The sequence below is a fragment of the Neomonachus schauinslandi genome, chromosome 10, assembly GCF_002201575.2.
Source record: "Neomonachus schauinslandi chromosome 10, ASM220157v2, whole genome shotgun sequence".
NCBI classification, from domain to species: domain Eukaryota; kingdom Metazoa; phylum Chordata; class Mammalia; order Carnivora; family Phocidae; genus Neomonachus; species Neomonachus schauinslandi.
This window is the reverse complement of record NC_058412.1, coordinates 56,813,755-56,885,843: the sequence shown is the minus strand read 5'-3', so window position 1 is coordinate 56,885,843 and position 72,089 is coordinate 56,813,755. Positions and strand designations below refer to the sequence as shown.

At 45.1% G+C, this 72,089-nt stretch overlaps 1 long non-coding RNA gene across 1 annotated transcript; it reads left to right on the top strand.

Annotated features, from left to right (window-relative positions):
* Positions 1-35,776: 35,776 nt before the first annotated feature.
* On the top strand, positions 35,777-63,601 carry LOC110588852. The gene is made up of 3 exons (XR_002480843.1): positions 35,777-35,817; positions 37,113-37,194; positions 63,550-63,601. It is a non-coding gene; the product is annotated as an uncharacterized LOC110588852 (long non-coding RNA).
* Positions 63,602-72,089: the final 8,488 nt, after the last annotated feature.

Genomic DNA, 72,089 nt, shown 5'->3' with positions numbered 1-72,089 from the left:
CCTCCAGTGATTCAAACATGCAGGCAGGATTGAGAACCACTGCTTGATCACATTCTACGTGCTCTTTAACCTTTGACCATTAAAGGCAGTCTGCTCTGCTTACCCAGGCAAGTAGAAACCTGCTTTAGGCAGCAGGCCTGGGTTACTGACCCCTCTCACTTGCCGGCTCAGCCTGCTAATCCTACTTTCATCACTGTCATTGCCTGACCCCCTGCATTTGTTCCTTGCCTCCCCAGAGCAGCCTGGGGGCTCCTCCATGTTTTACTTAGTGTTGGCCCCTCTTCTCTGGTTCTGACCCTGCTCTAAATTCTCCCATACCCTGGCTTGACTTTTGGCTCTACATACTCTCTCAGCCTCAGCCTCTCCCCCATCCTCCAAGACTGGCTGCCTGCTTAGCCTCCCATCTTCTAGATCAAGTATGTAGACCTTCTGCAAATATTTACTATGGGCCTCCAATGTGCCAAGCTCTGTTTTGGGCAGGGAACCAAAACAGACATGGTCACTACCCTTGGGGAACTTTACATTCTGGTGTGGGAGACAGTGATCAAACATTTCCTAGGGAAATGGGCCAAATTTACTGATTATTAGAGGAAGAGCTAGGTATCATGGCTTATTTTAGCTCACCAGGCACAGGCAAAACATCTAAAAGAATGTTCAAAATGGCCCTTTATTTTTTAAATTTTTTAAAAAAAATCTTTATTTCAATTCAATTTAGTTAAAATATACTGTATTATTAGTTTCAGGGATAGAATTTAGTGATTCATCAGTTGCATATAACACCCAGTGCTCATTACATCAAGTGCCCTCCTTAATGCCCATCACCCAGTTACCCCGTCCCCCCACCCATCTCCCCTCTAGAAACCCTCAGTTTGTTTCCTGGATTTCAGTGTCCCCTATGGTTTGCCTCCCTCTCTAGTTTCATCTTATTTTATTTTTCCTTCCTTTCCCCTATGTTCATCTGTTTTCTTTCTTAAATTCCACATATGAGTGAAATCATATGGTATTTGTCTTTCTCTGACTGACTTATTTTGCTTAGCATAATACCCTCTAGTTCTATTCACGTCATCGCAAATGGCAAGATATCATTCTTTTGATGGCTGCATAATATACCATTGTGTGTGTATATATATATATATGTATATATATATATATATATATATATATATATATACCACATCTTCTTTATTCATCTGTCAATGGACATCTGGGCTCTTTCCATAGTTTGGCTATTGTGGACATTGCTGCTATAAACATTAGAGTGCATGTGCCCCTTCGAATCACTATGGTTGTATCCTTTGGATAAATACCTAGTAGTGCAATTGCTGGGTCATAGGGTAGCTCTATTTTTAACTTTCTGAGGAAGCTCCATACTGTTTTCCAGAGTAGCTGTACCAGTTTGCATTGCCACCAACAGTGTAAGAGGGTTCCCCTCTCTCCACATCCTCACCAACATCTGTTGATTCCTGACTTGGTAATTTTAGCCATTCTGACCAGTGTGAGGTGATATGTCATTGTAGTTTTGATTTGTGTTTCCTTGATGCTGAGTGATGTTGAGCATTTTTTTCATGTGTCTGTTGGCCACGTGTATGTCTTTGAAGAAATGTCTCTTCATGTCTTCTGCCCATTTCTTGACTGGATTTTTAGGGTGTTGAGTTTGATAAGTTCTTTATAGATTTTGGATACTAGCCCTTTATCTGATAAGATAAATATCTTTGTAAATATCTTATCCCATTCAGTAGGTTGACTTTTAATTTTGTTGACTGTTTCCTTTGCTGTGCAAAACCTTTTTATCTTGATGAAGTCCCCATAGTTCATTTTTGCTTTTGTTTCTCTTGCCTTGGAGACCTAACAAGAAGTTGCTGTGGCAGAGGTCAAAGAGGTTGCTGCCTGTGTTCTCTAGAATTTTGATGGATTCCTATCTCACCTTTAGGTCTTTCATCCACTTTGAATTTATTTTTGTGTATGGTATAACAAAATGTTCCAGTTTCATTCTTCTGCATGTGGCTGTCCAATTTTCCCAACACCATTTGTTGAGGAGACTGTCTTTTTTCCATTGGATATTCTTCCCTGCTTTCTTGAAAATTAGTTGACCATAGGGTTGAGGGTCCATTTCTGGGTTCTCCATTGATCTATGTGTCTGTTTTTGTGCCAGTACCATACTGTCTTGATGATTATAGCTTTGTAATAAAGCTTGAAGTCCGGAACTGTGACGCCTTCAGCTTTGGTTTTCTTTTTCAACATTTCAACATTCCTTTGGCTATTTGGGGTCTTTTCTGGTTCCATACAAATTTTGGGATTATTTGTTCCAGCTCTGTGAAAAATGCTGATAGTATTTTGATAGGGATTGCATTGAATGTGTATATTGCTTTGGGTAGCATAGACATTTGAACAATATTTGTTCTTCCAATCCATGAGCATGGACGGTTTTTCCATTTCTTTGTGTCTTCCTCAATTTCTTTCATAAACGTTCAAAGTGCAGATCCTTTACCTCTTTCATTAGGTTTATTCCTAGGTATCTTACGGTCTTTGGTGCAATTGTAAATGGGATCAACTCCTTAATTTCTCTTTCTTCTGTCTCATCGTTGGTGTATAGAAATGCAAGTGATTTCTGTGCATTGATTTTATATCCTGCCATTTTGCTGAATTCCTGTATGAGTTCTAGCAATTTTTTGGTGTAGTATTTTGGGTTTTCTACATAGAGTATCATGTTGTCTGTGAAGAGTGAATGTTTAACTTCTTCTTTACTAATTTGGATGTCTTTTATTTCTTTTTGTTGCCTGATTGCTGAGGCTAGGACTTTCAGTACTATGATGAACAACAGTGGTGAGAGCGGACATCCCTGTCATGTTCCTGACCTTAGGGGAAAAGCTTTCAGCTTTATCCCACTGAGGATGGTATTTGCCCTGGATTTTTTGTATGTGGCTTTTATGATATTGAGGTATGTTCCCTCTATTCATACACAGTGGGGAGTTTTTATTAGGAAAGGATGCTATATTTTGTCAAATGTTTTTTCTGCATCTAGTGAGAGGATCACATGGTTCTTGTCCTTTCTTTTATTAATGTGGTGTATCACATTGATTGATTTGTGAATGTTGAACCACCCTTAAATCCCAGGAATAAATCCCACTTGGTTGTGGTGAATAATCCTTTCAATGTACTGTTGGATCTTATTAGTGAGTTTCTTGATGAGAATTTGTGCATCCATGTTCATCAGGGATATTGGTCTGTAATTCTCCTTTTTAATGGGGTCTTTGTCTGGTTTGGGATCAAGGTAATGCCTGTCATAGAATGACTTTGGAAGTTTTCCTTCCATTTCTATTTTTTGAAACAGCTTCAGAAGAATAGGTATTAATTCTTCTTTAAATGTTTGGTAGAATTCTTCTGGGAGGCCATCTGGCCCTGGAGTCTTGTTTGTTGAGAGATTTTTTTTTTTTAAGATTTTATTTTTTGACAGAGAGAGACACAGTGAGAGAGGGAACACAAGCAGGGCGAGTGGGAGAGGGAGAAGCAGGCTCCCTGCAGAGCAGGGAGCCTGATGCGGGGCTCGATCCCAGGACTCCGGGATCATGACCCAAGCCAAAGGCAGATGCTTAACGACTGAGCCACCCAGGCGCCCCTGTTGGGAGATTTTTGATTACTGATTCAATTTCTTTGCTGGTTATGGGTCTGTTCATGTTTTCTATTTCTTCCTGTTTCAGTTTTGGTAGTTATATGTTTCTAGGAATGCATCCATTTATTCCAGATTGCCTAATTTGCTGGCATAGAGTTGCTCATTATATGTTCTTATAATTGTATTTCTTTGGTGTTGGTTGTGATCTCTCCTCTTTCATTCATGATTTTGTTGATTTGGGTCCTTTCTCTTTTCTTTTTGATAAGTCTGGCCAGGGGTTTATCAATCTTATTAATTCTTTCAAAGAACCAGCTCCTAGTTTCGTTGATCTGTTCTACTGTTCTTTTGGTTTCTGTTTCATTGATTTCTGCTCTGATCTTTTTTATTTCTCTTCTCCTGCTGGGTTTAGGCTTTATTTGCTGTTCTTTCTCCAGCTCCTTTAGGTGTATGGTTAGGTTGTGTATTTGAGACCTTGTTTCTTGAGGGAGGCCTGTAGAGCTATATACATCCCTCTTAGGACAAGCTTTGCTGCATCCCAAAGGTTCTGAACTGTCATGTTTTCATTTTCATTTGCTTCCATGTATTTTTTAAATTCTTTAATTTCCTGGTTAACACATTCATTCTTTAGTAGGATCAAAATGGCCCTTTATTTTAGATTCAAGTTGTGCATCTTCTAATCCATATGCTGTCCACAGGGACTAGAGGTCTCAGAGACACTCCTGTATCCCATTCATTTGCCTCCCACATCCTTAGCAGTTAGAGTGTTTCCCTCCTTCTTAGTTCCTGGAGGCCATCCCCATCTCGTCCAGCCACTAGAGAACAACAGCAAGCAGAGATCTTCCCCTTGGACCCTATTCATAATAAAGTGTTCTGGGAGGAGGTGACTGACAGCAGTGAAGGAGGGACTGCCCCAAAGGACTTCATGATTTAGCAGGGAACTCCAGAGCATCTGACCTATGGGGTGTGCTCCTAAAGAACATAAGTGAGTCTTTGAGTGCCAAGAATGGGTGAGAGCTGGCCTCTGCACTTGACCCAGTGAGAACAACCTAAGGGAAGATGCTGAAAGAAATAACTACAATTTCAGGTAGAAAAAAGTGATGTGTCAAAAAAAAAAAAAACTATAACTTCCTCAACTTGATAAAGACTATCTATAAAAAACTTATAACTAATATCATACTTAGTGGTAAGAAACTCAAAGATCTCCAGCTAAGATCAGGTACACAGCAAGGATGTCCCCTCTCACTCGAAGGATGCAATAAGGCTTAATTAATTAATTAGTTAATTAAAATGTATACAGATGGGGAAGAAAGATATATCAAACTTTTTGTTCACAGATGACATTGTATCGGGAGAGGGAAAAGGGGAGGGGAAGGGAGAGGGAGAGAGAGATAAGCTCTATGTTCTAAACTGGCTCCTATGAGATCCCCTCTCTTTCTTTATGATTCCCCCCTGCTTTTTTTTAGTTTCTTTAAATGTATTTCAGTATTTTATAACCAAAGAGTCTCAAACCAGACAAGTAGGAAATCAGAATGTCAGAGATGTCAGAGATGTCAGAGATGACCACAATGCCATAAACCCAGGGGAAAGCCTAAAGAAGACTATGCAGACAACAGGGTAGAAATCACACCGTGCACCTACTAAGTAACAGGCATCGGAGATATCAGAGTAAATGAGACATACTCTGTGTTCTCAAAGGGCAGTGAGTACTGCTCATTCATAGAACTCGAATGGCTTCTAATGATATGCTTTTGTGGGATTCTTTGTTTAATCTCTCTCTCCCCTACTGTGTCAATTTTATAATGGCAGGAATCGCGTCTCATGTCTTTTTTGTATCCCAGCGGCTGGCACACAATGGGCACTTAATACATATTTGGTGAACAGATAATGAATAAAAGACTTTCAGTTGGGCGCCTGGGTGGCTCAGTTGGTTAAGCGACTGCCTTCGGCTCAGGTCATGATCCTAGAGTCCCAGGATCGAGTCCCGCATTGGGCTCCCTGCTCGGCAGGGAGTCTGCTTCTCCCTCTGACCCTCCTCCCTCTCATGCTCTCTGTCTCTCATTCTCTCTCTCTCAAATAAATAAATAAAGTCTTTAAAAAAAAAAATAAAAGACTTTCAGTTTATTTAAGACTTAGAATTGTCTTTCTTCTGTTTTTATTATATCCTGCCCCATAGAAGATTTTATAGAAGATACAGGCAATAATACATTTTGAAAGCTGACTAATGTCCTACAGTGTTTGAAAACTGCAAACTCGGGACACCTGGGTGGCTCAGTCAGTTAAGCGTCTGCCTTCGGCTCAGGTCGTGATCCCAGGGTCCTGGGATCGAGCCCCGCATCGGGCTCCCTGCTCGGCGGGAAGCCTGCTGCTCCCTCTGCCACTCCCCCTGCTTGTGTTCCCTCTCTCGCTGTGTCTCTCTCTGTCAAATAAATAAATAAAATATTTAAAAAAGAAAATTGCAGACTCTGTGACCGTTGCCCAAGCTAACAGAACCTGGTAACTAAGAATCCTCCCTATAATGGATATCTGTGGTGTCTAGGGACGCTTCCTTTCTTGATAGCTCTCAGATTAAAACTGCTCAGGAGAAAGTGTCTAAAGTGCAGCTGGTTCGTTGACCTTCAGGAAACTGACTCGGAAAAGCAGAAGAGAATGAGAGAAATGACCATCTCTGTACCGGCAGGAGGAAGTGTGCAGATAGGACAAGGGACTCCATGTACAGCTGTGCAGCTTGTGCCCTGTGCAAGGGCATCCAACTAAGGGAGTAAATGGGGACTGAAATCTAGCCAGGATCTTCTCCCTGACAATGAACGCTGGCAAGAGGCTGTGTCACAGGAGCCCTAAGGACCAGAGGTGGCCCACTCCCCATGGGGAGTCCTCCGGTTCTTAGGAAGACTGACAAAGTTATGAGGGAGAGTATGGAGGGAACCCGCATTCAATCAGAAATCAGTGAGGTGGAGTGTTGTTCACTCCACTGGCCTTACTCTATGGACCATTGACTGCCACCCCTCACCTACCCACACCCCTATATCCCACTCTGGCACCTTCAGTTCTCAGAGTGATAAGGGCTGTCTCCTAGGAACAGCAGGAGAGATTTGTAAGAAGACATCTGAGACCAAAGCTGTCAGAAAGAGGAGAAGGCCCCCCTGCTTCCCTGAAGATGAAGGGAGATGGGAGAGCAGAAAACGGGGCTGCTGGCCGGCCAGCCCAGGGCTCTGGATTGACTGGCAGCGAAGGCTTCTTTTATCCCAAAGTGGATAGGTTCTCCTGACTCTGAAAAGAACTCATATACACAGCCTAACAGAAAAACAATTAAGTACCCAATACGTTGAAAAAAAAAAAAGTTATCCACATCCATCCCTATTCTGTTCTTCATGGTACATGGAAACTGCAGGGCTATTTCTAGCTCGAGATGCAGGGGTGCTGATGAACAGCGGGGTTTCTGCAGCTAATCTCTGATAGGACCGAGCTGGTGCCACCCCGCAGAGGTGCTAGGGACGGGCAGCTTAGCCGCACACGGCCAGCACATGGTGGGTGGGCGGGAGGACGTCTGGCTGCTTGGGGCGAGGGCGAACCGAAGCGGCTCTGAAACTGCGTTTTGGAAGCAACGAGCCGAAGCGATGCGGCTCCGTGTGCCTCTACCACCACCTTGCTTCCAGAGCTCCGTGCTTAAAAAGGACCAAAGAGAGAAAAAGGGAAAACCCTACGGATATCAGTGCCGCTCCTGGGGCCCTTCCTCTCATTTCAGATCTGCCTTGTCATTGCAGAGGTCAAAATGCAGTTCTGTTTCCTGATGGAGAATGGGTCCTGTTGAGGAAATCCGTCAAAACATCATGGGAAGGGGAGGGAGGGAAGGATCAACTTCATCGGTAAAATTTCATAGACTTTGGAATCGGATGACTTTGCGTTCAGTTCCTGTCTCTTTTACTGTCAGCAGTGTGACCGTAAGCAGCGGCCTCAACTCTCCCGGCCCCGTTTCCCTCGCCTGGAAAGTGGGGAAAGTCTTGGAGATCATGACGTGAAAGGGTTTTCCACTGGTGGGGGCCGCCCCTGCTCCGTCAGGCCTTTGTCCGTGGTTCTGCAGGCTCGCTTCCCGTGAGTCAGTCAGTCTTTCCCAGCCCAGGACCCTGCTGACGCTCCTTCAACCTTTCCCAGGACAGGAAGCATTGTTCTGCTTCATTTTTATATTTTATGTTAACGGAAAGCTTGCAGTTTTTGCACAAAGAACAAGTAGAAATACGACTTACATATGTGACATTACTTACATAACCACATCCAAACACTCTTTGTTTAAATGGTGTGAAATATTTTTGTCCTCTAGGATATAGGATGTCAGACATTGCTCCCCATCAAAGCTGTGTCTAATTTAATGGCAATACATACACTGAAATGATTTTTGTGAGACATAAGCATGTAAATAGTTAGCTCTATGCCTGGCATGTAAATGCTAAGGAAAAACAGTGGCTTTTGTGGCAGGTACGTATTTGTAAACAGCACACTCAGGTGCAAAAACATTCCCCGATTGCTTTCTAAATCAAACAACACCTCGCCCTGAGCCTCTGCTGTCTGCATCTTATTCATTATTGGGAATATTCCCCTCAAGCTAGGAGAAGGCCTGAGGAAACTTACACAAAGCGGAACTTTCCAGGAGGCTCTCTGGCCTTCAGCCCAAACTGGTTACCTCCTGACGTGCTCGCTCACTGTCCAAGCACGCAGAGGGGAATGCTCTGCTGCTTTCATTCCTTGCTTAGGTTCACAGTGTTTGCAGTGGCTGGAACCCCAGTTCCTAGCACCCGGGTTCCCCCACCTCCCCAGCCCCCCAGCTCGCTATTTTCCTCTGAGACCGAGGCATCTCTCTGGGGACTACAAAGAAGCAGAAACTCTACTACTTGAAAGCCCATATGACTCCTGGAGCCCAAGCCATCATTCTGTTCCCAGACTCAAGGCCTACCTTCTTTTCCTGCAAGAGAAGAGGGCCCGGACTGGGCTACTTCAGCCTCTCCCCCGAGTGTCAAGTAAACGCCTTCCAATGGGGCCATTTCTCCTTTAATTTATCTTTTACTGCATTGTCATTATTATTTTTTGAACAAGATATATCGTCTTATCATAAGAATGTAGCATTCTTTTGTCATATTTTTATTTTGAGAGTCGTGAACACTCAGAAACTCATCCAATCTGCCACCAAATGAAGACCTAAAGCCACACAGCAGAAATTAGCTCAGGCCCATTGAGAAACAGAGCTGCATCTTCTAACTCTTTGTTTCCTGCTCCCTTCATGGCCATTCTCTGTGAAATATCCTCTGCTTACCCTTCTCTGTCAGAGACATTTCCTACCTCATCTATGAGTTGTTTCACTTGACTGCATTCCTTCCGGGGGCCGGGTGGGGTGGTGGGGGTGGGGAGTGGTTCTGTAGGAGTCTGATCCTCTCAGGAGAGGAAATACGTTTGCCTGGGATTTTTTTTCTGCAGAAGGCAGCAGGCAACACAGTCTTGTGGCCTATATGTAAAACATCTGACTTTCTCACCAATGTGGTCAAATCTTCTATTTTCTTACTCAGCAGGAGCTTGCTGAAAACTGACATTGTAGTTGCTGAGATCACAGCTCTACAAATTATTTCCAACGGTATGCTGTTTTTCTAAAAGGAGTCAAGTAAGGTCAACACAATGGACATTTGTCTGATAGCCTCCAGGGTTAACTGGCATTTTTCTTTACTTCGTGGAGGAAAAGAGAGGAAGGAATGAAGACCTGTAATCTGCAGTCCAGAAAAGTTTCGCTATTGGCTATTACCACAGATGTTTCTCAATTTTTCCTTCCATGAAAGAAATAACAAATATTTGCAAATGTAGCAGTCAGCTCTTAATGGGTTTATTTCTACTATTTTTGAGTGCTTCTTAAAAGTCATCAGAGTAGGGACAGCTGGGTGGTTCAGATGGTTAAGCGTCTGCCTTCGGCTCAGGTCATGATCCCAGGGTCCTGGGATCGAGCCCCACATCAAGCTCCTGGCTCAGCGGGGAGCCTGCTTCTCCCTCTCCCCCTGTTCATGCTCTCTCTCTCTCTCTCTGTATCTCTGTGTCTCAAATGAATAAATAAAATCTTAAAAAAAAAGTCATCAGAGTATTGAAGAAGTAGATGTGCCTTTGTTGACAATTCCAAATAAGTCAGGAAGCCCAAAAGGAGAAGGATGGAAATTGGCCCAGACAGACATGGCTGATGACAGAAAGCTACACTGTCCTCTCTGTTGAAGACTTGCCAACCTCTGATTCATTTATGAAACCGAGAGAGATGTTCTGCAGAGTTATAGGGAGGACTTTGACTAAAGATAATAAACACACTAGTGGAAGCCCTTCACTCACTCTGGACAGTTAAGAACTCTAGATAAAATATAATCAAAATGTTTTCAGTATATAACTAAGCATGAAGTCAAGAAAGGAAAATTGCCAAGTTAAAGAAGCAAAAAGAAAACTCAAAGTCAGAGGTTAATAGGAGTATGTACTGTGCATAAGGTGAGATCTAAACTCATATTATCTCTAGAATGTGGAAACCCAGGCTGTGATCCTAATGTTAAAAACTTATCTTGACCAGGATGTAAAATATGAGTTCATTGTATACTTATCATGATGATCATGAGTAACACAGAGAATTGTTGACGCACTGCATTGTACATCTGAAACTAATATAACACTGGATGTTAATTATACCTCAATAAAAAAATAGTAAAAAAAAGAGAGCTCATTGAAAGGTAGGTTAAAAAGGCCCCCAAATGAAAAATAAATTATACGCAAGGATACAAAGACCTAATATCATGAAAATCAATTTGCCCCAAGTTTATCTGTAGTTTCAATCAGAATTTCAATGGAAATATTTTATGGATATTCTGCAGAAAAACCCCAGTTGCTTAAAAAACACATATGGAAGGGCAAAGGGCCAGAAAAAGGAGACAGAATCCTGAAGAGGGAAAAGTAGAAGAAGGAGGGGGAGAACTTGCCCTACCAGATATGGAGAGTTTACTATAAAACCCTAGCAATTAAGAGATGGTGGAAGGGAGAAGCGATGGGGGCGGGTAGAAAAAGACCACACCCATGGAACAGAAGAGAGCTTAGAAATAAATTCACTGTGTGAAAAAACTTGATTCATAACAGAGCAAGCATTACAGATCAGTCCAGAAGGGAATGGGGTAATCAAAAATGTAGCAGGGAGGGCGCCTGGGTGGCTCAGTTGGTTAAGCGACTGCCTTCGGCTCAGGTCATGATCCTGGAGTCCCTGGATCGAGTCCCGCATCGGGCTCCCTGCTCGGCAGGGAGCCTGCTTCTGCCTCTGACCCTCCCCCCTCTCATGTGCTCTCTCTCTCTCATTCTCTCTGTCTCAAATGAATAAATAAAATCTTTTAAAAAAAAAAAAATGTAGCAGGGAGAATTGATTAACCACTTAAAAAAAAAAAAAGGATGGGGGGAGAAATTGAGCTCCTACCTCATACCACACACAGAAATCAATTCTTTTTTTTTTTATGTTATGTTAATCACCATACATTACATCATTAGTTTTTGATGTAGTGTTCCATGATTCATTGTTTGCATATAACACCCAGTGCTCCATGCAGAACGTGCCCTCTTTAATACCCATCACCAGGCTAACCCATACTCCCACCCCCCTCCCCTCTAGAACCCTCAGTTTGTTTTTCAGAGTCCATAGTCTCTCATGGTTCGTCTCACCCTCTGATTTCGCCCCCCTTCATTCTTTCCCTCCTGCTATCTTCTTCTTCTTCTTTTTTTTTTTTAACATATAATGTATTATTTGCTTCAGAGGTACAGATCTGTGATGCAATATTCTTGCACAATTCACAGCGCTCACCATAGCACATACCCTCCCCAACATCTATCACCCCAGCCACGCCATCCCTCCCACCCCACCCCCACTCCAGCAACCCTCAGTTTGTTTCCTGAGATTAAGAATTCCTCATATCAGTGAGGTCATATGATATATGTCTTTCTCTGATTGACTTATCTCACTCAGCATAATACCCTCCAGTTCCATCCACGTCGTTGCAAATGGCAAGAGTTCATTCTTTTTGATGGCTGCATAATATTCCATTGTATATATATATATATATATATATATATATATATATATGTATATATATATATATATATATACACACCACATATTCGTTATCCATTCATCTGTCGATGGACATCTTGGCTCTTTCCACAGTTTGGCCATTGTGGACATTGCTGCTATAAACATCGGGGTGCACGTACCCCTTCAGATCCCTACATTTGTATCTTTGGGGTAAATACCCAGTAGTGCAATTGCTGGATCGTATGGTAGCTCTATTTTCAACTTTTTGAAGAACCTCCATACCACAGAAATCAATTCTTAGTGGATGAAATATTTAAGTGTTAAAAAGGCAAAACTTAAACATTTTATAAAAAATGTGGAATATTCTTATGACCACCAAGTAAGGAAATTTTTCATAAATCACAAAATGTGTAAAAATATAAAAGAAAATATTCATGATTCGAATATGTAAAAAAAGTAAAACTTTGGTTCATCGTAACATGCCACTAAAAGAGTGAAAAAACAAAATATACAACAAGAGAAGGTATTTGAAATAAACATAACTAGCAAAGGATTAATATTTTGAATACATAAAAATCTCCCTTAATAAGAAAAAGACAAGGTTGATGAGATACCTGATGTATTTGAGCAGGCTAAGAGGAGGTTTAAACAACTGTCAGAGGGTTGGCATTAAATGAGCAATAAATTCATAGGAAAATAAGCAAGTGAGGAAAACAAGTATTGGTTCCATGGGAAACAAAACTGTTGCGGGAAAGGAAAAGTATTCTTAGCACATTACATTGCCCAGCCATCAAAGGTGTTTCTGTAATCACAACAGTCTAAACAATGAGTAGTGATCTAATCAACCGGGAGCATAACCATTGGAAGGATGGAATGTGGGGAGAATAGGTGACTTGGGGAGACATGAGTGGAAGCAAACTCAACCCTTATTTTCACTATATAGTGGGATTGCAACATAATGCCAGCCGCCCAAACTAATAAGCAGGCCAGAAACAACAATATGAACGTGTTGTTTAGAGAGAGAGCAGTAAATCCCAAATAATCAACTAATAGAGCTGAAAATAACTTCTCTGGGAAGGAGAACTCTGAGTGTCAAGTAAACGCCTTCCAATGGGGCCATTTTTTCTAGGACTCTTTGTCTCTTTCAACAATGAGCCCATGGAACTTCATAAAAATAAAAATGGACTCCCTGACTAATAATAACAGAGAACCAAACTGAAAGTCTAAGCCATTGGAATTAAAAGCTTGAGAGAGGGATTCAACCAAATAATAGACAGAGCTCCCAAAAGCTCCCAAAATATAGAAGTATTTTGGTCCAACCAATAAAGCTGGGAAATGAGGGTGAGACCGTGTCAAGGAAGAGTGTCCGCCAGGAAACAGGCCGACTGAGCAGAGAGGGTTGATTTCCAAGCCAGTCAGCACGCCCAGCCCTGTCTTTCTTCTCTACAGGCTGGCTAATGTCCCAGGAAGAGAGAGGACAGATACTGGTCCCACCTCTTCTTCCCCCTCTGTAGAGAGCCTTGATTTCAGCATTACCTGACTGCACCAACAATAACCCTTCACAGTAAGTGAGCCCCTGGTCTAAGCACTTCCCATGTGTGAATGTATTAGCATTTCATCCTTACAATCCCGCTAAGAAGTAAGTCTTACTCTCATAATTAAAGCTGAGGTACACAGAATTAAAGAACTTGCTTAAAGTCACCCAGCTAGTTAGAGGTGGATTTGGGATTTGAACCCAGGCAGTCTTTCTTCAAAGTTCACATTCTGCTGTGTCTTGTTACATACACACACCCCTACATGAAGTCTGCAGTGAAATAGCAAGGAGCTTATCTTTGAAAACAAGTTAAGAATCCCTCCTATATCACAAATGAGAGTAAGCTGAAAGCAGAGTGAATTCATAAAACAGGGAGTTGCAAAATTGTTTATTGATTTTATTTATTCCCTACCTCATTTTCCAAAAAAAAATGAAGCAGCTTCCAAAAATGTCATGTACAGGAAGTAAATAAAATATGAGCAAAATTAAAAGTATCAAAGAAAGTGGATAAATAAATATGCCAACCAAAAATTCAAGAAGGTTGCTGTATCTGAAAATAAAACCCAAATATGAGCATCCTGGAAGCCAAAACAAAGAAAGAAATGCAAGCAATCGCAGAGCTCTCATTATAAAATAGGAGAGAGTTGATTGAATGTTTACATGATGTACAAGTTAAGTGCATGATAGAGAAGAGAGAGCAGGCGGAATATCGTGTAATTATATATTGAGTCACTATGATTTTGGAGAAAGTTACCACTTTCCTTCAACAATTGGGAAAGCAAATTTGGAAAAGCTTCACATGGCCCCTTCTCTCTGCCTTAAAGCTATCTGGCTCCTTCTTTAGACTCCCAACATTACAACCACACTGCAGATTGCTTTCATAAGTCTTTAGAGCCATCCTTAATAGGAATCAAGCTAATGCAGGGTCAACAAAAAAAGCAACCAGCAGAGGTCCAAATGGGACCTGAACCCAGGGCTGGGTAAGTGGAATGTGAATGTATCTCCCATGCTCGTGGGGGTTTGTTGGCAACCCTCTTCCTCTGCTGTGTGGAGGAATTGATCGCGCAGATTTTGGAAAGATGTGGTGTTCTTAAGTCAAGCTGGGATGGAGGCCAGCTGTGGACTGGCAGGCAAGTGTGCCAGACTTTGGAGTCGAGAATAGAGTCCTTAGGTGCTCCTGGGATCCTGGGTGCTCAGAGAAGATATCAGCCACAGCCACAGTGATATTTAAGAGAAGATAGCCAACCAGTGAGCAGTTCAAGTGTTTGCACCCCTCCTTGCCTCCTTGACCTGCTAGCCCAGTCATCCTGGGACCCTCTCTTTTCTGGAAAATTAGTATTCACCCTAAACACAAGAAGACTTGGAACTTGGGGCGCCTGGGTGGCTCAGTCATTAAGCGTCTGCCTTCGGCTCAGGTCATGATCCCAGGGTCCTGGGATCGAGCCCCGCATCAGGCTCCTGCTCGGCGGGAAGCCTGCTTCTCCCTCTCCCACTCTCCCTGCTTGTGTTCCCTCTCTCGCTGTATCTCTCTGTCAAATAAATAAATAAATAAAATCTTAAAAAAAAAAAAAAAAAGAAGACTTGGAACTCAATCGAAATTCAAATAATCATTTGAAGTTACCCAGATGGGGCTGAGTCCCCTCTTGGCACAGCCATCACACCCTCCTCCAGCAGCCTATTTCTCTCTGCCATAGCCAAACTTCTTGAAGGAGCTGTCTACATGTACTGTCTCTGCTTCTTCATCTCCCATCCAATATTCCAGTGAAACTGCTCTGGGCAGAGTAGCTAATGACCTTCTTGTTGCTGGGTGGGCACACCTCAATTCTTGTCTTCCTTGGTCTCTTTGTCGTAGGAGATTATTCTTTCTTTGGAAACACTCACTTCCTTTGGCTTCCGTAACCCCACCATGTCCTGACTTTCCTTTTCAGGGTGTTCTCCAGTGCCCTGTGTCTTTAGTGCCCCTCCTCCTGCATATGAGCCTGGTGCCCTGTGAGCTCCCTGAGGGGAGGAAAGGTTGGCTTGCTCACCATTGTTTCTCATTCTACAGTGTGACGAAAGTCCCAAAAGGAGGGTAGTGGTACCACCTCCTCTTCACCAATGGAGAGAAACTTGCAAAGTGCTAGGCAAGTAGAAGGTGGCCAATAAATATTTTTGAAGGAATGAATAAATGTGAGTTTTATTCATATGTATTTAGGATTTATATCCTGATGACATCAAGAGGACAAAAAGGATTACAGGTGGTTTACAATGTTAAAATAATATCCAAAAATATAGCAAAACTTTTCAAGATAGAAATAATGGAAACCAATCAAAAGTGGAATAAAGTAGACACACCAGCTTATTGGGATGAATCAGTCACTGCAATGGAGCATTCACTTTAGTGCTGAGCTTCCTGGCAGGCAAAGCAAAATGAGGAATACATCAAGTTATATAGCTCTCATTGGCAAATAAAAGAAAGCACGCAAGTTTGAGTATGGATAGAAATATCTTCTGGTACTGAAGTTTAATAGGTTTTTTATCATGTAGTTACCTTTATAAGGTGAAACATTAGGTAATATATCAGCCACTGTCTTTGACCATCATTTTAAAAAATGTCTAGATGCTTTTCCAAAGTGTTCTCTTAGACACCCAGAGGATACTAATGGAAGGGGTAGGTAAGCCAAAGCATACCACGGTTGTCTTAATTAGGGAAATAGGTTGAGATTACATGGGATACACTCCTGGGTACCAGGCACCCACAAGATGTATTTGTAATGTGAACTCAAATACTGTGGCTGGCTTGCTTGCTCTTGGTCGAAAGCCCACGTCAATTTTGGTGGAGGCCAAGAAGATATAGCTCTACCAATTTTCACAGGGAAACACACACAGAGAAATCCTAATTCTATTTTCCTTCAGGGATTCAACCCTCTTGCCTCATAAGAGCTCCAACTTGGAAGTGGGGAAGACCTGTGTTCTAACAATCAGGGATCTTGGGAGCGTGTGATGCTAAAGTCCCCAAGGGAGGCCAGCTAAGATTTCTGCTCGTGCTTCCCTCTCCTACCAGGTTTGGGTTACATCCAAAGAACCAGGAACAATAGAAACCATGTTCAAAATGAGGTACAAAGAGATTATTCACAATGCCGTCTCAACAGCCAACTTAAAAACAGAGTTGAGGGGCAAGATTTTCATTAAGGATTTTTGGAGAAAGCCGATAGCATGCTGAGCTGAGGGCTCCCACATCCTTGCACACCAGTGGAACAGATGCAGGATGCGCCTCCTTCCCCTCCCCACAGAGGGGCTTATGGAGAACTTAATGTGTGTTGCCTTCAGTTTGGGGGTCACTGTGGCTTGGACCAACCTGGACTGGTCTACGTGGACTGGCTGGTGGCCTCGCTGGCAGAGCCAGGAAAGAGGGCTGGGCGAGTGCATGCAGGACAAAGAATGCAGTCACCCACCGTGTATGTTTAGAGAACCAGAGTGGGTTCGTGGGCACTGCACCCCAGGGAGTCACCTTGACGGCAGTGTTGCTAGGGGGTGGACCAGAAAAGGACCTCGGCTGAGAGAAGCAGAGACATCACCGAATTACCAGGAACCAAAGAAGTAGAAGACACCACTGGGATCTCATCCCATTCACCGCTGTCCCCAGGGCACGCAGGTGAGAGAACCCAGTGATGCTGGTAAGGGGGGGGGGTGGGGGGGGTCTCTGAAGAAAACAGAACTGTCATACTGGCCAAGTCCGGAGAAGGTCCACTCTGGCACTCTCCTGCTCCCCTTCCAGTTCTCCCTTCTCCTTCTCCAGCTGTGTGTGGGGGGGGGGGGGGGGGGGCTAAGGGGGTGGCGGGTGGGGACAGTGTGCCGGAAACTGCAGTCCACGCTTTCAGAGAGAAGTGGGGGAAAGAATCAATCACGGCTGTCCCCCCACCCCACCCCAACAGTCAGCCTGAGCTGGGAGCCAGGAGAGGCCTCAACTTTAAATCTGGTTCAGAGTTCTCATTACTACATGAGACTGGACCTTTTAGTTTCTGGATTGAAACTGTACTTTGTGACTTCAGTGACCACAGGACTCTATTTTTTGCTGAGAGGGACCAGAAAAGTCAGAGGGTCTGCCTGGGTTTCCTTCCAGGGCCAGGGGAAGAGCCCACACTGCAAGTTCAGAGGGATCCTGGAAGACAAAAGAAAGCTTCTGGGTGATACCTGGCTGCCAGCACACTAGCACAGAGCAGCAGGGACATGGACATAATGCGCCCATTCCTGCCCTGCAGCCGGAACAACGAGGGCACAGGGTCCACCCAGGGCAAGTTTGGGGATCCCTGCGCCCTCAGAGGAAAGGCCCTTTCCCGGCGGCAGAGGAAGGAAGCCGAGCTCACTCCCTGGCACCGGGGAGTCTGGGGAGCCAGAGTGGTGGTGGAGAGGCTCGAGAGGCAGGAAGGGACGAGGCTGAGCCAGTTCAGCACTTCTAAAAACACCAGAGGCTCAGGCCCAGGCACCGGGGGCAACTCGAAGGTGAAAAGCGCCTCCATCAGATAACGCGGGGTGGAAGGGCAGGCCAGACACCCAGGAAAGTTAGCCCGGGTGATGCACCCTTGGGCCTTGGGCTCTGGGAAGGAAGAGGAGTTTAGAATCAGAATCAAAAGAAGGTCTAATTAGAATCTGCAGGTAGACACAAACGAACTTGTAATACCTGCCCTCACGCAGCTGAGAATGCTCCAAGCGCTTTGGAAGAAAGGCGCAGGGAAATGCAAAGTAATATTATTGTTGTCTTAATTATAATTAGAACCTGCAAGTTGAGTCTTGAAAGACATTTATAGCACATCCTTACTTGTGTAGGTCAGCTTCCCAGAAAGAGGGGGAAAAAATAGATGTGGACATTTTTAATTTAGACAAGAAACAGGCCCATGTGTCAGGGCTGCTATCTGGAGCTCCCCTATTTTAAGGATGTCCTGTGGGGCTCAGGTATATTAACGTGATGGCTAGCGCCTGAAAGCTCAACATGGTAGAAAATAGGCTTGTTTTTAAGCTTTGGAGGGCAGAGGCCAATTGGAAGCTTCCACCCACTGTGAAGTAATGTAACTGGTAAAATAGCTGGTAAATCATCCGTGACACAGGGCGTGTTGAGTGATCTGCAAAGCTGAGTGTGAGGGGAGGATGCTGAAAAATATGTAGGGGAACCCCAGTGGTTCTTGATGATTCCAGGGCATCTTATGTGGGTTGAGGATAATTCAGAGGTGCTGACCTTATTATATAAGACTGGACCTTTTAATTTCCGGATTGAGACTGTATTTTGTGACTTCAGTGACCACAGAACTCTATTTTTTGCTCTTAGAGGGCAGGAGGTGGCGAGAGGGGAAATGCCTCCTCCTTAGTTAGCTGTTCTGGGCAGTGAAAAAGTCCATGAGAACAGGTCTGGGCTGATGGTTGTAATGAGTCGTCTACGTCTGTGGATTTCAGGCACCCACGCTGCTCCTGGACACAGAGTACTTTGGAAGTGAACCATCCAGAAATGGCTGTGATTGGTAGAGCCACTGAAACCAGGGCTGCGTAGACACTGTGGGAAGAGTCATGCCGCTGTGTGGTGTAGCCAGGTTTGCAGGCTTTGTGATGACTGAAGACAAGTCTTGCATAACAGTTTATGAAAAACTGGTTAAAAAAATAGGTGTACCTGTGTCATAGTTGATGAGGATTTAATGGAGAGGCGACCAGGGATGATTTTGCTTCTGTCCCACCTCCTAGTCCCAAACCTTAGGTGCCCAAGTTCCCTTGGCGACCCAGGGCTCCCCCTTCATGCCTGACACTGTCCCATCTTTTACTCTGAACCTATTTTCTGATCCCCTTTCCCTTCTCCACTCAGTTCCCAATCTCCAACCTTACCCAACCTTAGTCTCTACTTTAGGGATTCTGATAGTTGGAAAATCAGTAATGTTGGATTGACGTACCCCTTCCTCCAGACAACATTTTATTCTGCTTTGTAGAGATGTACCTTTACCTAAAAAGAGAGACTGGTGGGAGTGTTTGAGGCATCCCGTAGGCCAGTGGGGTAAATAGCTGGGTGCGAAGTATCTCTCAACAGCACCAGACACACACAAGCCTGAAAAGTCTTGAAGCAACAGGACTTTTTCCCCCAATTTTGCTCTGAATTTTTTGGCTACTGTCCTTGCTCAGATAAGTTTCCTCTTTCTAAGTTTCTAATCCCTAGGTTTGTCATGACTCACATTTAAAACAAACAAATTTTACTTCTTTCCCCCTAAGTGTTATAGCAGTTTTTCCCTGGGTGGAAAGAAACTTCAAGTTGGCTCCAAAAACTTTGGAAAAGGAAACCCCAATCCCTCCAATGATTGTTATAGATTTTTCACTTACAGGAATGATTTCCTGAAATAAAGAGCATTTTGTGATGCCTTCTGGGTAATTTTGTGCAAAAATTCACAACATCAAGGGGACATGTTTATTAGGAGCAAACTGTACACCCCGTTATCTGGTTCTCTACAGGCGCAAGCCATGGCAGTGGCGGGCGGGGGGGGGTTTGTCAGAGCCAAGTGCCAGCTCTTCGTGCTAAAAATGTTCACAATTCGGTCCCTGCCAGCAGTGAGGACGGAAGAGTGAATGTGTGAAGTCTTGCTCCAAACTGGCTCGACCCACACTCTGTAAATGTCATTTCTTGGGATCCTCTCTTATCTGAGAAGCCAGATTTCACCAACAGCACTGAGACTAGCTGAAGATGCTGTACAGTTCTGAATCCCGTGGGGGAGAAGCTCTTTTGAGGCCTTTTTCAATACCACTGACACATTTCTCATGTTTGAGCCCCTTTAGGACGAGGCTAAACTCCCAAATCATTCTATCAGTCTGGCAGAATGAAAATCAGATTCAGTGGGTTTACAAGCTGCTCAACCCTATCTTCTCTTTTATACATTCGATGTAACTGTTAATACAACAGAAAATCTAAAAACCCTCTTCTTGCTCTCTACCTATGGGGTAATATGGGTTCAATATACACCAAAATACAGAACTGAAAGTGCATTTTATATTTGAAATACAAATTTTTTGTATATATAACAGGATGATAATCCTGGAGCTTCCCCTTTAAAAATTAATGTCTTAATACAAAAAGTATTTTTGATCAGGCAAAGTCAGTATCAGATAAACCTCCAGTTCTTAATTCTAAGATAAGAGATACTACCTCAAAATGGAAGAAATCATCTTCTTCCAGAATCATTGAATATATTCTTTTACTTGGATAGGTTTGCAATAAAAGAGTGAAGCTTGTCCCTAGGTCCTAAGAAAGGACATAGAGGTGGTTACCAGAGGCAGGGGGTGGGAGGGATGGGCAAGATGGGTGAAGGGGGTCACAAGGTACAAACTTCCAATTATAAAATGATGGCAACTATAGTTACATTGTCTTGCATATTTGAAAGTTGCCAAGAGAGTAGATCTTAAAAGTTCTCATCACAAGAAAAAAATGGTAACTATGTATCGTGATGGATGTTAACTAGATTTATTGTGGTGGTTATTTCACAACATATACAAATATCAAATCATTATGCTGTATACCTGAAACTAATATAATGTTGAACATCAGTTATACCTCAACAAAAAAGGACATAGAGAAATGTACTGTGAATACAATCTTCAATCAGACACTCTATGTTTTAAAATGAGTTTCATTAAGTTTTAACTCAAAAGAACTACTGCACATGTATATTCAAATGAAATACAATTTTCCTACTAAACACAAGATTTAGTGAAACTGCGTGTTGTTATTTTGGCAGACAAATAATGAAATGAGTGAGCTATATCTGTTCAGTAGAGTTGGGGTTGAAAATGACCATTTATTGTTCAAATTACAATAAATTCTTATTTGCCGGGAATTTAAATTACTGGAAATGTCAAGTCACAGAAATGTGTTGGAAACATTCTGCTTTTATGGTTTCTATGATGCGACTAGTAACTAAGTTGATAAAGAGATGAATGTAACAAAAACAAAAACTTCCAGGCAGAACCTTAATAGCCGTGTAGTTTTAAGCCAGGATATTCACCATCTGAGGGTAGAGTCTTCTGCACTAGGTTTTGTGCTCATGGGAGGCCCCTGGATGGTTCTGAAGGGTTGTGTGTAACCAGGGCCCAAGTGTAACACCTACAGAACAAAGAGGCGAGAAATGGTAGTGGCAAGCGTGTGGACTCTGACGGCAGCTGGCCTGGGTTCAAATCCCCTGCCAGGGGCATCTGGGTGGCTCAGTTGGTTAAGACTTAGACTCTTGATTTCAGCTCAGGTCATGATCTCAGGGTCATGGGATGGAGCCCTGAGTTGGGCTCCATGCTCAGCAGGGAGTCTGCTTCTCTTGCGCTCTCGCTCTCTCTCTTTCCTTCTCCCTCTCTCCCCTCTCCACTCACTCTCTCTCTCAAATAAATAAATCATTTTAAAAAACAAACAAACAAACAAATCCAGCATGCCTGAGTGGCTCAGTCAGTTAAGCATCTGCCTTTGGCTCAGGTCATGATCAGGGTCCTGGGATCGAGCCCTGTGTCGGGCTCTCTGCTCAGCAGGGGTGTCTGCTTCTCCCTCTCCCTGCTGCTCCCCCTGCTTGTACTGTCTCTCTGTCAAATAAATAAATAAAATCTTAAAAAAACAACAAAAAAACAAATCCCCTGCCAGACCACTTACTTGCTCTGTGACTTTGTGCCAATTATTAATCTCCCTAGCCTCAGTTTCCATATCTGTTAATATGCATAAAAAGTTGCCTCACGGAATTGCTGTGATGAATATATGAATGGAGCGTGCCTGGCATGATACTGGCACATAGACGGCACTCAGTGATCATCAGTGATTATTATTCCCAAATGTTCTTTTCCTAATGGATCCCAACCTTCAGTCTGAGTGAGGATGGGATAGGACCATATGTGGGAGGGTTGCCATAGAAACACCTGGCCCCTTTCTATTGCTCCAGGTGTAGCTCCTAAAATTCCATCACTTGAGCAAGTGTAAACAGGGTATATTTGGCTGTTGAACACAAGTGTTACTATTAGCAGTAACGACAGCAAACACCTTTCTGCAAGTGTTACATGCTCTGCCTCAGGAGCCAGTCGAGAGATGGGTTCTGGCCCATCCCAAGCTCCTGCTCCCTATGTCTCCAACCACCTGGCCCACTATTCCATCTTTCCCTCTGACCAGTTACAGATCTTCTCACTTCTCCTAATGATTGTGTACTCTAGATTTAAGAGGAGCCGATCTCCTTTAATCCAGGCCAACGCAGAGAAAGCAAGAAGGAAATGTGTTTCTCTTCCCATCTTGGCTGTCAGGTCTTTGGGAGCTGGCCAGGAGAAAGATGGTGCCATAGGGAACTGCAAACCAAGGCTCAGCTGCCTGGATATCGTAGGCTATATAGACGTCTGGGGGTGACATTTTTCTCTAACATTCAAGCAGAGTGGCAGAATGGTGGAAGCCAGCATGCTCCTTCCCACAATGTCTCTGGGGACGCTCAAGTGCTTATTTGTGTCCTAGTCACCTCTAGCTCAGATTTCTTGCTTCCTACTGCACTCTTGAGCTAACCCTGAGTCTTGCATCCTAGGACTGCTTTGTCTCATGCTGGACGCTGCTCTAAATCCTTCATTCTCTCCAGAGTCCCATCAACATGTGGCCGTGATGTGCAGCGGTATTTAGAACGGTGGAGAGGTCACAGCACAGCACAGGAACATGACTTGCTGTCGCCTTGGGAAATGCCCTGCTGGCCATATCATCTCTGATGATGCCACTTTCTTCTTGCTCCCCAACCCCTTTGGAAAAACCAACCCTTCTCAGTACCTCTTTTGTGATGGGGGTGGGATATTGCTACTTGATCCCTTTCTTGATGCCACTTTCTCAGGTCTTGCCTTGTCCCTTCTCCAGGCCCTCTTTCCTGCAGATCTGCCAGCTCACCAAAATGCCTTGCTAAGCAGAGGCCCCTTATTCTGGGGATCTGCCCTTCAGCTGTATAAAGACCTGGCAGAAGCTTTGAAATCACATGATCAAAATCATAACGGGGACATTTGCTCCCCACAGTCCCTATAAGAGAGAGGTGGGCAGTATAGAGGTTAGGACAGGATATAGGTGTGGCTTAATGTCAGAGATCCAAAATTACAGTAACTTACATGAAATAGAATTTTAGTTTCCCTCACGTGTACTTGTCTGAGCTGAAATTGGGGAACTGCCACCTGAAGTCATTCTTGGGGACACAGGTTCCTTTTATCTTATTGCTCTGCGGCCCCTAAGGTGTTGTCTTCATCACTTGGTTCCAAACGGTGCACAGCTCTGTCCCTGTCCTGCCAGCAAGAAGACGTGGAAGGCATTGGGGGGTGAGGGGAATGCCTCTTCCCTTGAGGTCATAACCTGGAAGTTGTCTACGTCACTTCCCCTCACATCTGTCGGCCAAAACTTCATCATATGCCTGCAAAAGAGGCTGTGAAACTTGGTCTTTATTTCAGGCGACCACGTGCAGGGCCAAAGCTTAGGGCGACTCTAGAACTCACTATTCAATACTGGTAACCACTAGCCACATGTGGCTATTTAAATTTAAGTGAATTAAAATTAAATAAGATGTCTAATTCAGTTCTTCAGTCAGTGTGGCCATATTTCAAGAGCTCAGTAGCCACACATGGCTCATGATGACTGTATTGGACAGTATGGATACAGAACACTGTCATCATCACAGAATGTTCTATTGGATGGTGCTGCTATAGGAGAAAGAGTGAGGGGCGTCTGGGTGGCTCAGTCAGTTAAGCATCTGCCTTCAGCTCAGGTCGTGATCTCGGGGTCCTGGGATGGAGTCCCGCATCAGGCTCCCAACTCATCGGGGAGCCTGCTTCTCCCTCTGCCCCTCCCCCAGTTCATACTCTTTCTCTCTCTCTCAAATAAATAAATAAAATCTTAAAAAAAGAATAAAAAGTGAAATCCTGGGACACAATAGGCAGTCATTCTCACAGGCAATAGAAAGATTTATGCTGCCCCTTTCAGGAGTAAGTCCCTTGGGGTTGGGGACTTTTCCAGCCCTACAGTGTGACTCTGCCATAGTTGCTCCTAGTTTGAGCATGCCCTGCAGGCAATATCATGGGGAAAGGATCTAACACACACCTGGCCCATTCTAGGTAATGAATAAATGCTGGTTCCTTCTCCCTGTGCCCCCTCCATGTCTCCATACACACTCACAGTCCCCCTCCCCTTTATGGAACTTAGTTGCAGAGACCTGTGTTTCCTCCCTTGGGGGGAAAACATTATTAATACCCTCCACCCCACCCCCCCATCACAGAAGAAGTACTGAGAAGGGTTGGCTTTTCCAAAGGGGGCGGGGAGTGAAATGTATGCCAGGGTGAGGACTGCAGTTCTCTCTCCCTCAAGTCTGGGTGTTTTGGGGGTCTGCAATGATGTAGTCGGAAGCCTGACAGTGACAGATGACCACCTTCTCACAACTTCTAAAGAATGCACAGAAAGAAAATCATCACATAAACTTGCAGAAGAGAGAAGGTCATCCTCTCTCACTGACCCAGTTCTTAGCCTGCAAGTACGTTAGTCTTGGACCGTGTTTGCTGGGGACCTCATGGGCCACCCGAAATCCCGTGCCAGATCTTCATTCTGAAAAACTGCCAGGCCCGGAGTGCTGGGTCACTTGGTATCCTTGACCCTTGGCCTCTGGGAGCCCTGTGGCCTCAGATCCCCTCTTCTGAGACCAAGGATTTACATGTGGTGGCATTCTAGAGCCCCTAGAGGGTGAAGGGTGGTGGCAGAAGAAGAGGTAAGAGAACAGAATGAGGGAGGAGAGCCACACTACCCAGGGTGTGTAGAAGTTTCAACGAAAGTCCCTCCTGTCAAACATCTGTGTTGGGCATGAAGTCGCTAATTCTCAAACCTCATCGGGTCACTATACCCATCTGAATATTTGAGACTGTCCCTTCAGAAAAATGCAGGTACACACCAAAATATACAAACATCTTAGAAAGTTCGCGGTCCTACTTAATTAAATTTAGTTACCATTTGACTTGGAGTCCCAAAAGCTCACTGTGGTTTCTTAACGTTTTATGAGAGAGCATTATCAGGCTTAAAAAAGTCCTCTGGGGCCCCAAGGTCATTAAGGGCCAGGCTTAATAGAGGCCAGTCATAAACTGAGGTCGCAGCTTCTAGGTTCTATTTTCTTTCTCTCTTTTCTTTTCTTTTTAACATTTCTTTGTTTCCGGGAACATGAGGAACTCCTTCTCTAGAATTACACCCCAGGGATCAAGGCAGCCACATCCACCAAGGCTGAGAAAATAACCAAAGTTTCAGCCAGGAGCAAAAATGACCCAGATCGGAAGAGAGGGAAATGAATGAAAATGCATGAGGCTCGACTGCCCAGACTTTCAAATGAGAAGATACAATTCCTGATTTGAAATCTCCGTGGGGAAGAGAGTTTTTTGTGATGCTATGGGAGCAAAAGGTTATTGCATGGTGGATGTTTTCTCATTAGAGTGTGGGTTGACGAGGGGCTTCCTGGGGCCTCTTGGCTTGAGTGCAGGGAGTGAAATGGGAGGGAAGGGGGGAGTGAGGTGCGCAGCAGGTCACACGTGTAGTGACTCTGTTATTATGGCATGTGGGGGGTCCCCTGGGGCTACCACCAGTGACACTGTTAGCTCTTCCTGCATTGTCCAGAGCCGCAGCTCCTGGGGCAGCTGGTGCTCATGGCCTCCTAGAAGCTCTGTGCCCTTAAACCGTCGGTCCTCACCCCTGGCTGCACATGAAGACCACCTAGAGAACTTTAAATCTGCCACCCAGACAGCACCACTGACTGGCCTGGAGTGGGACCCAGGAGTCCTTGGAAATAAATGCTCCCCAGGTGAATCCAGTGCACACTTATTTTAAAGTGTCGCTAGAAACTGTTGTAGGTATTCTGAGGATCTGCAGGGCATTTAGATACTTAATAATCAGAGAAAAGCTAAAAGGACTGTTCTTTTAACAAACGTGACTGCCTTCAAGTTAGAAAAACTGTGTTGTCAAAGGAGGTTGACCAGAAAAATGGGTCGGTGTGTCTGACATTTGTCCTCCTTTCAGTCATTAAATAACAGAACCCGATCAGCTTCGGTAATGAAGCTGAACTTCTGTTAAGTACTTAATAAGATGAGATTTTCCAGAGAGAATTAATCAAGAAGGAGTTTAATACTATTCCAATTAGGTGTGGGTTAAATAATGCACCACATAAAAATTCAAACCAAACATTGATAAAGGAGACTGTGGGAGTCCCTCTGGATCCGGGTGGAGGTCACTGACAGCACCAAGGTCAGGAACACTGGCCAAGCACAGGACTTGGCAATAAAACCTGGTGACTTTGCACTTGGACAGGGTTCAATACTACTATTCCAGTGAAGTGTATGTGAAGTGCCACTTCTCTTACAACTAGATTATTCTTGTTTCTAGGAAGCGGACAGAGGGTTAAGGGTGACACCTGGGGACTGTTGGGTCACATGTACAGAGCAGTCGGTGAGATGGGTATCTTAGGTTGGTTCTCCAGAAGCAGGCTCTAAACACCTGACAGGCCAGGCCGGCGAGTCCTGTGCTGTTATTGAAGGCTCTGCTCCTGCTGACACAGCCCTTTGCCTTCTCCTCCAGACCCAACCAAGAGCACAGATTCTTTAACAGCTCTCTGATGTTTCTTTCTAATAACCCAGCAATCAAAGAGCTTCTCACCAGTGAGAAGCCAGAAGTGAGCCAGAATCTAGGGTCCCAGGAGGGGGAGGGGAGGCATAGTCTTGGGTGAGCGAGGTCATTTCACGTGCGGATTCTTTGACTTGGCCAAACCAAAACACACACACGAAGTCTTTGGGTTTTAAAAAGCAACCAGTACTGTGAAAAAAACAAATAATCTCACACCATTGCTGGCCTTCCTTTCCATATTGGTGGGGGGCGAGGAGGTTGGGGTGAAGCAGGAGTTGGGGAAGGAGACAGTGAGGGGAGGAGGGCTGGCACCACCTGACCCATAGAACCAGCCTCCTGTTTGGACTCCACCTACTTGCCTTAGGAGGTGCCAGCCATCAGACCAGCAAGAGGGTGCCCTTCTCTGAGAATTTACTTGTATCTTAATGGTCCGCCTCTCAAATTCTCTGCTGGATCCCTTAAAGTTAACCACTGTGGTGAGACAGGGAAACGGAAGGGACCCCATGAAGAAAGTCATTTTTTTCCCCTTTGCTCCTTTTTTGGCTTCTATTCCAGCTAGGACTTGCACCACAGCCCCACTCTACACATGCCTTGTAATGCAAACATCATATGTCCTCCTTGTAAGGGACAAAGAGAAGAGGATATCTTGAGTCTTCCAGCACAATAGATGGTATCTAAGGAATCACAGAGCAGAGCCATCGTGTGCCTACTCCAGACCACTGGTGCCCTGGCTTCAGGGGATGAGTGACTTACGAAGGACACCTGGACCCTGTCCTTGTTCTGACCAGTTCCCCGATGCCTGACAGGACACGTACAACAGACCACAACTGCCAACAAAAACCCCAGGCCCCAAGCAAAGGAGAGACTCCCTCCTTCACTTTCTGAGTCTCTTGGACTAAGAGTCCATCTATATCTGCTCTCTATCTTCAACAAACTCTGCCTTTCCGTTCTGCTGGCTCACGTTTGATTTCCATCCTGCGTGAAACCGAAGACCGTCTTGGTTGGTCCTGGGGGACCCCCTCTTCTGGGTCCTTGGACCCGGCCTGCCAGCATCAGGAATATGAAAGCAATGACGACATTTGAGCCATACCATTATCTCTTTTTCTTAACTTCAGAATGCCCAGAAAAACTTCGATTGAATTTCCAGCGCTTCTTTAACTACTTTCAATAAAGGACCTACATTAAATACATTACACTTCCTTCCAAATTTTGATTTTTAGAGACAGAATTAATGTCACCTTAGAGTCTTACCCAGTGCTGACAGACTTCAAATATTCTCTTTATGGCCTTTGCTGATTATAAAAATAATTCGCCTCATAAAAATTCAAACAAAACAGAGATCAAGCAGACCAGGAGCGTCCCTCACCGTCAGGGTGGGGATCGTGGGCAGCACAACGTCAAGAGTGTCAGCTGTGCATGTTACGTGGCAATAAAACCGAGTGACTTTGCACTCTGACAGGGCACCAATGTGAAAACGGCTTCCTCGAACTGGCCTTTTTAAAACATCTTGCCTCCTGGAAATCAAGAGGGGAGGCAGCAGGCTCCTGGTCTTTCCTGTCACACACATCCTGCAACATCATTCCACACACGTTCACAGAGTGCCAAGCACCGAGAAGACACTGATGAGGAGGGCGGACATGGAGACATGGTTCCTGTGCTCCAGAAACCCAGCACTGGTGGTGAGGGAATATAGACCTAAATAAAATAACCACACCCTTCCGTGCACAGTTACAATCAGTGAAGAGAACCCCTGAAGAAAGGCAAGAGAAGTTATAACAAAGACTGTGCCCTAGACTGGGAGTTGAGAAAGACTTCCCTGAAGAAATAATGCTAAGAGCCAAAGGAGGCAGTGTGAACCAGAGGAAGGGGTGGGGCCGTGGGATGGGGAGGTGGCAGAAGGAGCACGTGCAAGGGCCCTGGGGTCGGAGGGAATCCCTGGGTTCTGAAGGCACACGTGAGGCTGGGGAACAGAGAATGGCAGATAATGCTGTTAGATCAGGCAGGGCTTGTCAACCAGGCTAAGGGTTCGTGAGCCTGTGAGTAGGGGGTGGAGACATGCTCTTGCTGGTTGCAGTTGGAGGGTGAATTGGGCAGGGGTAGGAGGAGTGGTAGCCTTGTTGATGGGTGGAACCCCAGCTGGTGGGCTATGGCATTTGTCCTGGCAAGAACAGCCAGAGGCTTGCCGGAGGCCGGCATGTGCCTGAATCCTTTTACAACTAAAAACAGATCATAACTGTTTCTGCTGCTGGCTTCCAGATGCCTGTTCACCACGCCAGCCTCACTGCATCGGCTCCCCTGGGGGAGCTTCCTGGGTTCCCGCACACGTCGATTCTTATTTACAAGGTCGTAGGGGTGCCCAAGAATTAGAAGTTTTAAAGCTTGTCCCGGTAATTCAGATGTGTATCTGTATTTCTTCCATTTTCTCCACCAAGATTTGCCTGGAAAGATGGTGTGGAACCCTGAACCAAGCGCTAAGTGTTATTTCCATTTCACCACTCCTAATAATGTGACCTGAATCAAATGGCTTTACCTCGAGAGACTTCATCTGAGTCTCAATTTCACCATCTGTAAAATTGGCATGAGCATTTCCTTCTAGTGTGCTTCATGGGGTTGCTTTGAGGATCTAATGAGATAATGAATTTGAAAGCATAACAAAAATACCTGATATTCTTTACCCACAAACATTGTTGGAAAAAGCATTTCACCTTTATTATGTGGTATTTTGATCCTTTTAAATCTTGTTTTAAATTTTTTTATTAACATATAATGTATTATTTGTTTCAGGGGTATGAGTCTGTGATTCATCAGTCTTGCACAATTCACAGCGCTCACCATAGTACATACCCTCCCTGATGTTCATCACCCAGCCACGCTGTCCCTCCCACCGCCCTCCACTACAGCAACTCTCAGTTTGTTTCCTGAGATTAAGAGTCTCTTATGGTTTGTCTCCCTCTCTGGTTTCGTCTTGTTTCATTTTTCCCTCCCTTCCCCTATGATCCTCTGTCTTGTTTCTCAAAATCTTCATATCAGTGAGATCATATCATACTTATCTTTCTCTGATTGACTTACTTCTCTTAGCATAATACCTTCTGGTTCCATCCACGTCGTTGCAAATGGCAAGATTTCATATTTTTTTTGATGGCTGCATAATATTCCATTTTATATACATACCACATCTTCTTCATCCATTCATCTGTTGATGGACATCTAGGCTCTTTCCATAGTTTGGCTATTGTGGACATTGCTGCTATAAACATTGGGGTGCATGTGCCTGTTCGGATCACTATATTTGTATCTTTGGGGTAAATACCCAGTAGTGCAATTGCTGGGTCATAGGGTAGCTCTATTTTCAACTTTTTTAGGAACCTCCATACCGTTTTCCAGAGCGGCTGCACCAGCTTGCCTTCCCAACAGTGTAGGAGGGTTCCCCTTTCTCTTCATCCTTGCCAACATCTGTCATTTCTTGACTTGTTAATTTTAGCCATTCTGACTGGTGTGAGGTGGTATCTCATTGAGGTTTTGATTTGGATTTTCCTAATGCCGAGTGATGTTGAGCACTTTTTCATGTGTCTGTTGGCCATTTGGATGTCTTCTTTGCAGAAATGTCTGTTCATGTCTTCTGCCCATTTCTTGATTAGATTATTTGTTCTCTGGGTGTTGAGTTTGATAAGTTCTTTATAGATTTTGGATACTAGCCCTTTATCTGATATGTCATTTGCAAATGTCTTCTCCCATTCTGTTAGTTGTCTTTTGGTTTTGTTGACTGTTTCCTCTGCTGTGCAAAAGCCTTTTATCTTGATGAAGTCCCAATAGTTCTTTTTTGCCTTTGCTTCCCTTGCCTTTGGCAGTATTTCTAGGAAGAAGTTGCTGCAGCTGAGGTCAAAGAAGTTGCTGCCTGTGTTCTCCTCAAGGATTTTGATGGATTCCTGTCTCACATTTAGGTCTTTCATCCATTTTGAGTCTATTTTTGTGTGTAGTGTAAGGAAATGGACCAGTTTCATTCTTCTGCATGTGTCTGTCCAATTTTCCCAACACCATTTGTTGAAGAGACTGTCTTTTTGCCATTGGACATTCTTTCCTGCTTTGTCAAAGATGAGTTGACCATAGAGTTGAGGGTCCATTTCCGGGCTCTCTCTTCTGTTCCATTGAACTATGTGTCTGTTTTTGTGCCAGTACCATACTGTCTTGATGATGACAGCTTTGTAATAGAGCTTGAAGTCTGGAATTGTGATGCCACCAGCTTTGCTTTGCTTTTTCAACATTCCTCTGGCTATTCGGGGTCTTTTCTTGTTCCATACAGATTTTAGGGTTATTTGTTCCATTTCTTTGAAAAAAGTTGATGGTATTTTGATAGGGATTGCATTAAATGTGTAGATTGCTCTAGGTAGCGCAGACATTTTCACAATATTTGTCCTTTCAATCCATGAGCATGGAATATTTCTTTGTGTCTTCCCCAATTTCTTTCATGAATATTCTATAGTTTTCTGAGTACAGATTCTTTGCCTCTTTGGTTAGATTTATTCCTAGGTAGCTTATGGTTTTGGGTGTAATTGTAAATGGGATTGACTCCTTAACTTCTCTTTCTTCTGTCTTGTTGTTGGTGTATAGAAATGCAACTGATTTTTGTGCATTGATTTTATATCCTGCCACTTTACTGAATTCCTGTATGAGTTCTAGCAGTTTTGGGGTGGAGTCTTTGGGTTTTCCACATAAAGTATCATATCATCTGCAAAGAGTGAGAGTTTGACTTCTTCTTTGCCTATTTGGATGCCTTTTATTTCTTTTTGTTGTCTGATTGCTGAGGCTAGGACTTCTAGTACTATGTTGAATAGCAGTGGTGAGAGTGGCCATCCCTGCTGTGTTCCTGACCTTAGGGGGAAATCTCTGTTTTTCCCCGCTGAGTATGATATTCCCTGTGGGTTTTTCATAGATAGCTTTTATGATATTGAGGTATGTACCCTTTATCCCTACACTGTGAAGAGTTTTAATCAAGAAACGATGCTGTACTTTGTCAAATGCTTTTTCTGCATCTATTGAGAGGATCCTATGGTTCTTGTCCTTTCTTTGATTTCTGTAGTGTATCACATTGATTGATTTGTGGATGTTGAACCATCCTTGAATCCCAGGAGGAAGTCCCACTTGGCTGTGGTGAATAATCCCTTTAATGTACTGTTGTATCCTATTGGCTAGTATTTTGGTGAGAATTTGTGCATCCATGTTCATCAGGGATATTGGTCTGTAATTCTCCTTTTTGGTGGGGTCTTTGTCTGGTTTGGGGATCAAGGTAGTGCTGGACTCATAAAATGAGTTTGGAAGTTTTCCTTCCATTTTTATTTTTTGGAACAGTTTCAGAAGAATAGGTATTAACTCTTCTTTAAATGTTTGGTAGAATTCCCCCGGGAAGCCATCTGGCCCTGGGCTCTTGTTTGTTGGCAGATTTTTGATTACGGCTTCAATTTCCTTGCTGGTTATGGGTTTATTCAGATATTCTATTTCTTCCTGCTTCAGTTTTGGTAGTTTATACGTCTCTAGGAATGCATCATTTCTTCCAGATTGTCTAATTTGTTGGCACATAGTTGGTCATAATATGTTCTTATAATTGTTTGTATTTCTTTGGTGTTGGTTGTGATCGCTCCTCTTTCATTCATGATTTTACTTATTTGGGTCCTTTCTCTTTTCTTTTTGATAAGTCTGCCCTGGGGTTTATCAATCTTATTAATTCTTTCAAAAAACAAGCTCCTAGTTTCGTTGATCTGTTCTACTGTTCTTTTGGTTTCTATTTCATTGATTTCTGCTCCGATTTTCATTATTTCTCTTCTCCTGCTGGGTTTAGGCTTTATTTGCTGTTCTTTCTCCAGCTCCTTTAGGTGTAGGGTTAGGCTATGTATTTGAGACCTTTCTTGTTTCTTGAGAAAGGCTTGTATTGCTATATACTTCCTTCTTAGGACCACCTCTGCTGCATCCCAAAGATTTTGAACAGTTGTGTTTTCATTTTCATTTGTTTCCATGAAATTTTTTAATTCTTCTTTAATTTTCTGGTTGAGCCATTCATTTTTTAGTAGATTGCTCTTTAGCCTCCATGTATTTGAGTTCTTTCCAACTTTCCTCTTGTGATTGAGTTCAAGTTTCAAATCATTGTGGTCCGAAAATATGCAGGGAATGATCCCAATCTTTTGGTACCAGTTGAAACCTGATTTGTGACCCAGGATGTGATCTATTCTGGAGTATGTTCCATGTGCACTAGAGAAGAATGTGTATTCTGTTGCTTTGCCATGGAATGTTCTGAATATATCTGTGAAGTCCATCTGGTCCAGTGTGTCATTTAAAGCCTTTATTTCCTTGTTGATCTTTTGCTTAGATGATCTGTCCATTTCAGTGAGGGGGGTGTTAAAGTCCCCTACTCTTATTGTATTATTGTCGGTGTGTTTCTTTGATTTTGTTATTAATTGACTTATATAATTGGCTGCTCCCATGTTAGGGGCATAAATATTTACAATTGTTAGATCTTGTTGGATAGAAGCTTTAAGTATGATGTAGTGTCCTTTCTCATCTCTTATTATAGTCTTTGGTTTAAAATCTAATTTGTCTGATATAAGGATTGCCACCCCTGCTTTCTTTTGATGTCCATTAGCATGGTAAATGGTTTTCCATCCTCTCATTTTCAATCTGGGGGTGTCTTTGTGTCTAAAATGAGTCTCTTGCGGACAGCATATCGATAGGTCTTGTTTTTTTATCCAATCTGATAGTGTGTGTCTTTTGATTGGGGCATTTAGCCCATTTACATTCAGGATAACTATTGAAAGATATAAGTTTAGTGCCATTGTATTGCCTGTAAGGTGACTATTACTGTATATTGTCTCTGTTGCTTTCTGGTCTATGTTACTTTTAGGCTCTCTCTTTGCTTAGAGGACCCATTTCAATATTTCTTGTAGGGCTGGTTTGGTGTTTGCAAATTCTTTTAGTTTTTATTTGTTCTGGAAGTTTTTGTCTCTCCTTCTATTTTCAATGACAGCCTAGCTGGATATAGTATTCTTGGCTGCATAGTTTCTCCTTTAGTGCTCTGAATATGTCATGCCAGTCCTTTCTGGCCTGCCAGGTCTCTGTGGATAGGTCGGCTCCCAATCTAATGTTTCTACCATTGTAGGTTACAGACCTCTTGTCCTGAGCTGCTTTCAGGATTTTCTCTTTGTCTCTGAGACTTGCGAGTTTTACTATTAGATGTAGGGGTGTTGACCTGTTTTTATTGATTTTGAGGGGGGTTCTCTGAGCCTCCTGGATTTTGATGCATTTCCTTCCCCAAATTAGGGAAGTTCTCAGCTATAATTTGCTCCAATATACCTTCTGCCCCTCTCTCTCTTTCTTCTTCTTCTGGGATCCCAATTATTCTAATGTTGTTTTGCTTTATGGTATCACTTATCTCTCAAATTCTCCCCTCGTGATCCAGTAGTTGTTTATCTCTCTTTTTCTCAGCTTCTTTATTCTCCATCATTTGGTCTTCTATATCACTGTCTCTTCTGCCTCATTTATCCTAGCAGTTAGAGCCTCCATTTTTTATTGCATCTCAATAATAGCCTTTTTGATTTCGACTTGGTTAGATTTTAGTTCTTTTATTTCTCCAGAAAGGAATTCTCTAGTATCTTCTATGCTTTTTTCAAGCCCAGCTAGTATCTTTCTAATCATCATTCTGAACTCTAGTTCTGACATCTTACTAATGTCTGTATTGATTAGGTCCCTGGCAGTCGGTACTGCCTCTTGTTCTTTTTTTTTGAGGTGAGTTTTTCTGTCTTGTCATTTTGTCCAGAGGAGAAGATAACAAGAGAACAAAATGCTAACAGGGTAACAATGACCCCAGAAAAATATACACTAAACAAATCATTAGAGACCCAAAACCGGGGGGAAAAAAAGGGGGGATAAAAAAGGAATATGATCAGGTTGCTGAATAGAATACAGCCACACACTAGATTTTAGGTGTATTTTGGTCTGTTAGAAGAAATTGCCTCCCAAAATTTTAAATAATGAAAAACTTATATATATATATATAGACAAAAATAAGGGTAAATACAATGAAGGGATGGAATATGACTGTAAAGATGAAAATTAAAGAAGATTTTTAAAAAAGGAATTGTTAAGAAGTTGGTTGAAAAAATAATGAACAAAAAGTAAAAAAATAAAAGAGAGAATGTGATCAGGGTGGAGACTAGGACAACATCATACACTAGATTTAGGGTATATTTTGGTCTGTTAGAAGAAACTGTATCCCAAAATTTTAAAGAAAGAAAAATTTACATATATACAAAAAATAAGGTTAAATACAGTGATGGGATAAAATATGAGTGTAAAAATGAAAATTAAAAAAGATTTTAAAAAAGGAATTGATAAGATGTTGGTTGAAAAAGGGAAGAAGAAAAATTCAACTAAAAAAATAGAAAAAGAAAAAAAGAATGTTTTAAAAATTAACTTTGAAAGACTAAAGAATCATGGGAAAAAAGCCATGAATTCTATGTGCAGTATTCCCCTAGTGCTGGAGTTCTGCCGTTCTCATTGATCGGTAAACTTGGTCTTGGCTGGCTGTTCTCGCTGATCTTCTGGGGGAGGGGCCTGTTGCCGTGGTTTCCAAAAGTTTTTGCCGGAGGCAGAATTGCCCTGCCCTTGCCGGTCTGGGCTAAGTAATCTGCTCGGGTTTGTTCTCAGGGAGCTGTTGTTCCCTGCGAGCTTTCCATACAGCTTTGGAGGCGGAGAGTGAAAATGGCGGCCTCCCAGTCTCTGCCCCAGAGGAGCCGAGAACTCAGGGCCCCACTCCTCAGGGCGCCCCCAGAGAAAAGCCGTCAGTCACTCCCGTCTCCCCGGTCTCCAGCCGCACTCCGTGCTCACCCGGCCTGTGACCCAACGTTTCTATCTCTGGTGCAGGACCCCCTGTGGAGTCTCCAAACCCAGCAGATCCCTGCAGCGCACTCCTGCACGGCTCCTCCCGGGGGAAGAAGGTGAGTCTCCCCGGATCTGCCGCTTGTCGGGTCCCTACTGGAGGAGCAGGGGCCCGACTGTGCCGCGGATCACGGTTTATGGCCACCCCGAGCTGAGAGCCCGCGCCTGGGCTCCGCCTCTGCAGCCGGCTTCCCTGCTCCGATACCTGGGAGCTCTGCCATACTCAGGCACCCCCGGCCTTTCTGTGACCCCGAGGGTCCTGAGACCACACTGTCCCGGAGGGTTCCACCCCCCGCTTAGCCACCAGAGTGACGTCCCTCGGCGGAGCAGACTTTTAAAAGTTCCGCTCTGCGGCTCTATCACTTGCCAGAAGCGGCCGCCGGAGGCCCCTCCCCCGCCGTCTATCCTCCCGAATATCGCCTCGGATTCACTTCTCCGCACGTCCTACCTTCCAGAAAGTGGTCGCTTTTCTGATGAGAGAGTTGTTGCTCTTCTTTTCTTCGATCTCCTGTTGAGTTCGTAGGTGTTCAGATGGTTTGATCCCTATCCAGATGAATTCCTGGGACCAGCCGAAATTTAGGTCTCCTAGTCCTCTGCCATCTTGCTCCTCCACCTGGTCCTTTTAAATCTCGGCTACGTTGGACAAGTAAAGCTTTGGTTCCAAATGCCCCCTCCCAATTCACCGAGGCGGGGGTGCTCCTCCATCCCTCCTCCCCTGAGTGTTTTCCTGCTTCTGGGCACTGGCTGCCATTTCCCCTCCCGCCATGTCCTCTTGAACTTGCTCATGCCCTCCTCACACAGTGGCTGGTATTGACTGCTCCCACCGCTTTTGGCTGCACATGAGCTAATGTTTGCTATGTGCCACCAACTGAACTAAACTCTTTACACATATTATCAAAAATTGTCTCATGGGGTGCCTGCGTGGCTCAGTCAGTTAAGCATCCGACTCTTGATTTCGGCTCAGGTCATGATCTAAGGGTGGTGAGATCGAGCCCCAGGTCAGTAGCGTGGAGTCTGCTTGAGATGCTCTCTCTCCCTCTCCTGCTGCCCCTCCCCCTGCTCTTGTGCACGTGCTTTCTTTCACTCTCTATCACTCTCTCTAAATAAATAAAATCTTTAAAAAAAATGTGTCCCTATTACCCCTCTTTAGGAGGTGAGGAAACTGAGCCTTAAAGAGGTTATGTAATTTACCAGAGGTCATGTGGCCAGGAAAGCAAAGGGCTATTTGAACCCACTAACCACTCCGATCATCCTTGCAGGAGCAGAGAGTTTCCTGCCTCCCTGGGGTGTGACTCTCAAAGCCAGCGTGGCCTTACTTCCACTTCCTACCTGACTTCTTAATCTCTTCTCCTAGAGGTCTGACCATCAGGATCAAACTTCACCTTCACCTTTCCTCCAGAGAAACAAGACACCATCAGGCAATGGTGACTCTTGGGGTAAGTGTGTAGACCCAACCTTGAGCCTCATGAAGTCATGGAAATGCTCATAAGACCGTGAGCCTCCCCAGGGCAAGGACCCTCTCTTACTTATTTTTGTGTAAAATGCCACAAAGTAGGTGCTTGGCACAGTTTGTTGATGGACGAAGCATTGGCAAGATAACTAAGGGTGTGGGGGGGGGTAGGGGGAGAATTTATCAATCTAGTGCTGGCTTCTAATACTCTGCTTTGAACTGCAGCAATAGCAATGCTAATTTAGAAGGTGAGTGGTGCTTTACAGTTTCTGCTCTGCATCAACATAGCAGTGTTTATTTCCCCCATAAGGTGATTTTTTCTATCACCATTTGAAGGAAGACAAAACTGAGCCTTGGGAGGTTAAGTAACTTGCAGTGCTGCAGAGTGATTCATGAGCATAGACACTGAAGTCAGACAGATGCATTCGAGCCTTCAGGTAACTAGTACCATGTGGCCATGTGGCATTGAATGAGGTGCACATGCTCTGGAAACCCTACTTTCCCCGTAAGTGAAATGGAGATGATGATAGCACCATTTACATTGGGTTTTCTTGAAGATTAAATGAGATCATGCCTAAAAGGGTCAGGCACCTGGTAACTACCGGCCCAGTAACTACCAGCTCTTACCAGGGGTGTAGAGCTGGTGAACTCTGAGCGCCTGACTTCAGCTGAATATTCTTTGCCCCAAATTTGAAGTCTGTAGTCACAACTTTTATATAGAACAAATGCAGGGCAGAATATTTCAGAAGAATTTGTGACAATATTTTCCTAAAGAGTTGGCATTTACACTGATCACAACCAAAAGTAGGACCTTCAGGACTGAGCAGGGAGAAAAACTGGAGGTGTCTTTGACAAACTTGGGTCATTATTTCAGATCTAAGAAAAGGTGACCCCTGCTGCTTGTAATTACAGTCCGGCCCAGTGGCTCTGGCTCATGGTCACCAACTGATTTCCATAATTCCCTGAGGCATCACTTGAGAATAGAATATTACTCACTTATTCAAAATACATTTATTGGGCACCTCCTGGGGGTCAGCCACCATGCTGGGAGTCAGGGTGAAATGGTGAGCAGAAGAGGCCGAGTCTGTGACTGCATGAAGTGCACAGTCTAGTGGGAACACTGGAGGGGCTGCCCTTAGGCCTGGAGAGTCTTGGCAGCCAAAGAGCCCCACCCCTCGTGGGACCTGAGACCATTCCGTCAGGTGGTGACAAGGGTCTGTTATGATCCATTTTCCCTTAGTGAATGTTGTGAGCAAGTCTTTAAGGCTGTTTCTTCTTAGAGGAAAAAGAGACAAGAACCGGTCCTACAAATAAACCCGGAGAGGAGGAATCCTTCTTTGGGAGGCATTCTAGAACCCATGAAAACATCTCCAGATGGCAGATACCCTCTGGCTGGAAGGAGAATCCTGGGACTTATCCCGACTTAATTGGATTTTCTATCCTTTTAAATGCAATCCCAAAGGATGTGCATTCTTGGCTGAATGGGACAGGGAAGGGAGCCCCTTTGATTTCCCATGGTGAGACTTATCTCCCTTCAATGTTGATACACAGAGAGAGGGTGCCTTCCTAGAGAGTTCTTAATTATCCAGAATTAACAACTGGAAACATAAAACAACATTTATAAGAGGCTAAACAACATTTATAGTCTTAGCCTCAAAGCTACTCATACGGAGACAACCAGAGCTAACCAATGGTTTGTCGACCTTCTTCCTAAGCCATATGTTTATTTCATAATCATAAATCATATTTTCTGAGGGTCCCAAACCCAGCCCTGGAACTGGCAGAAAGGACCGAACTATAATTTGTGTCATGTCTTTTCATTTACAAGACAGGCAAATGTCTTTTTTTTTTCTTTTTAAAATTTTTATTTAAATTCTAGTTAGTGAGCATCCAGTGCAGGCAAATGTCTTCAATAGGACCTGTGTCCTATAGTCAGCTTGGGGATCGAATGAGATCATTTCTGTAAAACACTTCGCACAATGCCTGGCATATTATAAAGACTTGACATTTACTAGCCATTTGTAGTGGATGTTTGGTTTGAGCACCTGTATCTCCTTCAGGGAACAGTCCCTCTCCCAGGCCACATGGCCCTGGTGGGCAGGAACCCAGACTGGCCTGATCACAGTACCCTGTGTCCTGCCTGCAGTAGAAGAGTTAGGCCACATGCGAAGCTGTGCAGAAATGAGAGCCAGGTGGACAGAGAGAGGGTCCCCGCATCCTGGGGCCCAGCCTTGGTCTCTAAATCCAGGTTCCTAGAGCTCCTTATTCAGTTCCATCAGCTGCCCTGGGCCATGCCGCAAAGGTGAGCAGTTTGCCTAAGCAGTCTGAGTTCAGTTTCCATAACTTACGCTTAGAATCATGAGGATGGGAGGACATGAAGCTGGAGGCTCCTGCCACAGGAGGATGGGGGAGGGGGTAATACCCTCTCAGGTGCCCACAACCAAGAAGTGAGATACTCTCAGTGCCTTCCCTACATCTTCGTCACCAACATAGAAACAGGCTGCAGAACATCTCCTTTTATCCGCCTCTCACGTGTCCATGAGCAGTTCGATCATGTGGCTTGCCACCGAAAGTCACACTTCCCATCCGAGTCTCAAAGACAACACATGGAGAACTTGGAACCATGTTTTAGTGGTAGGAACCTTTCACCTGTGAAGTCGAGGAAGGACATCCGGATGTCTGTGTAGGTCAGTGGCTGGAAGGAAAGCAGAGTGGGCATAATGAGCCGTGAATATAAGCTGGAAAACAGACATCGATCCCAGGGTACTTTCTGTCTTGTATCGTTGGACCCCCCAGGGCCCAGTGCCGTATGGGGTACTTTAAGTTTCCTAATGCGATCTCAGTGAATGGAATAGAATGTGGCCAGGCAAACGGCGCATCTTTAGCTCACTGCGGTCATCAGGCTGCACCGGATGAGGTCCTGTGAGGTGCATGAAAAGGTAGCAGCCCAGCTTCTGCCTTTGAAGAGCTCCACAGAGAGAGGGAGGGGAGTCAGTGATGAGCTGGGGGACTCACAGAGGAGAAGACGAAATGGTCCCATGTCCACCGGGTTGGAAAGGCAGGAGAATGGGGTTTCCGCTGGTCTTGCAGGGTGAGTGGGATTCCAAAACACGGCAAGTGGAATGGAAGAGCAAGCAGCTGCAGGTCAAGGTAAGCAGGACCTTTTGACCTGCAAGGTCTGAGAGAGAGAGTTGAGCAGATTAAGGTCTTGGCCGACAGGGGGAGCTGCAGCGATTAGGAAGTGCGTAAAGGCCGGGGGCAGGAAGGAGCAGTTTTACTGGCATGTTGAGTTTTTTGGCAAGGTAGGTAGCACTGGAACTGGACTTTGACCCATAGGGTTCAGGGGAAGGGGTGCCCTTTGTGGAAATGGAGTGGTACGGGCAAAGCATGGTCTCCGACCAGCACCAATCAGTATCATCTGGGAACTTGTTAGGAGGGCAGATTCTCCACCCCACCTCAGATCTGGTCATTTAGGAACTCTGGCACTGACTGACCCACTGGCTGTGTGTTAACCAGTCCTCCAGGTGATTCTGATGACTAGACTAGGGCGGTCAGCATGCAGGAAGCCTCTTAGGGAACTGGGCAGGCATGGCATCTGACCGCAGGATCCTAAATACCAGATTCTAGAATTAGGGCATTTTTGCTTCCCATTGAGAAGCGACTGAAAGTTTTTGAACAAGAGTCATTTATTCCTTCCTTCAACCAATATTTATTGAGCGCCCACCAGGTGCCTGGCCCCACACAGGGCACCAGGACCCAACAGTCGACACACCCACCTTAGTTCAGAGCAGTGTTTTAAGTACAAGCTTATCTGGAGACAGGATTGCTATTGTCTTTTTTTTTTAAATCTGATTTATGAAAGGAAGGTACACCTATTATGCTCTCCAGAAAAAACTCTGCTGCTTGTCTCTGCCATCCAGTGTTGCTCAGCTAGGCGTTTACTGAAGTCTCAGCACTAGTGATATGAACTGCTGAAGGGAAATCAGGCACAGGCACAAAATGGAAAGGGTGGGGTCAGTGGGAGAAGGCATTTTCTTTCAAGTCTCTGCGGCCTGCCTGAGACCGGCTGTTTTCTGAGTTCTCAGATGAACCTCGCAGCCTTTGACTTTCCCCGTGTGAGCGGTTAGCTCCAGGTGTTTCTGTGTGCACCTCACGGCTCCCAGAAGCTGTGCTTCTGTGGGTCCGGGGGGTAGGGGTAGAGAGGATGAAGGGCAGGCTGTGGGAGGCTCTCTCCTGATCCCGCACACCAGTTCTGCTGTTGCTCCACGAAATTGGAGCGTGATTTCAAAGACAAATAGGTCTTTCCTCTGAATTAAATGAAACGAGGCAATGTGCTCTTTTGGGAGACCAGATGTCCTCAGGACAGCTTTCGGCCCTCTTTTTGGTTTGGACAGGGGACCAAACTGGGGATGAGGATAGGGAGGCTGGACCACCTCCTGGGTCCCCGTCTCTGAGCCCTTGGCTTCTCTGGGGTTCCTTCAGGCAGGTTGAGGTTGGTGGGCCTGGTCAGGAGAAGTGAGTTCAGGCCAGTGATGGTCGCATCCAGTGGTGGAGGACAGGATTTGGAGGCGTCCCAGGGCTGTTCCAGTCTGAGTCTGGCTCCCTGACCTTTAAGAAAACAGAGATGGGTTTCTGATGTCCCCTAACCCCTCTGTCTACCACCATCCGCACCTTGTCAGGACCCCAAAAAGATTCCAGTTCCTCTCCAACCCCAACAGAACAAGTGTTTCCTTCTTCCTCCGAACAATCCTCAGCTCACACTAGATCTGAGGATGCAGAGGGAAGGAACGGAAGAGAGGCACGGAGAAATCTGTCCTTGTCCAGCATTGTGCTGCCAGCCCCACGTCCAATTTCCTTGTCCTGGGTTAGACCCCAGCAGCCTGACTCTTGCAAGACTCCTCTCCTCATTCACTCCCTGGGGATTGCGTGCAGGAGCCCAGCACCTCAGAGAGCAAGTGCCACTTTAACAAATCTGTAGGCAGCGCACCGTCATTGTACCATGGGTCTTATTTTAAACTAATTACATTATGGAGGGGTGGGTGGGTGGGAGGGAGGAGAGGGGTAAAGATAATCAGGAATTTTTTTTTAAGACCTAGTTTCAAAAACCTCAGACTTAATTTAGTAAATTTCAATTACAAGGGGAGTTACTAAGCTGAAGATCATTTGCATTATATCCTTAATTACCACTTCATTTGTACCCGAGATCATCAATAGAGATTCTTGGGAATGTGTACTCAGAATAAGTGATTGATCCTAATGAGGCCTTTGTTCTCCCTGAGCCTCTCTTATGAAGCTATTTCCTCCCTGGTGGAGAGGCACAGAGTTTGCCAAACCGGGTGGAGACATCTTAAATTAGAAATGGAGCCTGTGAAGAAATCAAGAGGTTTTCAAACTGGCTTTACCACCAGGGAGAAAATGCCAAACTCAACTTCCATCTCCCTCACAGCTCCTTATCAGGGTCATGTTCCTCTCCCCTTGAACGCACTAGCTCTGCTGGGCTGTTGTGGATGGTTCCCCTCCGTGTCAACCACAAACGTCCATCTTTATTAGCTGTTAGCAGAGGAAATAGCCTTTCGAGGCCTTCCTCTTGCAGATAACGGATGCTGCCATACATCTTCCTGGTTCTGCTTTTCCTGCCTCCCCTAAAGAAAGACCCAGGGACCACTGGGTCTTTACTGGAAAAGCTTTTTCCCAAGTTCATTAGTTCTAAAAAAAGTGGTGAGCCCACAGGGACCATGGGAATATGTGTATGTGTGTGAGTTAATGTCCATTTTGTAGAAGGAGACAGATGTCTTTGGGGGGGGGGGGGGGGGTAGAAAAGGGAAAAGGGGAAAGTGAATAAAAATCTCCTACCTAAATCCTGCTAATGCCCGCGCTTCCTACATGTGGCACCTCCCACCCTGCAGGGCTTTACAAAGCCTTTGTTTATCCATTACCTCGCAGGTAAGAGAAGAATGGCTTCATTCGGTAAATGAGGAGACTGAGGCCCAGAGAGATTAAGTGAAGGGCCCAAAGTCGCTCAGCTGGGGGTGAGAGAGTGGGGATTTAAGTTCAGGTCTCTTAATCCAGTACTCCTTCCATTGCCCCAGACCACTTCCCACGGGCTGCCAGTAGCTTGAACATTTACTCCGTTTGTGGAGGTCAGGGTTGGGGGCGAGGTCTGCATTCCACTGCAGTGAGTTACCCCATTGAAACTTTATTTCTAAACCCATATATTTAAGCACCAATTTTGTTTCAGAGGAATCCAGAGTGACCCCACTTCACTTTGCTCTGGAGGTGTGTCTATTTGGTGGTGAATGGTGGAGGGGCTCAGGAGGGAAGGGAAGGGAGTAGCCTGCAGGGAATTTTCCCATTTTTCCACTGGGTGAGGCCAAAGCCCAGGGAGCCAGAGACAAATCCATGATTCTCCTGGCATTCTGAACCTTTGCCAAATCCCTGCTCTTTGCTCTCATTATTCTTCTGGGGTGGTTTCCAAGTGCGGAGGAGTGTAGGCTGCGGAAGTGTCTGCGTTGGGGTGGGGACAGCAGGACAGATGTTGGGAAGAAGGAGGGTGTTTACACCAATAGGCCAGCCAAGGCTTGGGGTCACGGGGACTGGTCCTGAGTAGGAAGTGTCCTCTGAGCTAGAGCCGTGTTTATCTTTTCTAGAACCTCCTGGATCTGGTAGCTTCCTCTGCAATAGCTGGCTACCCCCCAGATGGAATTACCCTCAAGAAGTCACTTAACCTCCCCAAGAATCAGTTTTCTAATGTATAAAACGAGAATACCAATTTCCACTCCCTGGGCTGTTCTGAATTTTAAATTAACTGTGTAAAGCAAATAGCAAACGGTGACTTAGCAGAGGTTTTGAGGCAGTTAGGAAGAGGGACAGTAAGGAAAGGGGACAGCTTGATCCACAAAGGCATTAACAAGGAGCAGGAGTGGGTTCAGTGATGAAACAGCTTGCACGTACTTCTGTAAACAGCCCATATGCTGGCTCTGGGCAAGCACTGAGAAACTAGTTTGAAAAGCACAGAAGTCGTAAAATAGCACCAGTGTTTTTTGTGTTGTTTTTTTTTTTCCTTAGTGTGAGCAAAAATATTCAAGCAGACAAACCCAAGCCAATCTTCTGGGACGAAGACTCTAAATATTACTTGTGAGTCACCCCAGCTTCCTTCCAAGAGAAAGACTCCCCCATGCCCTCACTCAACGCCCCCGTCTGTGACGCACTAGGATTGTAGCTTTTCAGCTTCTCCTACCAAAACCCTAATCCCTTATCGTGGGCATGAGGACAGCCCTGTGCACAGGGAACGTGTTTCCTCATTTCAGTCCCCCTCTTGTTTAGAGCCAGTTTCCCCAAAAAACCTCACCAAAAGAGCAGGAGGCACACCAAGCCCCGCAGCAGACGCTAGATGGCGCTGGACCCCACGTTATCCGGGCAGTTCTACCTCTCCTTCCCAGAGACCCGGGGGGCTGTTGCAGTTTATACTATGAGTATAAAGCGCCACCAGGAGATCGCCCCTGGCTTTGCTGCTAACTGGGACCCTGCCCCCTGAGCGGCTGCAGAAGGCAGCTCCCAGACCTAGCAGTCATTTGCTAAGCTATAAATAACATTAGGAATAAGTAACCCTTTTCCACTTTTGCTCTGCCCAGAGGAGCGGGAAGGAAAAGACCTTTCTCCCTTTGGCTGAGGGGGTGGTGGAGAGCCAGATCCCTGAGGCTCCTTTGTGAGAACTGCTTAGCCTCTGCCCTTCCCGCTGGGGCAGAGCGGAGGACTTTCACCGGGACCAAAGGCCATGTCATTCCAGGCCCCGCCCTCTCTGAGAGTGAGAACAGCTTCAGTGTCCCTGAGGAGCCGCGTTGTGGGTTTATTTTCTGTCCAGAGATCAGGGCTGAGGTTGCCCTTAAATACCTGTTTAATTCCATTGTACTGAGAGTACACCCTCATTTATATTGAGCATACTGGGATCCTTACAGCTGCAATCCCAAAGCTCTTATGAACAATAACAGTAAGTGGCAGTTATAAAGTGATTTCCAGTTTTCTAAGCATATAAAGTGATTTCCAGTTTTCTAAGCATTTTGAGTTCTCTTTATACCTGAAGAGGCAGGTGACTTGCAGTCTGTGTTTGCAGATAAAGCAACTGACACTCCAGGGTCTCATTGGGACCGTAGGCACTGATGTTGTCTCTTTGAAATGATGGTGATCATTGTGTTTATTATCATTTCCACTGTTATGTTTCCTTTGATGTCCAAACAGATCACTTGCTTAAATACAGCTTTTGGCTAATGGGTTTCCATTTGGCTGATACCATCCGGGCAAAGAAGGGCTGAATGTGGAGAACCGTGGAAGGGAGAGGAATGCCTGAGCAGACTCTTGACTTCTTGGCCCTGGGGGAGTTTTTTCCTGCGCTGGGAGGCTGGGCTGGGCAGAGTCAGAGGGCAGGTGCATCGGCAGTGCTGCTGAGATGAGGAGTCCCCATCAATCAGCCAGTCAGCACATTTGGGCGCACCTACCATACAGAAAGAAATGGTGTGCCTCCGTGAGGTCACAAAGACCTTTATTTAGTCTTTGCCTCAAAGACTTTCTGGTGCAATGTCATTGGGGCAAGGATAATAGACACAAATAGAGAGAAAAGTCCTAGCAAGAGTCCAGAAACCCAGTATCAGAGCTTGTTATGCAGAGCTTCCCTTTAGAGCAATGAGGAGGGAGGGGCTGGGGGGCACTGGGAGGAGGTGGGAGGAAGGGACCCAGGTCAGTATTCCTGGTGGGCTTTGGCTGGGCCTTATCATCTGCATAAGAAGGGGCTTGCCCCTAGGTCGTGTCCAGGCTGGAGATGACTTGCTGGGGTCAAAGTGGAATGAGTGGCCCAGAGCGTCTGGGTAATGGTTTGTGCCTCCTGGAGTCTTGTGCTGTGGCCCAGGAAGTCACCTCGAGGCAGGCAAACCTTTCACCCTGCAGCCCTCCTCCCCACAAGATTCTGCTCCCCAGGTCCTCCGAGATGGGGGCCAGGTTCTAGGCCCATCACCCCTACTTCCCCTGAGCCACCAAGTCCTGGCGAATGGGCTCCTGACTTTCCCCTTTTCGTGCCCCACCCCCAACCACCACCACAGTTCAGGCCCTCCTCACACCTTCCCTGAAAAGCTTTTCTTTTCCAAATAAACAACAGTATTTTTATAGGAAATAAATGCACATGGTGGTGAAAACACATGCATAAATCCACCAAAAGGATGTACAGTAAAAAGTAAGTCTCCCTTCTACTCCTGGTTCCAGCTTTCTAGATCCTCGCCCAGGGGCAGCACTGATCCCCACCCTCCAGCCCCTTCTCTCTCTTTCCAGAATTGCATTTTTTTTAGAGCTCAAACATCCTGTGGCTCCTCATTGTCCTCAGGATTTGCAAAAATGCAAACTCGACCAGGCTTTACAGACATCTCCAGCCTCATCACCATCCAGATGCCACTCGCCAGCTCTGTTCCAGCCAGGCCCAACCACTTGCAGTGGTGTATTTTATTTAGCCCAGTGTAATTTTTAAAATACTTTTTAATTTACTTTTTCGAGTAGATAACATGTTCACACACACACACACACACACATACACACTCCCCCAAAGATAACCATGGTTGAATCAAGCCATGTATTTCCACTCAGATAATTTTTAGGCATAATCAATAAAATACAATTATATCCTCCCCTTTTTTACCCAAATGATAATAGGCAATTCACACTTTCTACATCTGCTTTTTAAAAATTCAATAATAATATCCCAGGAACCTTCCCGTAACAATACATGAAGAGCCCCTCCGTTGGTTTTGTATCTCTGCAGTATCCAATGGCACGGGGACCCCGCATAGTAGCATTTTACGTTTTGTGGGCCATCGAGTCTCTGTGGATACTACTCAGCTCTCTGTTGTAGAGCAAAAGAAGCCAGAGACAGTGTTCACACAAAGGGGCGTGGCTGTGTTCCAATAACACTTTACTCGCGAACACTGATATTCAAATTTTATGTGATGTTTATGTGTCACAAAAAAATCATTCTTCTTTCGATTTTTTTGAACCCTTTAAAAATGTTGAAACCGTTCTTGGCTGCAGGCCCTACAAAAGCAGGCGAGGGACTCTTGGGCCCATTTGTGGACCCCTGAATTATTTAACCAGTTCTCTATTAACGAGCATTTAAGTCGTTTCTAATCTTTCACTGAAATTTCTTTTTTTTAAAGATTTTATTTATTTGTTTGACAGAGAGAGACACAGTGAGAGAGGGAACACAAGCAAGGGGAGTGGGAGAGGGAGAAGCAGGCTTCCCGCCGAGCAGGGAGCCCGATGTGGGGCTCGATCCCGGGACCCTGGGATCATGACCTGAGCCAAAGGCAGAGGCTTAACGACTGAGCCACCCAGGCACCCCTCGCTGCAATTTCTAATTGTCAGCATATGTTACTTCATATGCATAGCAAATACATCTACCTGTAGGGAAAGCGCTAAGATGCGGGGTTGCTTCATCAGAAGACATAGGCACTTACTTTGATAAATATTGCTAAGTTGCCTTCGAGGGGCTGTCTAGCTGACATGTCCCCAGCAATGTGTGGGGTCATCTGTGTCCTCGCAACGAAACGTGTGTTTTCACACGCAGCTTTCTGCCAGTCTGGTAGGTTTAATAAAAATACAAAACAGCATCTCAGCACTTTTAATGTGCATTGTTCTTATCATGACTGCGGTTGGACATCTTTCCTATGTTTAACAGCCATTTGTATCTCTTTTTTTCCTGTGAGGGATCTTTTCATATCCTTTGCTCATATTTTCATTGGTCTTTTCTTCAGAGATTTGTCCATGTAGCTTTATAATTTAAGGAGATTCGCCCTTTGCTGAACTGCGCACATTCTTTCCAGGTTTTCATTTGGTTTTTTACTTCGCTTATGTGAGTTTCCTTTGTTTATTTGGCATGCACAAGCTGTGAACAATTTTTGTTTTTTGGTGTCTGTTTTTACTTTTATTAGCAAATTTATCAATTTGTTATTTTATAGCTTGTGGTTTTTGAGTTGTAATTAGGAAGGATTTTCCCACTCTCGGGTTGTAAAAGAATTTTCCCATATTTTCTCTTGGTACTTTTGTGATTCGTTGGTTTGCTTGTTTGTTTACATGTAAATGTTTAATCCATTCAGAGTTTATACTAGTAGATCGTGTGAGGTATGGCTCCAGCTGAATTTTGTTTCCAGCTGGCTGGTCCGGAGAATCTCGACACCACTTACCATCTAGTCACTGGATTTGGTAGGTGGCCTTTCTTATATACTAAATACACTTATATTCTTCTGAAGCTGTTCCACTGATCAATCTATTCGTGTACTAATACTATGAAGTTTGTTTTTTTTTTTAAGATTTTATTTATTTGTTAGGGAGAGAGAGAGCGTGGGCGAGAGAGAGTGAGCGAGAGTACAAGCAGGGGGAGCTGCAGGCAGAGGGAGAAGCAGGCTCCCTGCTGAGCAAGGAGCCCGATGCGGGACTCGATTCCAGGACCCTGGGATCATGACCTGAGCCGAAGGCAGCCGCTTAACCGACTGAGCCACCCAGGCGTCCCTACTATGAAGTTTTTAATTGTCCAGGTGCCATAAGCCTGTTTATATTCGGTGATCTAAGCCAGAGTGTCTCAACCTCGGCACTATTGCCATCTGCCAGATAGGATTCTTTCTTGGTGAGGGCTGTCCAGTTCCTTGTAAGATATTTAGCAGCATCCCCGGTCTCTACCCATTAGATGCCAGTAGCAGATGTGCACACATACACAGTTAAGATAAGCAAAAAAGAAAAAGAAAGAAAAGTGTCCAGATGTTGCCAAATGTCTCGTGGGGGACAAAATCACCCCTGTTGAGAACCACTGGTCTAGGTTGCTTTTTTTTTTCATGGCTTCTTGTTTATTCTTACTTATTTCATCACTGTGTGTTTGCACTGTTCCCTCTACCTGGAATGTCCTCCTCTTACTCACTTCCACATCAGAGTTCATCTCAGACACTGCCTCCAGGAAGCCTTCTTGGATGACTCTGCTCCATCCTGTGCCCCCTAACCCCAGGTGCTGACCCCCATCATTCTCTATGAAAACGAGCCATTTGCTTGTCTCTCACCCCTGACCAGGGTGTCAGCTCTGAGAAGATCGGGATTTGTTCATATCTTTATCTCTAGCCTCTGGCACTGAGCCTGGCACAGGGTAGGATTGGATAAAAAGATAAGTGGGTATTTCTTTTACCCACCTCTTACCAAGAGCCACGAGTTCAGTTGAAGAAGACATGTGTGAAAGATGGGATCTCAACTGTTACCCTGAGTGAAGCCTGGTGTTGAGAAGCAGCAGGGGGTGGGGAGAGTCTTGCCATCTTGCCCGTGTAAAGTGCCCGCTGTGTGCCAAGCAAGGTGGTAGATGAGATGGACGCCATCTCTTGTTAAATATCCTGCAGTGTGCTCTGAGGAATAGGAAAAGGAGAGCTGGGGAAACCCAAAGGGCCTGAGTCGTTTCTGGGAAAAGCTGGATAAATAGTGTCTTCAGCATGAGCCCAGATGTTGGACTCCTACTCTATTCACTTAGGAGGCGCTTAACCTCTTTAGGCCTCAGTTTCCCCATTAGTATGGGGATACTAGTAGCATCCACCTCACGAGGCTCCTGTAGGAATGCAGTGTTTCAACCGTACTGATGCGTAACAAACATTCAGCATACAGTAGGCTCTTATTATTTTTATTTTATCTGCTAAGCTTGGACTTAGCTGAAATTTTTTTCCAGCTGGCAGTTGGTTTAAAAATCTCTGAGACTACTATAGACCCAGGGCAGGATGGTTTTCCAGGGGTGGCTCCTTGCAAAGAGCTAGGGGATCCCTGGCAGGAGCCTCCCCCAGGTAGCAGCAGTTCCCCCTTGGGCTGGTGGTTCCTGTCTGACATGTTCTCCCAGAGCCCTCAACCCTGAGAGCCTTGGGGAGAGGAGAGGAAAAACAAAATGATTACCCTGGGTATGGGCCAGGCTGTGTGTAAGAGAATGATGGTGTTTGGGAACCTCTGACTGACTTTCTTCTAAGGCAAGGAGACCCCAGGATGACTGTGAGCCTCAGGGGCCAAGAAAGAGCCAGACGCTAGATAAGAAGTGCCCCCCACCAAAAGCATTTACCCAAGATCTTAGATGAAGCAAAATTATTCAGATATGCCTAGGAGGAAACAATAGCAATAAGTAGCATCTATTAAATGCCAGACACTGTGTGCTAACTGGTTGACACAGAGTTACATGAGCCATCCACACATTTCCCTCTCTGGCGATGAGTGGGGTACAATTGTCATACCCAGTCCCCGACTCCCAATATCAATTCTCTTATTAATTCTGGCCCTGTTTTTCTCTAACCCCAAAGCTCCCTGCCATCTGCCATGCTGTGCTCTGTGTAGGTTCAGTCGGGAGCCAGAAGCACACACTCAGTGAGCCACATGTGGATGCAGGCTTTTATCTCACAGCCACTGGGGCGGGAGGAGGCGCTGTCCAAAACGGCCCGAGCAGCCCGGCCTGCACCCTCAGACCTCCTGCCTGCAGCACCATAAAGAGCATACCTGCCCCTGGTGAGACACTCTAAGAGAGAAAACAGACTTCATCCGAGAAAGAACCCATGCTCATCTTCTGAAGGTCCCCTGAGGCCTACTTGGAAGCCATGGGTGCTGAGATGCTGTCGGTGGGTTTGCCCTGGTCCAGGTTACATCTCTAAGGATGTAGCCCATGCCAGGCGGTGGGGTACAGAGGATTTCTTCTTTCAGAGGTGCTTCCAAGAAAGGAAAATGGCATCTCCCATTTACTTTGTTTCCACCAGGGTCTTTGTCCAGGCCATCTGTCACCCTTTCCCCCAGAATCTACAACACTTTCAAGATGTCTCTGCTCCTAGCCTTACCTGGTAGCCTGTGATATTATGATTTATAATAACAAATATATATTTGGTCTTTGTCCTTCCATCTTTACCTGTGAAACTTGACCTTGTGAACACATGATATAGCATGTAAGTGTCCTCAGGAAGGCCTACCCCGATGAATCATTACCAACTGTCCTGGCTCCTAGGACCACTGCTCATCGCAGCTTCGACTTCGTATCTGTTCATGTGATCATTGGTTCCTGCTTCCTCCTCTAGTCCATTAGGGCAAATGGTGTCTTTCTTTTTCTTACAACTTATCCCCAGAGCTTAGCATAATGCCTGAACATAGTAGATACTCAATATATATTTGAGTGAATAGTGAATGAAGGATAGCATAATTTCGTAGGTAATGCTAATATTTATGTGCCAGTGATGTTCTAAGTGTGTTACAAATATTAAAATCTTCCTAACAATCTATGGGGGTGAGTAGTACCCCGATTTTATCCATGAGGAAATTCAACTATAATCTCATAACTAGTAAGAGCCAGGATTTGAACCTCGAGAGTCTGGCTCCAGAGCCTGAAGTAAGTTTAACCACCATGTTATTCTGGCCTGTGTTATTCTCCCACATTTTAGTAAATCCATAAATTTCATTTGGTGCTAGATTGTTACCATGTCATGCCTTGTACCTCTTACTTGCAATGAATTGTATTCAACATGACACTGGAAAATTTCTGTGACAAAACATTTTATTTGCCAGATAGGACTCTAGGAATACGCATTCTACATTTTAGCAGAAACCAATTGTACATATTAATCAAAATTCGGTGGCAAACCAATGAAGAATGGACATCATAGCACATCAAACACTAGCACACTGCTGGTGTGCTAGCTGATAACAAATCCTTAATATACTCAGTCATTCCATTCTCTTTTATGGGGCATGTATAAAAGTTTGCCCACCCCGGCCCTGAGAAAAATGTCTTCCTGGAGTTGGCAGTATGCTTCAACTTTCTGCTTGGCAAGCCTTTCATCCTGGGGAGAAGCAAGGCTTCCTTCTATCCCTAATGCCCTCAGAACCCTTCTCTGTCCTTTGCAGTGGTCAGAATAATGCGGACCCCTATCTCAAAAGGAATTATCTATCTATCTCAAGGCCCGTCTTGTATTCAGAGGTTTTGATTTCTTTACATCTGTGTTCCTGGTTCCTTTGTACTTTGCAAAATCACCCTCACCCCCTTGGAGGAAAGTGACAGGGACGTGAATCCAGGCTTTCTTAGGTAACCTGCACTTTTTCACTTTTCTAGATGGAATTGGAAGTAGTCTACCACCCCCTGGAGATGGTTTTAGCTCCTGTGTCCTGGAGATTTATTTGGCTCCTTTGCCAAGGTCAGTCCACCCAAACCAGTGGGCATCAGGTTGCTGGCCGTATAGCTGGGGCTTCGGGGACTCACTTAGGATGGCTGAGCCAGATCCTGCCTCAGCTCAGGCTACCGCCTTTCACCCCCACCTCTGAAACCCCAAGCTGACCTGACATGTTGAATCTCTTCTGTTTGCCTTACCCCCAACCCCCCCTGCCCAGATCCATCCCCTACCCTTTGTGCCCTGCTCTGCTTCTAGGCGGGTTTGGCCACTGGGATTCACTGCAGTCTGCAGAGGATCCAGGGATGGGAAGAGAGGGAGGTCTAGATATTTATTCTCCTTTCCTCCTCCTGATTGACTGAGGTTCTGGCTGTGGCTGGGGTCCTCTGTAGCCACAGTTCCATGAGGTTGCCCTTCTTCAGGGGGCTCCAGCAAAACCATTTCTTCCCCTCACCTCCTTTAGGCCTAGGGGAAATAATGGCTCCCCAGTGGCTAGTCCCTGGGTACCTCATTACCTGTTGTGGTTCTTTTAATCTTGCCCATCTCCATCAATGATCCCTTCACTAAAGTCTCTTCAGTTAAACCCTTTCAAGTGTGCCATCTTCCTGCTGGTACTCTGGAACTTTCTGGATGCATCTTTATGGCTTTTTCAATATGTGTACGGGCCTTGACATTTCTGGAGAACTGCAGTAGCCTGGGCTGCCTCTCCTATGTCCAGCAGCTCCTGCCATCTCCTGCATGTGAAGAATGCCAGCACCACTCCCAAGTACAACCCCTGTGCCGGTGGGCCCCTGATCCCAGGGCTCCCAGGGGAGGGAACCGGGGTGAGGGGGAACCCTCAGATGTTAGTGCCCATAATGCTCTCTTGGTCAGACCAGATCTTTATTCTACTCGAGCTTTCTCACGGCCTCATCCTCCCTCCACCTCCAGCCCCATTCATTCAACAGATCTTTATGGGAGACCTGCAACGTGCAGACACAGGCTGGGCACACAGCTCTACCATCTGCTGTCATGTCAGCATTTCACTCAAATGATGCTCCTTTTTGGGTTTTGTAGTGGATACTCCTGGGCAATGACTCATACTTAAAATCTACATTTGCTCACATTTAAAATCTTCAAATACCAGAGAACTGTAAATTATCTATCACTTCTAATTCCTGGGCCAGTCGTTCAAGGAAGCAAACCCAGTTGGAGGCAACCTCCTTAAGGGGTCTTGCCCTTTCCTATTTTCTGACTGGGGGACACTTAGATTGTCTGGGCTCCAGCCCTTCCATGTGGCCCCCAAGGAACTGGACCTTGACAGCAGCCACCAGCAAGGCTCTAAGTGCGGTGGTGCAAGGATCTGAATGACCTTGGGTCTTGTAGGGGTCCTTGCTCAGACCCAGGACAGTGCTTCTCTGACAGCAGAGGGGCTGACTGCCTCCAGGCCACACTGGGGACAGGTGCCAATGTGGATGACAGCAAAGATGTTACTTGGTATTCAGCCTGCAGAGGTTAAAAGTATTTATTTATATGACAGTGAAATTTTGTAAATGACCTTAATGTCTACCAACAGGAAATAAGTAAGTCGGAGTACATATGTCATTACAGAATACTATATTGCCATTAGAAAGAATTTAATGGATCTATGTGTACTGAAATGGAAAGATGTTGAAAACATATGGCTAAGTAAGAAAAAAACAGTTTCAAGATAGCAAATATAGTTGAATTCTGTGATATAAAAATATTTGAAAGATGTATATATTTTTTAAAAAGCCTAAATGTGTATGTGTATGTATGTGTGTGTGTATTACATACTTGTAAATTATAGAACAGAGATGGGAAAAGTCTCTAGCAAGAGTGGTCACCTCCAGAGGCAGCAGTAAGAGGAAAGGACGTGATGAAGGGGAATCTTCTTCAAATTTGGGGCGGTGGTATGCTTCTGACCATTTGGATCTTTACAGTAAGAACAAATTCACATATCAGATAATTAACTCCTTCTTCCCCCAAAGAAGAGAGACGAAGAAAGAAAGAACTATTATTAACGAAGAGGAAGGGACTGAGAGGGGAAGGGGCAGTCACTGAAAGGGCTCTTTCATTTTTTCCTCTGTATACTTCTGTATTCTTGAATTTGTGCAATAGGAACATACTCGCGCTTTTCTGGTGTAGCTATTTTTTATCATGCAAAGGCTCATTTATGGACTCAACAGCTAATATTTTTGTCTTCGCTCAGTGCTGAGCACTGCGCTCTGCCCTTGATCGGCTATAATCCTCGCAATATTCTGTGAGTCACATATTATCATCCCATTTTATAGAAAAGGAACCAAAGACCTGATGGCCAAGCCCACATTCTCTACTCCTGCTGTACATGCCAGGGCGGGTACCAGAGGGAATGAGGCTTCCCGCCTTCGTGTAAGTGGAACCTAGTGAAGAGGGAAAACAGGAGAGAAAGGTGAAAGAAATGAACAGACTGAGGAAAAGAAGCAGAAGCATTTACCGGAAAGAAATGCTCAGAGAAATAGCCCTGGTAAAGCTGAATGACACCAGAAAGTCATCAGAGGTGGTTTGGTGTGCCAGAACCTCCATAAACATTTTCATTTGGTTCTGCCCACCCAGACGCCTCGTGTCACACTGAAGCTCTGTCCAGATGATTCTAATAATAGCCCGATGGAATCCTGTGGTTGGAGGAGACTGAGAGAGGTCACTGAGTCTGTCTTCCGCCTGCAGAAGGGAGTAAGTGTTCTTACTTACTGCAGGCAGTAAGTAATGAAGGCATTACTTACTGGAGGCAACGAGTAACTTAAGTTACTAGATCAAAGTCAGTCCCCCACCCTGCCCCTGAAGTCGGCAAAGGAGTGGAACTGTGTACTGGACACCGGGGCACTGACAGTCTCATGAATCAGCATGTGGAAAATTATATTCATACTGCAGCTCTTTACAAAGGAAACAACTGTCCACCCCTCTTTTCCAGCTGGTAGACATCTGGTGGGGGAAGGGTGTCAGCTGGGGAAATGAAAAGGAGTCACTAGAATGCCCCTTCTTGAAAAGTGGCATCCGGAGGAGGACTGGGGACCGTTGGAAGGAGTTGGGTGTTAGTTGTTCATGCATCATTGGGTCAATCTTTCTTCCGGTTATCCTGCTTCATCAGGACGTGGCTCAGGACGCTGGATCAGGCAGGGTATGTTACGAGTGATTAAGGGCCTTGCAAGAGATTAAGAGAATTACATTCAGAGACTCCATCTAGCCAAAGGCTGAAGGGCAATGGCTGGTGATTCTCTGAGTAGATTTATGCATGGAAAATAGAGAATTACTGGAGCTGGTTCCAGGGCTTAGGGCTTTGAATAACGAGAATAATGCAGAAACAAGTTCTCTGAGGGAAAATGGCTCCTCAGTCAAGGGCATTGAGAGGACTGTTGAGTTGGTTATGACTTGAATGAAGATGCAAATCTGACAACAGTGATGCAGGAAGCAATCCATAGGATAAAGGTCACCTTTGGGCCGCTGTGGTTAGTTGGGCCAGAACTAGGGCGAGGTGCTCACCTTGAGTGCAAAATTTAAGGGGACATCAAAAAACTCAGCAATCAAGAAAAATAATATTTTAATGCTGTATTTCTTAAAAAATCAGAATTATGCTCTCAAAATGCCACAAAACATCCATGATGAACAAAATATCCAAATTTTAAATTAAAAAAATCAGTGCCAGTTTTAGCCATAGTGGAGCCTGAGGCAAAAGGAAAAATGTGTGCCCCTGGCATGAGTGAAAGCAAACTCCATTTGGGTATTTTCCAAATATGCTTCTTCGCTTATCTCATTTTTAATTGAGAGAGTTGCCACGTCTGACAATTGCTCTGGACTAAGTGACAACCTTAAATAATTTTTAATTAATTTAAGCAGAACTAAAATGAGAGTAAATTCTACTTGGGTATAAGTCAAACATTTAAACTTAAAATAATGCTGTGAGTTTTAATACACCCACTTTTCAATCTTTCAATATTTCTTCAACTACTTTAATGTTCTAGAAAGAAATTAACCATTTAAAAAATGCATATGGAGATACATAGCTTTCCTTCAGACTCCACCATAGCCCCTCATTGCTGTGGTGGTAAACAAACCACAGCAGATGGTCTCCAGCCCAAAGTTGGGTATGTCTGTGTCAGACGTGAGGGGGCGCGGTGCTGATTACTCCTCCCCTCAGTCTGCAAAAGGCCCTTCTACCTCCCTGGGGTCCGCCTTTGGGATTGGGGATACAGGGAATCATCTCATTACACACCTTTCTCAGAGGCCATGAGATTATGGAAACTGGGGACGGATGACATTATCCCATATGCATTGCTTGAGGCGTCCCTGGCCTTTGCGCGGCGGTCACTTTGAATCAAAGGCCAAGGGCACGTAGCACACACCTGATAAAGATCTATGGGTGTGAATTCTCTTCTCTAGGCAATTTTAAAGAAACACCGTTTGGAAACTCTTGGCTAGAAGAAACTTCCTGAGATAATGAGGGTTTTTTTCCTTATTACTAAAAAAAAAATCCATAATAGGCTCGTATGGTTCAAAATTCACAAAGATATAAAAAGGTAAAGATTAAGAAGCTGTTTTCCACCTTGGTCCACACTCTCCCCTTCCCCATATAAACAGGCAGTAACATATCAGTTTCTTGGCAATTAGGGCTTTTTAAAAAATAGTGTTAAAATAGGTTTTATGAGTTAGACTGGGACCCACCCAACTCTTTCTGGATCAGACTCTCTAGCTGGTACAGAGGGCTCCGCAGAGAGGTCCTATCTTGCATGTACTTGATACTGCCAACTTGGAGCTGTCGTTGTGCTCGGGTGACAGCAGAGCCCGCAAGCAGGAGGCCTCCCTTGCAGACTGGGACTAGCGCTGGTGCTCCTGGCTAGCCAAGCTAATGGGGAATAGTCTGAGGCTGTCAGCATGGTTGGTTTTCCTCCTGTGACATCTTTGGTCTAATAATAATCCCCAAAGAAAAGGGTATCAGTGTTTCTTAGAAACACATGCTAGAATTTGTAATCTGTCCCACATTCAACCACAAGCAAGCTTCTGCATATGCAGGATTACACGCATCCTCACAATGGGAATGACATTCCAAACCACAAGCACAAGTCTTTGTTTTTGTGGTCACCATGTACCCTCAAGATATCAGTGGCTCCAAAGGCAACTGATTTCCTTTGCTCTCTCGGTTATGGTTGAGGAGCTCACTGGAAGCCAGGGATGGAGGAGCCCCCCATATGAGCAAGCGTCCCACAGGGTTCAGAGCTGGAGTGTAAACAGAAGCTGGGCCAGGAGAGATCTCAGTACAAATCAGGAGAAATGCTGACTAAACCGCCATGCCACATTGACTTTATAATGTGTCAAAGGCGTCTTCTCTTCATGCCTCTCTTGGCTACATCCCTACTCATCACTCTTCTCTATAAAGTTGTTTCCCACTGAGTCACCCTCTAGGGCTTGCTGGCAGGCTCCCCACTCCTTCTGGTGTTCAGCCGAGGGGCCCCTCCCAGACTTCTCCACTCATTCCCACCCTTCACAAGGCCCTGGAAACTTCACTGTAAACCTGAGTGGTGTGTGATCTCCCAGGTACTGCAGGATGTCCTGAGCAAGGTGGTTAAGGAAGCAGACTGGGCCCCATGGCTTCCTCTGGGCCGTCTGTCTTACTTGAATCTGGGAGGGCATGGAGACTAGAGAGTAAAGAAAAACCAAACAGAGCCTGTGGTTCCACCCTAGGGTAGCATGTCAATGCTTACCTAACCCAGAGCAGACACATTTTTGTTGTTGTTGTTCAGTCAACTAATGTTAATTAATGTGTTCTGGAAAGTGATAATTGCTGTTGGGGCAAATTTAAGAGTAAGAATCCTCTGGTGAGGAGGATGGGCAAAGAGTGTTCAGAGAACAGGAAATGTCTAGAGAGCTCTGGAAAGAAAGCCTGTGAAATTATGACAAAGATCAAATGCTTAAATACTGAAGGAAATCCCAGGAAGGAAGGGAAAGCTACAGGTTGGATTCTGAAGGGAGCACTACTCATGAAGAAAGATCCCAAGCACTTGCCCTGGTTTCCTCAAACCCATGGAAGCCTCTCCTTCCTTCATTTCTGCAATGCATATTCACACCTGCTTCACTGGGGGCACTCAAGAAGCAACTAAGACTAATTGTCTTTCTCTGCATATTTTTCTGTTTCCTTGGATATCTCTTCCTCACTTTTTGAGAAGAAATACAAAGTTTAAAAAACCCGAGTAACTTTTTCTCTGGAAGATGAATTTCACCACCGGCAGTGCATTTCCAGAGATCTGGGCTATGTCCAAGGAATACAACAACCATTACACTCACTCCCAACGGTGACTGGCTGTTCTTCTGTTAGTGAGTGTGGGTAAAGACCAGATCATTATTTCACAAAGTTAGACAAAAATAGAATAGAGTGGTGTTGTGTTGGCTTCCTGGACTATTTGACTGCAACACTTACTGTATTTTTTTTTTTTAAGATTTTATTTATTTGAGAGAGAGAGAATGAGAGACAGAGAGCATGAGAGGGAGGAGGGTCAGAGGGAGAAGCAGACTCCCTGCCGAGCAGGGAGCCCGATGCGGGACTCGATCCCAGGACTCCAGGATCATGACCTGAGCCGAAGGCAGTCGCTTAACCGACTGAGCCACCCAGGCGCCCTGTATTTTGTTTTTTGTTTTTTTTAACTCTACAATTTTGAGGCCACGCTGATGGAATGTTCCTTTGTACTTTCGCTGCTGTCTGGAAATATTTGTTTTCATCTTAAGGATTAAAGAGAGCTCAGATTTCTATATTTTAGTAAGTGTGACCTAGATAGTGGTAAACAGCCCACACTTCACCCATGCCCTTTTGATACAATAAAGTGCATCTAAATAAGCCCTTTGAAATTCTGATTAGCTCAGGCAGGCTTCATTCCACTGCCAGGAATCTTGCTGTCAAAGGAGACTTCTCCCAAGCCCACCTATAAACACAAACCACCCGGAGAGAAAGAAGCAAGAAATATTTCCTCTCACAGCTAAATTGAATAAACTTTAACTCCCTTCCTTCACACGTGAAGTGTTAGATATCTCTCATCTTACCAAATGCCAGTTTATGTCTCCTATGGGAGACATCTTCCCAAGGACTTCAGGTCTTGGCTGGCATAGCCCCTCTTTCTCCTTTCTGCTGCCCTGATGCCTCCCCTTCACTTCTGAATCATTCCCATCTGCATAAAAAATAAACATGAAAAACTCCCCTTCTCTCATATCCCCCAGCTACAGCCCCCCCTCTCCGTTCCCCCTCCCACCCATATTTCTAGAATGACTTCTCTACCCACTGTCGAGACCCCTACCTTCCTGGCACCACTGAAATAGCCCTTGTCAAGACCCCTAGTGACTGCTATGTTTTTGTCCTAATCCTTTCAACCCGACTGCTTCCTCCTCCTGGACCCTAGCCTGGTTTCTGGGTCAGCCTCTCTCCTGGTTCTCTTCCTCCCTCCCTGCCCACATCTGTTTAGTCTGCTCCACCCACATTTAAACACTGGGGCAGTTCAAGGGTTTGGTCTCAGGTTCTGTTTTCCTCTGTCTACACCCTCTCCCTGGCGCATTTCATCAGTACCCAGGGATTGAAATGCCCTCTTTCTGCTGTTGACTCCCAAATTTGTCTCACCAGCTCAGACCTCTCCAGCCCAAGACTGGCCCACAGAACTATCTGCCTGTGTAACTTCCTCTTATTTAATGTCTCATGGATGTCCCAAGTCTGACCAATCCAAAACAAGGGATAATATGCATGCTGAATATTTGAGAATTAAAGGAATTTGTCCTTTTCTTCATCCCGGATGGTGATGTCTGCTCATGAAATCTGTGTGTGTATGAAGTGTGGTTTAGGTGTGTGTGTGAGTGTGTGTGTGGCACCTAGAGTTCTACTCCCACTCACCATGTGTACAGTGTCATTTTTTCTGGGCTTATCTCTAGTGGACTGTCTTTCCTATCAGTTCTATGATATTTTGAATCATGACAGCAACACAAACAAAAGCCCATATCCCCTACATTTTCTGGAATGTTGGGAAATGTTCTATAAACTGTGATGGTTGCCTTGCTGGGACCACAGGACTAGGTCATACCCTTCCAGGCGCAGGTGGTGAGAGGGTTTACCATGAAAGAAAGAGATAGTCTCAGAGCCACCAATCCCAGAAGAGTTGGTTCAGGGCCTTAGATGTAAGTGAGGGAAACCATAATCCCTCTCTGTGTTCAAGGCCTGGAGACATTGAGGATTATAGCAGTGGGCAGGTCCCTGAGTTACATGAACATAAAACAACATTTAAAACTTTTTTGTTTAAATCAACTCACTCACCAGTCCATCTCCCATCCTGATTGTTCCCCTAAGCTCCTACCTCATCAACCATGAAGCTTCCCATCACCTGAGAATGTTTCTTTTAGCCACTCCAGGCCTGCTCTCCCACAGACCCAGGAGTGTGGTACCCTAAGTGCTGGAAGGTCTGGAACCTAATGGATGGTCCTGAGAAAGCTCCTGAGGGCCTTGGGAGCCAGTGTTCCATGAGGGATGATTTCTCTTGGGGAAGTGTCACTCATTTGACATCATCACCTGTCAGTCCCTGAGTCTCAGGATGACATCACTTAGCTTGGGACTCCAGGTGTGTTGGATGCCAGCATCATTTGTGTTCTGCCCCTTGTGCAGCTCTGTTCCTCGCGACTGAATCCTTCAAGATGGGGGATCTTAACGCAAGGCCGATAGACAGGTATTGGAGGGGAGGACCCATGACTTTCTAAAATTGTATGTACAGTATTGCATCACTATGATTTAGACATGTCTCTCTAAAGGGAGAGCTCCTTAGTTTTCTTCAGATTTAAAGTTGTCCAAGAAACTGCAAAAGTTCTGGCCCATCGACCTCCCACTGTCTTCCCCACAGTTTTTACTTCCTACCGATCCTAGAAGGCCTTGAGAGGGTGAGTTCTATCATGATTCTGGTACAAAGATCTGGAATGAGGTTGTCTAGGTTAGACTAGCTTCAATGCACAGAGAAAGAGAGTATGGGTTATTTGGTTTTCTGAGAAGTTGGAAGGTAGAGGAATGCATTAGTGGGCATCCTTCATTCTCCATCTTGGACACTGATGTGTGTGTGTGTGTGTGTGTGTGTGTGTGTTTGTGTGTAGAGAGAGGGAGAGAGAGAGAGGGAGGGAGGGAGAGACTGAGCATGAGTGTAACAATCTGATAGGCAGCTGTGTCTCATTTTTCCTGTGCCAACCCCTGTTGGCAGGTCCTAGTTTTCCTGGGCTCTGTCATGCTTAATCAAAATGGCTGGAATCTCCTCAGGGAGACCAAACCCCTGCCACCAACTTTCCCACCCCCGGCCCACCTTGAACTCCTCACATAAGCCCCAATATCATCCCTTTCTCCAGAGTGGGTTTTGTTTATTTCCAACAAGATGCATACCCTACCCATCCCTCCCGGGGCAGTGGCTGTGGATGAAAGAAAGCATTGTTTTCCCACCCAGGAGAGGCAGCAGCTGGTGGATGAGCACCTCCAGAGCATGGTCAGCTTCATTCCCCTTGGCAGCGGAAAAAGGGACAAGCAAGGATTGAAACTGGGAAGGCAGTGCAGGGACTGATAAGGCTCTAAAAAGACCGACTAGGAGAGAAGCTGGGGTGACCACACCCAGGACTGAGTAACATCCAAGTCAGCCTGGGCTAGCCTGGAAACACAGAGTCAAACCTGCTCTCTGCTCTCTGACAAGCCGGGGACTCCGGTCCATGGCTGTTCTGGGGAGAACAGAATGTGTGGGGACTTCCATCACTGCCCTCCCTACTCTCCCCACTGGGGTGACTTCCAGCCTTCATTTCTGCTACCTTTTCCCACATAGTCTTGTACATCTTTCTTCCCAGAGAGCTGGTCAGGGGGCCTCCTTCATGAGGCTCTTGGTGCTGGTGTCGTGAAGAGGTGGGATAGTGCCGGGGGGCACTTTTCCTGGCAGATGCCCTGCCCTCAATTGGGGAAGTAGCTTTGTGTGAGGAGCGTGGACATCCTGGACTTTGCTGTGAAACTGGGAGTGTGGCGGAGGCTGAATCCTTTGTCTCCTTGTCCAGAATTTTCTATGTGTAAACCCCACACATATATGAACACCTACTTCAGTACATAAGGTACTGCAGCTGGTGCCTATCCTGGATTGCAGTATAGTGTGGAGATGTATCTGCATACAAGAATATGACAATGCGAGTATTGAGGTCTCCAACCATTACTGCTGAGGGGTCTGTACCTCTCCTCAATTCTATCCTTTCGTGTCTTGTACTTTGGAGCCCTCTCGTTAAGTGTGAAATGTTCATGATTATCTCCTTGAAGAGTGGCCACTTTTGTTACTATAAATTGTCCTTCTTTATGTAAAAAATGTCATACATTTTGTCTTAGATTTAAAAAAAGAATAATGACCATCATTTCAAAACAAGAGCTGGCATTTATTGGGCATGGACCATGCCAGATACTTTGCTAAGCACTTCACATGGATTACTCATTTTAATCCTCACGGTATAGCTGAAGTAGGTACTACTATTACAAATTTTACAGAGGAAAGTAAAGCTCATAGAAGTTAAATAACTTGCCCCAGGTCACAAAGTAGGTAAAGGTTTAAGCTGGGCATCAAGTCCAAGTCCATCTCCAAAGCCTGTGCTCATAACCACTACCGTGAACTCCCCCTACAAGGATGTAGCTCAGAGAGTGGATGATATAGGAATTCAACCATAGGTGATACAGGAATTCAGAAGAATGAAAAAATCAGGTAATTAGAAGAAGGGAGTGGAGTGGGAAGGAGAGATATAATTCTGGAAAAGAAAGGCTTGAACTCTGCCATGAAAATCCATTGGTCCCACAAAAAAAGAATATTGAGAGGACTTACTAGGGAGGCCTACAGTGATCTCAGAAACCATACCCAATCTCTCCACTCTGATAAGACATCCCTGCCCACCACATGTGAGCCTTGGTCTTCTACTCCAAGCCCTAGCCCATGTCCACTGCTTCCGGCTGGGTGCTAGTCACCCCTTCACCTCCGAATACTCTGGTGATGCTCCACCCAGATCCTCTCAGATCCCTGCTCCTGACTGTGTGTGCTTCGCTTTGAACAATCTGCACCTGCAGCTTCCTCAGAGGCTTGACCTTGCACTAATAGAACCACTTTTCCCTCTAGGAGCAGGAATGTATAAACCGCCAAGGTCACCTGTAGCCAAGGACTGAGGACAGATGAAAGGTCAGCAAACTTGCCTCAAGATGTACAAAGGCTAAGGTGTAATTTCTACTCTGGAGCTTCTCAGGAGCCAGGCTGGTGCCGGACTTCACCGGAGGTCACATCCTTGCTTGGCTCTGTCCCTGCCTTGTCTACTTCCTCACTCCCTGTGATTGCTCCTGGGAGCACTGCCTTCATAATCGCGTGCGCACACACCTCATCTCCGGCTCTTCTCATGGGAGCCAGACTGAAGACAGTGTGGTGGTGACGTCCCACCAACATCGCTGGGAAGACCAAGTTGACTTGAGCTGGACGCCACACCAAGCCTGAGGCTCTGGGGACATTTGTGGGTCAAAGAGTCCCTAAAGGAAGTGGTGGGGGGACTCTGGAAGGCAGGGAAGGGATATGGACCAACATCACCCCCCCACAGAATTGTCAGTTGCACACAGTGACTTCTAGGTTGGCAGAGGGTCTTGCTTTCAGAGATGGAACTTTGAATTTCTGCTCTGCTCATTTCCAAATCACAAGCATGTGAGGGGCTAGAGTTATTAGGAACAGAGGAGAAATCAAGTGGCTTCTGAAGGATAAATGAAGGATGAGGGAGAACATTCTGGGGGGTGGGGGAAGAACAAGATGAGCAATGAGGAGAAGGTCCCCTTGGGGCTTCCATCCTTCAGTGGATCCAGAACTAGCGCCACAGCCCTGCAGCCCTTCACTGAGGGTCAGTCCCCTTTAGTCTACCTGCAGAACCCTCACCCCATGGCTGGGACAGCTACTGAATATGAGCTTTTCCTTCCTTCAGTAATTCCTATAAACCATAGCACACTAAGGTGAGAGTAGGTGGTGATTCCCACAGGGATTACCTCACCTGAGGAGCCATGTTCCCCAAGTGTCAGGTAAGAATGCTCTAATGAGAAGACACACAGTGCATAGGACTCCCTCTGAGGAGATTCCACATCACCTCCTACACACACACACACACACACACACACACACACACACACACATCCCTCCTATATTCTTTCATCCATGGGTTGCCCTCAGTCAGGGCCTGCTGGGTCAAGGAAGTGACCAGGCTTTGAGGCCTGTTGTAAAGCCAGACTCTGGGGCTCATGATTTTTCCTGCTTGAGTAAGCCCTAGCTGACTGGCAGCCTGGCAAAGATAACTACCAGCTCAGGTCATAGGAAAAGTGGTGGTGTTGAGAGAAAGAAAGTGAAGCACCCCAGGGCCTTAGGACCTGCCTGACAGAAATACACCACTCCCCTGCTCAAGAGTCATCTCAACTCTCTCCCTCCACACCTGCTCAGGGAGTGTGACCTGCTACCTGGGGAATGCAGGTGCCTCCCTCCACAGCCTGGCCACAGGGGATGGCTATTCCACCTCTGGGGGAAAGGAGTCTCTCCCTTGGCCCCAAAGGGATGCCCTCTCCTGCCTTCTTCCTCATTCCTGAAGTTGTGGCAATTCTTCCTCTCTGGGTGATGCCAGGTGTGGTCTTCACTGGAGTTCATCCTCCACTCAAGGGTGTTCATCCATCATGAGCTAGGAATGTGCTTCCTCCTCTCACATGGGAAGGTCCTAGGTGGTGCACAATTCCTCCTCCCTAGTCAGAACTTACACTGATACTTCTCCCCATGGCCTACTCAGGCTTCAAAGTAGGCTGAGAAAATCTTCAGCAGGAAAGGTAGAGTTCCCTGGGTCATATTTCCTCCCACTCAGGAAAGGCAGCAAATTCAGAGTCTCTCAGTAATAAATCAACCCTCAGAGACACTGTGGACAATTGTATAGATCACACATATGCCCTGTTGAGGGGATGAGTGGAGGCTGAAATTCAACCAGAGCTTTATTTGCTAAGCTGTGTACTCTGGTGTGGGATGCACTCTTTTTTTATTGCACAAAAGCACCCCTTGTACACTTCCATAATTCATACAAGACTCTATATAATCTAGCCTCTGACCTGGCAACCTTGTTTCCCTTACCTTCTTCTGCCTGGAAATGTTCTCATCTTCGCAGTCCCAAAAAGTAGTCTTTCTCTTTTCCTCTCTTCCTCTTCTGTCTGGGATGGTCTAATAGAATCAAAAAAACCTACACTCTACCGTTGCCATTGAGAAAGTGACACCCATGTGCCTTCTCGAATTCTCCATCTGCAACGAGCAGCAGTCCCAGTCAGTCTGGACTAAACTTCAATGCTACTTCGCCCATCCACTCAGCCTGGTCTTCCTTCTTTTCCTCCCACGTGTCCAGCAAGATCATTTCTTATGAGGCTTTCTCTTGAGGAGGTGAACGAGGCCAAACCAGAAAGATCCCTTTGCCCCTCCTGCAGCCTTAAGAAGTGGCAGGTGGAGCTCATGACCAGGCCTGGCTCCAGTCCCCTCTTGCTCTTCTAAGGGATATTTCTTTTCCTTTGTTGGATCTTCCTCTGCTGGGCTGGGAGCTAGAACTAAGCACCCCAGCTGGAGGCAGTGCTCAGCCCCGAGAGCAGCTTAAGCAAAGATCATGGAAAGCACCTGCTGGGGTAAATGGCCTTTGCCAGCTTTAGTCTGTCTGATGTGGTGGGGGCATACATATATCCCACACAGATGCTCTCTGTTCCTTTCCTTCCCAACAGTCTCTTTGCAAATTTTCTCCCCAGCTGTTTGCAAGAAGCACAAAGCAAGAGTTTGTTCTTGTGTTGGAGCCCCTCAAGTTTAACTCTGAAGCCCCCTTTTGGGCAGACTTCCCTTGGGCCCCTCTCACAGATGGGACTGGGGGGCTGGATAGAGGATTTGGAACTGGTCTGATCCTACAGGGGGGCACACCCTGCAACCCAAGACTTCACCGATGGCACAGGAGGGCCAGACCTGTCTGTTCACAGTGTGACTGAGAGCATGTGTCCTGGGTTGGGGTTCTGTCAAGCTCACAGCCAGGCCTCAGCCTTTTCCTATGTCATGTTTGGGGGTCTAAGCACAGCGTAGAGGGATGAAAAGAGAGGCTCAGATAGACCCAGGACTTGGTTTGTACACACCATTCTCTTCTAAGAGGACTAGCACTCCTTGGAAAAATAGCCATTTCTAGGGCTAGAGTGGAGAAAGTACATGAGCCTGGAATATCTTGTGTCAGAGAGCAAGGAAGAACTCACAGAGCAATGGGAACACATCAAAAGGACACAGAAACCGGCTTTAGGAAACTCCCGCTGGACATGTCTGAAATAATTTGAGCACCATAATCAGGACGGTAATGGATTATAATCCATTTAATAAGATTGGAATCTTTGAGTCTGTAGTGACATAAATAAATGAATGAATAAGTTGTTGAAAAACAGGGTGTTTACACAATCTGAAAGTACTTCCCTATGAAATACTTATTCATTACAAGGGGGAAAAATAATCATTTACCATGGAAAAACAAACAGGTGCTCTAGGTGAAACTCACCAGTTAAGGGGACAACTTGAAATTGTGTACCACCTGATAAAATGCAATGCCAAGGGGCACCTGGGTGGCTCAGTCGTTAAGCGTCCGCCTTCGGCTCAGGTCATGATCCCAGGGTCCTGGGATCGAGCCCTGCATCGGGCTCCCTGCTCGGCGGGAAGCCTGCTTCTCCCTCTCCCACTCCCCCTGCTTGTGTTCCCTCTCTCACTGTGTCTCTCTCTGTCAAATAAATAAAATCTTTAAAAAAAAAAATGCAATGCCAAGAGCACAGCATCATTGCTTTGACATAACTACTCAAGGGGCAGAACATGAATCTATTTGTGTGGAAACATGAGACAAAATTAAATTTTACAAAATAAATGGTCTGTGATCTTCAAGAGTGTCAAAGACATGAAAATCAAGGAAATTAAAAGAATTATCCCAGAATGAAGGAGACTCAAGAGACTTGAGCACTAAGTGCAATGTGTGATCCTGACCCGAATCCTTTCACTGTAAAGAACATATCTGGGACAAACAGCAAAATTCAAATACTGTGTAATAATTAGATGGTAATATATCCATCTTCATTTACTGATTTCAACAGTTGTGGTTATGTAAAAGAATACCCTTGTTTTTAGGAAATACACGATAAGGTATTCAGGGGTGCTGGACTATCATGTTGTAAATCTACTCTCAATTGTTTCAGGGTAAAATATGTTCTTGCAAAACTATTCTGTAAATTTGAGATTGTTTCCAAAATTAAGAAAAAATTTAAATTAATTACATGAAACCCTACAGCTATGATAAACTTCAGAATGGAGAAACCAATTTTCTCAGAAGTTCAAGTATAAAGCATTTGGGGATTTTAGTTGGACACAAACCTAATATGTACAAAAACAACAATGATAATATATAGTTTGAAATGTTGCTAGGATTAAGAATAATTCCACTCAGGGTACCTGGGTGGCTCAGATAGTTAAGTGTCTGCCTTCGGCTCAGATCATGATCCCAGGGTCCTGGGATCAAGCCCCGCTTCGGGCTCCCTGCTCAGCTTCTCTGCCTGCCTCTCTGCCTATTTGTGTTCTCTCTGTCAAATAAATAAATAAAATCTTTTTTTAAGAAAAGAATAATTCCACTTGGCTGTAAGGGCAGGAACTTACCTGTTGTATTTACTACTATATTCTCAGTATAGTGTCTTATACATGTTAAACAAATAATATATGGCAAATAATCATCCCTTAATAAATGGTAGTTTCAACTATTATTGTTACTAGGAAGAATGCAAGTCAACCATATGAGGCTGCCAAAATGTTGGTCTTCTGGGTGGTACAAGGTAGACAGTAGCTCAAACACATCCCATTATGGTCACATAATGCTGGAACATCATGCTTAGTCCTGAATGCAACATTTTAAGGAGTATCAGATACAATTGCTTTCAGCTGTAGATAACATAAAGGTTGGTTTACAATTTGCTAAACAAATGAGGATTCACTTCTCATGAAGCTGAAAGTCTGGAAGTAGGCAGTTGGTGGCACCAATTCTGCACCTCAAAAACTTCATTCCTAGAGCCTCTGAGATATTTTTTTTACCTCTCCCTCATGGTCATAAGATGGCTAACCTAGCTCTGGGCACCACATACACTTTGAAGGGAGCAAGGAAGGAGAAAGAGACTGTGCCAGAAGTGTCTATCCTTTTAGTTAGAAAGACAAAAGCTTTGGGGCGCCAGGGTAGCTCAGTCGGTTAAGTGTCTGACTCTTGATTTTGGCTCAGGTCGTGATCTCAGGGTCATGAGATTGAGCCCCGCAATGGGCTCAATGCAGTGTCTGCTTGTTATTCTCTTTCCCTCTCCCTCTGCTCCTCCTGCTCATGCTCCCCCAGCCCTCTCAAAAAAATAAATAAATCTTAAAAAAAAAAAAAAGGAATGGTGGAAGGTATTGAAGATGTTTGGACTGAAACAGAAACCAATTAGAAGAACGTGACGGTCACCTTATAGAATTGTCACATGGAAGGGACATTGACTTCCTCTGAGCTGCTATAGAGAACAAGAAGAGTAAGAAAGCAGGCGGGACATGTGAAGAGGTGCCCCATGCCTTCGGCCAGCCCTGCCTGGGCCTGGAACTGGCCCTATGAGACATGGCTGTCTTGCAGGGAAATGAGGGCCCCTGGTCTGGGAGTGGCCCGCAATGGCCCAGCCATCACCATCGGGGACATCCTCCATCTCACAGGAGATTGGAGTGACGAATGTCTAGGGCCTCTGGCAATGCAAAGATTCCCCGGTTTCCTGTGACCCAGTTAGAAGAGTCCACAAAAAAAGGGAGCTGATTTATCGCTGCACTTTGTCATCACCACAGTGTCACTCTGTCTTCAGCAGCTTCTTGGTGAAAGAGAGCAGCTTGCTTCTGAAGAAGTCAAAGCACTTACTTGTCTCTGTAGTCACATCCTCTGGGCCTCTTCTCTCCCGCTTAGAGCTTTAGGCACAGCTTATCTATTTGGCCTCTTGAGCTTGGTGTACAGTTGAAGAAGGATCAATTCTTCCTAGCCAATGAATGCAGCGAGAACTTAGGCTGGGCAGAGGGTAGAGCAGAAAAAGTCACATTTTGATGCCAGGCCTCAAGTTTTCTTTGGGGTTGAAGATAATCCATGATCTGTTTGATTCACAGTTGTAGGCCCGAGTGTGGTTAAAATGCTTTGGTAGACCTTCAAAGGCTGAACTAAGGAGAGTCATTAATACGATAATCTAATCATTCTGCCTTCCATTCTGTCCGGTCATGGAGAGAATATTGAACTCACTGAACCTCTCTATTAACTAGAAGTCTGTCTCCCCCAAACATAATTCTTTTCTCCTCATTGGTCCTTTGTCTGCACTTGTTTGAATGTTTCATAAGCTTTGTTTTGCATGCTTTATATTAGCAGTGATTTTTCTGCTTCTGTCTAGGACACTGTAGCAAAAATGACCAGTCTGGGCTTGTTCTCCTCAGCCTTTCTAGGTACACCCCTGATCCTGCCACCCAGCACTTGCTTCAGAACTTGACCCAGAGGACCCCAGCAAATATAAAACACCTTCAGAGAAAAGTGTTCTTTTCGGGATCCAAAGAGGGAAACATCAGCTGCTGCGAAGCCACTGAAGGAGCTGTTGCTAAAGAGAAGAAAGACAAGGGCACTGATGTTAATGGCACGTCTAGCATTCTCTACCAGGCACTGTGGTAGGTACCTTAGGGTTAGCACATTTCATTCTCAAACCCATTTGTACAAAATAAAGAGGAGTGTCTGTATAGGACATAAAGGGAAATTAAAGCTTTAGTGAAGTAGCTTGCCTGAGTTTACATACCTTACAAGATGGTGATCAGGTTTGAAACAAGTGTTTTGACTTTGTCATTACATACTTGTCCTATGCAGGGTGGCTAAAGTGAGCCCGGACCTTAAGGATTTTAAAACTGGCATGATGGGAAAGGAAGCAGGGTGGGGATACAGTGGAGCTGAGAGCCAAAAAATGACCATTATTTTAAAGGTGCCAGGAGGTTTTTTTAGCTTTTAGATGTGGACCCTTCTATTCACCTTTGGGGATGAGTACTCCTTGGTTTGGGGACTGTCACCACCAGAATGGGCTTTCTGGTACTGAGAACCACCTACTGTATTACGGTATACACAGATCCATGGTAGACGTAGCCATTTATCCATAAAGATTTAGAATAATGGGCAGAAAAGAGGAACTTCTGTATGTGTTTATTGTTCAGTCAGTACACCCAAAGATTCTTTCTAAAGTCCAAGCACCCAAAAAGGTAGCCATGTTGTTGTTCCTCACAGTTCCATGGATCTTTGGAACTCTCTGTATTTAAACAGTATAGATATTCCTACCTCTGCAGTTCCCTAGTACCATTATTTAATACTGGTTATATCATTACGCATGAGGCTGCATCATCCATCATGCCACCCACTGTCACCCATTCTCTCAAAGGTGGCTTCCTGGGTCCTTGATAATGACCACAAATCGTAGTCTTACTCAGAGTGTGCAGGAAAATGTGAATAGTAGTTTGCTTTCTAGTCACATTAAGTTTACCGATAGAAAATTTATAGCAAAAGCATTAGAACATCTTCTGATTTTTGTCTTCTCTTAAACTCATGAGGCCATAATCACCACATTCCTAGAATGGGGTCTCTTTCAAGAGAAGGCACCCCTGCCTCCCAAACATCACCACCAGCAGGGAGGATAAGTGAGGGACCCAGGGGTGGGGCCAGAAGATTGGTCCCATGAATGCAAAAAAGTCAGCCTTTTGTCCTGCAAGACTTAAGACCTACCTGGTAGAGCATGATGTCTTGATCAGAAAGACCTACTAGCATTGCAGAGCAGCTAGGCTTTCAGGCCTCTGTCCTGGAAGCAAGGCTCAACAGGGGTCCTAGAAACTACCTTAAATTTCAAGAGAGGTGGACCAAAGCAGGGGTGGAGGGAGTGTGAAGGGCCGAGGCCCCACTCTCCTGGGTCTCAGGGTGGTAGGAAAACACTCTCTTCCTGTGTCTGCCTGAAACTGAGCCCCTCTGAGAAGAGACAGCGTCTGCGTGAGGCACTCTGTGCACTGGGGCACCAGGACTGGGAGGGTAGGGACCACAGCCAAAGGTAGCTGGAAGGGAGAAATCCCATGGATTCTGCACAGTGATGGCCACAGACAGGCTGGTTTGTAGGTTCATGGGTGGTATCTCTGTAAGGACTTCCAGAAATTCTTGGAAGACACTTTGGAGTGGACAGAAGTGATTGGGCCATAGGGTTGAGATCCAGCAATCCCCTCTCTTCTGGGGAATCGCAAATTTGATCTCATTTTATACTCACAAGTGAGGGGACCCACAAAGCTCAGTTAGGTGGTTTTTAAAAAAATCTTACTTGCTACAGGTATTCAAATATACAAGTAATTACACAGCACAAGATGTTTCAAACCTGCTTTTAATTAAACAGTACAGCATGATTAATTTCCAAGATCAATGATTACTTGCTCATTTTATTATTTTAATTTCGGAGGTAAAATTTGCATGCGGTGACACTCATGGATCACAAATGTACAATCTGATAAGTTTTACCAGCTATATACAGCTGTGTAACCACCACTCCAATCAAGATATAGACTGTTTC